Source organism: Lytechinus variegatus, chromosome 2 (assembly GCF_018143015.1).
Source record: "Lytechinus variegatus isolate NC3 chromosome 2, Lvar_3.0, whole genome shotgun sequence".
In the NCBI taxonomy this organism is placed as follows: Eukaryota; Metazoa; Echinodermata; class Echinoidea; order Temnopleuroida; family Toxopneustidae; genus Lytechinus; species Lytechinus variegatus.
The window spans coordinates 28,616,099-28,677,046 of NC_054741.1; the positions used below are offsets into that span (position 1 = coordinate 28,616,099).

A 60,948-nucleotide genomic window follows, 5' to 3' on the forward strand; every position below is an offset into this window, starting at 1 on the left:
TGGGGGAGCACGTTCGTTGCTATGTTAAACAAGAAAATTATCTAGACAAGATAGAACTGAGATCGAATTCGGTCTATAGGACGTTAAATTAAAAAAAAATATTCATACAAAAATAAAATCATAAGACGTTATGAGATGAAGAATACTGAAATTCTATATACTTGGTTTGTGCATTAATGAATTATTCATTTCTATTTTTTTTTTTTTTCTTTTAAAATAATTTTATTAATAAAAAATCACATGTAATAGTTACATAAAATGTAAACAATATCATACAAAGCATGAAATATTTTCTTCAACAATACTGTTTTCAAAAATACACAAATGTTTACTTTTACAACGCTTCTCTATTTCTAAACGATTACAAATCAACCTTTTGAATAGACAAAGTATTCCAAAATCATGACTTCTACAATTCCGACTTTCTGTTCGAATAAAAATTGAATAAATAGCATACCTTGCATACATGATTAGAAGATTCAAAACTCTATGCTTTTTGTTTCGTAACTCATATCCTTTTATCAGAGTAGCAACATTAAAATCAAAATTAATGCCTACAACTTCATACACAATGCCACTAAATTGTTTCCAGAATAGTTGTGTTTTTTTACAAGTCACAAATAAATGTACGCTGTCTTGAATTTCATTGTCATGTGAACATAAAGGATTATCTATTAACTTCCATTTATACAAATTATATCTATGAGGTAAAATATTGTGTAATAACTTAAAATTAAACTCTGTTATTCTATTTTCGTTGACAGTTTGTAAATTAAATAACCATACAGATTTCCAATCAATCTCTTCTTGTAAAATATTTTCCCATCTTTCTTCAGCTTTAGGTTTAATACTTATCTTATTCAAAATCATGGTGTAAAATAACTTTGAACCTCTTTTCCTATTTACATTCATCAAAACATTCTGTGTAATATCTTCACTCTTAGGTTGCAGAATCTCAAAATATAACTCAAACTTATTCCTTTTCCAAACATTTGGTATGGCATTCATTACAATGTTATACTCTTGAAAAAGACTTGCATGCTTTTTTCCAAATAAACCTTCCATTTCCTTTAATGATTTGAATTTGGAATCTAAAATAATGTCTTTTACCTTAAGAATTCCAATATCGAACCATCTTTTAATAAACAATACATTTCCATTGTAATCTTTTATTTTCGAATTAAACCACAGATTTTCCTTTTCGATCTGGATATTCTGAAAACCTGATTTATCTTGAACAGTTTGCTTAAAATTAAACCAAGCGTAAATGATCGCTTTATAATAATATGGCATTTTTATTTTGTCTATATGTACTTTAATTTCTTTTTCTGTACAATTACTATGTAATACAAAATCAAATCCTCCATATTGAGAAAGATAACTATCAATAATTGTACTAAATTTCGATTCTTTGTTATTATAGTAATACAAAATCCACTTCAATAAAAAGCTTTGGAGTAACATATTCAAGTCTACCATTTTGAGTCCACCTAGATCACATTGCTTACAAACAACCTTTCTCTTTACTTTATCAATCTTTCCATTCCAAAGAAAAGAGAACAATAAGGAAGTTAAAAGCTTTACAACCTTCTCTGGCATTTTAATCATTTGAGCATTATACAAAATTTGAGAGATAAGAAATGTTTTGATTACAAGTATTTTTCCTATTAAAGTTAGGTGACGTGCATTCCATGATTTAATCAAACGTTCTACTTTCAATATTTTCGAGCTCCAGTTCAAATCGGAGAGATTTTGATCATCTCCTCCAAAATAAACTCCTAAAATTTTGACATTTGAATTAGTCCAAGGAATGTTTTTGACGTTTTCATTAACTGAACCATCTTTTAGATTTATTATGGAACATTTTGTTTTATTCAAATACAATCCTGAAAAAGAACTATACTTTTCTACCTCGTTAATAGCTTTGTGTAAAGCAAGAGTATCATTAACGAATATTGATGCATCGTCTGCAAACTGCAAAATTTTGATTTCGACTGATTTAAAAAGTTTGATACCTGTAATTTCTGGGTCATTTCTTATCTTGACAGCTAATACTTCTGCAGCCAGGATAAAAAGCAATGCCGAAAGGGGGCACCCTTGGCGCACGCCTCTCAATATACTAATATTTTCTGTTAGCCATCCGTTTATGTTCACAGAACTTTTTACATTATTATAAAAAGTTTTAACCCATCTGCAAAAATCATCTTTAAATCCATATCTTTGCAAACATTCAAATAAAAAATCTCGACTGAGGCAATCAAAGGCTTTTCTGAAATCGGTCAGTAACGCTATTCCTCCTTTGGCATGGTTTTTAACGTAATAGAATATATCCTCAATTAATCTAACGTTTTCAGCTATACTTCTTCCTTTTATATAACCTACCTGGTTATCTGAAATTAATGTAAATATAACCTTTTGCAATCTTTGAGCAATAACTGAGGCTGCAATTTTATAATCATAGTTTAGGAGGGAAATAGGTCTCCAATTTTCCAATCTAGATTTGTCACCTTTTTTGTACAATAATTTTATAATGGCTTGTCTTTGGGAGTTTGATAATTCGTTACACTCAAAACTTTCATTTAACGCAGGCAAAAGTAAAACTTTAATTTCTGTCCAAAATATTTGATAAAATTCTATATTGAAACCATCACTCCCTGGTGACTTATTTTTTTCAAAATCAAATACAGCTTTTTTGCACTCTGATTCAGATATAATTCCTTCACATATATCAGCTAAATCGCTAGATAACTTTGGAAGTTGTAAATCAAGAAAATATTCTGCCAAGTCTTGACATTCTTTTGACTTATATAATTCTGAATAATATTTATACACATAATTTCTAATGTGTTGCTGATTTTTTATGCTTTTACCTTTATCGTTACGTAATAACAAAATAGAATTATTATCAATATTTCTCTTTTCTAATGACATAAAATATCTTGAGCACCTTTCACCTTCCTCAAACCAATTTACTCTTGACCTAATAATTGAACCCATACATTTTTGTTTATATATTTTTTCTAATTGTTCAGTAGTCTGTTCATAATCTTTTATAATCTCTTCATTGTTATCATTTTTTGAGTTCCAAATTTTTTCGTTCAGCTTGAAGAGTTTTTCTTCTAATATGCCTTCGTCCTTTTCTTCTTTTTTCTTATGTTTTGCATATCTAATGGAGTATTCTCGTATTCTTATTTTGCACAATTCCCAGGTTTGACGCCAGGACATTGATAATTCTGTCTTTTCACGGACTAGATCGCCTATGATTTGTCTAACCTCTACACAATAATCATTGTTTGTTAATAAATTTGTATTCAATTTCCAAACACCTGGACCTTTATGCGTTCCATTAATTTTGATTGTAATTGTGATAGCGTTATGGTCACCATTGACTACTGGTCTTATATCAGTTTTAAGTACTTTACTTCTTAAATCTTTACTAATCAATATCATATCAATTCTTGATGATATTTGCAAATATTTATTACGCCACGTAAATTGTCTTTTATCGACGTGAACCTTTCTCCAAATATCGATAAGATACAATTTTTTCATAAGCTGTTTTAGGGAACAAGGAGTTTTGTATTTGCTTCTTACATTAAATGTGTCAATACTTGGATTTAATACGCAGTTGAAGTCTCCGCATAAAATTAAATGTGATTTTTCGTCATCTGGACAAAACTTTTGTTTCAAAATATTGTAAACATCTCTGAAAAATGCCTCTCTTTTTAAATGGATATTTGGAGCGTAAATATTAACAACTACGTATTTAATCGATTGTATTTCACATTCTACAATAAGGAACCTTCCAGCACAATCTTTATGTTCTGATCTATATTTTATCTCAGTCTGTCTTTTAAGCAATATTGCTACCCCACGTGCGTTAGTATTGCCGTGGCTGAAAAACACCAGACCATTCCACTCATTTCGTATAATGTTTTCGATATCTTTAGTCCAATGAGTTTCCTGAATTAAAACGAAATCAGCAGTTTGTTTTTTAAACCATTTAAAACACATTTGTCGTTTCAATTTATTTCGTAGTCCGTTATTTATTTTATTCTATTATTCATTTCGATGAAACTGAATTTTTAATAATATTAATTAAATAACGAACGATTAAGGAACGAACTAATAGGTGATTTGTTTAACTTTGTGACAGGTCCTATTAATGAAAAAGGTAACAACAGCAACAATAGATGGGGAAAGAAAAGGTGTAAATTGGAGATGAGATAAATCGATGTGTGTGTTGAATTAAGATTAACAGATTGATGCACAGATTGGTGTAAATGGGGGGGGGGGGGGGAGCAGTCTGTAAAATATAAAATTGATTGAAGGGACATGGGGTTTCTTCCCCATCCCTCCCCTCATGCCACTGGCAGCCCCCGATGCGTCCAATGACTGAATCAAAGGATCTAGGTATAACGCAGAACGATGGGGGGGGGGTATCATTAGCTGTTTGAGATGTCCAGATTGTGAGGAAGGCACTTTCTCGTTACCTGACATAGCATTCATGACTTTCATACGTGACAGTTCTATATCAATCTCCACGCTACGATGATTCAGCTCTGTGCGACTAAACAAACCTACCCCTATGGGAATGGTCAAGGTCCCTTGCGCCCAAAACTTCCTCACTTCACTCCTGTTCATATAACGCTCTTCCTAATTGGATTATGGATGATATATGGGTATCATCACTGGTTGACCTGTATATACACATGTATGTTTAAAAAAATTCAAAATTTTATGATTCATGTAACTGTTGTAAACTTTGGACGCATACCACTGAACTCATAAATTATTAACAATTTAGACAAGCGCTCACATCCATATACTTTGAAAAAAAAACTGTGATCAATTTAATATATTTGTAGTATAGGCCTATATTAATAATCTATTTTGGATCATGAATTGTCTCTGAATTGTTTTCATGTTTCATTAGACGCAGGGAAATTTTTAGTGAAAGTCCATGGTTTTGAGATATAAAAAAAACCCCGACATAATATTCATTCGTTATAAGGCTTTGTGCATACTTCTTTTGTTCCCATCTAATCGTGTCACAAATCTGTTCCGGGTCAAATAGATGTGTCGACATGTACATTTCCGGGTTCACGGGTATTGCTGAAAGATGTTGAGCAAGAATTGATCCACCTAACCTTTAAGCTATTTACAGAATGCAAAATTAAATTTAAAGGAACTGTCTCTCAAATAACATTCATACCTGTTTATGCTTTTTTTTTAATTTCATTATAGTTTGCAAAATATTATATCTTTTTCAAATTGTAGATTGTTTTTTTTTGTTATGAATTAAAAAATCTCGTTCATAAAAAACAACGAGTTTGGCGTAAAGAGGTATTGAAATGAAAATGCAAAAATATGTTTGTTTGTTTTTTTGCTGTACCCGTTTTACCTTTTAAACTATTTTAACAGCAAAGAAGAGCTAACACATACTCGCAATCATATTTTAAAAAAAATAATGGTAAATTGGTATTGTTGTCAAGCTTAATTAATACGAATATAATTCCTAAACGTCATTGCCACGTATTCGCGGGATTCTTCACATCATTATTTCCATCACCTTCAACGAAAATATAACTGCCAAGTTTATTTTAGGCCTTTTCAACTAATTAACAAGTGCCTTAGTATCGTCATACGGAGGCCGTGACATTTTACCACTCTTATTTCTAGCAAGTGTTACTCCACATCAGACATTTTAAACACTGATATAACAGCCGTCGACTTCTTCAGGCGGATGTTAAGAGAGAGATTATCAATAGTCTGCATCTAAACAGTGATGTCTTTCTACTAGCTCGTGACGTTTACAAGAACATTTGACGAGGTGGGTAGAATTCCTGGCCTCATGATCGTGCATTCGTTTAATTTTACTTAGGAGCAACCATGAAATTCACTTTAAACAGCAAACCTTGTAACTGTATATGTTCCCAGGTCGAAACGGTCTCATATTCTCTTAGTAAAGTTGTAATTGCAATAATGTGAAAGAAGTGTAAGGAATCACCGAGGTTTCACATAATATTACTAAAAGAAATAGAGAAAACTAGTTGAAGCTATCGATTTGAGCTGAGGTAGCTTCCGTCCCCGTCTCTCCATTCGTGCACGGATGCTATCAGACCTACAAGGAAAAACATGTAGAAACTCGCACTCAACAAGCAACTCTGCAACGACCGTTTAATCTCAGGTCAAGAGTCCGCTCAAGTCATGCTAGGTCTATGATAAAACATAGATAATACCTGTCAAACTTGACCTGCTCATAATCGTCCACAGTAAATAAACAAAAAGGTCCCACATCCTAGTCTAAAATGCGGGTGATAAGTGAGAAAGAAACGATCTGTTCTATCGCCATCACCATATCTCAAGAGGCAGCTTCAAGATTATCAGTTAGGCTAAGATGTCCGAGTTCGTTATGGCTTTTTCGCCCCCTTTTTTTATTTCCTCTATCAGTTTCAACGTTTCAATTAATCTCAGCAATACTGGTATATCCTTTATTGGCTTAAATTTTTTTTTTTTTCTGTCTTCCTTTATCTTTGCATGAGGAGTAAGCCATAAATATATCCTTAACGATATGTCAATTTTTGTCTTCAAGCTAATCCGTTTATGATGGAACTAGATATATATTGCTTATACTCTGTGTACTTACAATAACTGAAAAAAAATGCATCTGACATTGCCAAAAACCGTCTCGTTGCCTTCCTTGGTATTGTTTTTTTTTTTTAGCATTCACAATTCATCTCGGTATCAATTATACAATATTCATGCATTTTTTTATTCAGTCTCTTGCTCCCTGATATTCACCCATGCCACCTCTTATTCTCAATTAACCCCTCCCCCACACTTTTTATTACTATATACCCTAAAGCTGAGTAAGTGAGGGTTGAGGTCATCTCGGAAAAGTGCCATTTTTGAAGCACGTACTCTTCCCCAGACCTCTTAAGTGGAACCGTAATCAACCCTTCCCAAGTTCATTTCATATTTTCTCCATCTTATTTCCCAGAAAAGCATTCAGATAAACTTTAACACAGTCATGATTCACTCTCATGTCGCAATGTTTTTGAGGAATAACTTAATGATCTGTTTGGTAAATTTGTGAAATTAAAATAGTTTTAAGTTTATATATGGGTTAAGTGGGTTTTAAGGGTTCGTTAAAATATTTAAAATGGGTAAATATTTTCATATTTTAACTGCAATGTGTTTTGCATGAACATATTTAACCGTTTAGCAAATAATGAACACAAATGTTAGTTTGGAATTGGATGATTTGTCCAAGGTATTAAAGATCAATCCGTTGTTAATACATTATTAAGCATATTTGAAATGGAATTATGGAATTATACAAGCAATAATATTTGCAGTAAAACACACTTCTCCCTTCTTTTTCTCCCACTACAGCCCTTTATCCTTTATTGCCATAACATAAGTTTGTGTCCGGATGTAAACACACCACAAGTATAATAAAGAAAGGAATTAACGACTTATACACACAATAATAGTTGCAAAAAAAAGACATGTATATGTTCCTATTTCTCTTCCATTACAGCCCATCCCACCTTTACTAATATATTGCTTATTTAATGATAATATTCCGGAGTTGTCATACATTTTATTCTTATTATATTTCTTACGATTGGGATGAATATTGATAATAACTAGTTCGACTTAGATTGAAATATTGGTTAAGTAAAGTATTATGATGAAAATATATTTCACGGTCTATTTAGTCACCGAATACGTGACTTCCGTAAGTTTAATACTTTTTCTAATATCTTCAAAACGTGATTTGATTCTTTGTTCTGGGGTAGTCCAGTTTTACATCTTTAGGTTGGCTTTGTAAAAACATGGACCTGCTGAATTTGAAGGGGGTACTTTACAGATGATTTAAACCCTCATTACTTTAGACTTTGTTGATATTAGAAGTGGCATTCATAACCATCGTAAAATTCATCGCAAAGATTACGAACTATAAATCATAGTGATCTGTGCTGTAGGTAATGGAGGCCTTTATTGTTTTAGTTTTTATTTTTAATAAAAAAAGGGGGAAAAATAATGGAATTTGCTTGCAAACTGATAATACTTAACAGATACGCCTTAACATGATGCACAGCGACATTTAAAATGCCTAAGATTTGCTTGTTCATTTATCTATTTTTTTTTCTTTTTAAGATAAAATTAAAATGGGGATTCCCAAACGGTCATGATCTTCTCTGACAAAAGATCGACACTTTTGGGGGTTTGACATTTTATTGGAGGCACGTGAAGTTGAGGTACTCGATTACATTTCAAGTGTCGTTAACAGATATAATGCAACCAACGACCATAAGTGATTAATAATAGTCATGCATGTTACAAATTTTATATACCGAAATTCAATTTGACCCCTACCCCCCCCCCACTTTCTCAAAAAAGAAACAAAGAGGTTGTACGATTGAGAAAAAAGTAAGGCCAAGTCCACATCCCCAAGATGATTTGAATGAACCATGAACAATCTCACAAGCATCAAAGAGGCAATTTATGGTCAAGTCCACTCCTGAAACATGTTGATTTGAATAAATAGAGAAAAATCAAACTAGTATACACTTAAAATTTCATCAAAATCGGATGTAAAATATGAAAGTTATAGCATTTTAAAGTTTCGCTTATTTTTCACAAAACAGTGATATGCCCATGTCAGTGACATACAAACGAGTCAGTCGATCATGTCCATCACTCACTATTTCTTTTGGTTTTTATTGTTTGAATTATACAATATTTAATTTTTTTATTTTGACCATAGGGACTGACTTTACTGAATCATATAATATTAAACAATGCTAATTCCACATTTTCAGGGAGAAATTAATAACTGTTTCTCTTGACAACGAAGAGAAAATTAGAATATTTCATATAACAAAATACAAGAGAAATAGTGAGTAGATGACTTCATCAGTCTCCTCATTTGCATACCAACCAGGATGTGTATATAAATGTTTTGTGAAATTAAGCGAAACTGTTAGAATGTCATAACTTTCCAATTTTACATCCGATTTTGATGAAGTTTTCAATGTTACGCTTGATGGACTTTTCTCTTTTTTATTCAAACCAATTTTTTGTTGGGATGGACAAATTTATGACATATTAGAGTTTTTTATCATTTCAGTGAAACGGTTCTGCATGTCTTCATGAATATTCAATGAGCAAGCTGATGATGTCATATCCCCACTTCTTCTTTTGCATTTATTTCATGAAATTATGTTTTTTTGTTTTTATTTTTCTCCAAAAATTTGAATAAATGGATTGACAACTGATTTAATGTATTAGATATTCATTTGTACAACTTTTTTTGTATGGGATCCAGATCATTTGCACATGTATGAAAAAAATGAACGAATTATGATTTCATGTAAAAACGCTAAAAAAGGGGGAAAGTGGGGATGTGACATCAACAGCCCGCCTGATAAATATTCATAACGATGTACATATATAACTGTTTTCACAAATATTGCTAAACGTTGAAATTCAATAACTCTCTTGTTTGCAGTCAGATTTTGATGAAGTTTTCAGCATTTTACTCAATTAATTTTACTCTATTTATCAAGATATAAATATTTTAAATGTAGAGTACCCCCTTTAATCGATGTAAAATTAGATTTTTTCCCCAGAACACTAATATTCCCATCCTGGCCTTGATGGAAAGGAGTGAGTCTATGATGTCATACATTCAATTTTTATTTTGCATTATTATGATAATGATGTAATATCAAATATTTAATTTAAATAGCTTTTGGGACAAAGAAGCTCTTCACTGATTCACAATTAACAGAAAACCGACGACCTTAAATGTTCATTGGGTTCAATCTAATTTTTATATTGTTGACGGAATAATGGAAATCGTAGTTGGTAGTTTATTGAATAAATATTATTTTCAAAGTGTGCTTATCGGCTTACAGCAAAATTTCAATTCCAATTAAATAAACTAAAATCGTCTTTTAAGAAAACACAATCCTCCTCGGGCTTAGCTTACATACAGCTATTGAGTAACTGCTGTAGAATAAAACCCCTCCCCAGTCCTGCATTTCCAACGACGTATTGCCATTCGTTTCAGATTTAGCTGGGTTAAGAAAACACGGCATACCACTATGCACTAGGTATTTTTATATTATTTTTTGCCTGCAGATGCTTCCGGGGAAATGGAGAAGGGGAATTATAGTTTGGTTAGCTGATTTACCCCTCCTTGGTGTCAGTATTAATTTAGATTTGCTAAAACTCCACCTCGTAGACGCTCCCACCTGTTTAAGGTTTACGAAATGGGTAAACAAAACCAAACATGGAATGGAATATGGCCAATGTATAGTTTTTGTTTTACTAAGGCAAAATTGGAATTTGCAAGCCCCCCCCCCAAAAAAAAAAAGGCCAACACGATCATAAATAATGAAATGAAAGCAAACTCGGTGTAGGAAAACTTCGTATTTATAGAGCAATTTAAATGTTGACATATATATATATTTTTTAATTTTCCATTCCATAATTTTTAGATTTAAACTACCTGGACGAATGAGTCAAACAAAAGTGAAAAAAAAATTATTAGCCTATGATGTGTTATGTCTGGTAAATCCGCAATATTCTTAATTTTAACTACAAATCAGAAACAAAACTGCTACGGATATCTTGCATCTCACTTTTTCCATTGCCATTCAAATCAAATATATTGATATGCAATTTATAATGCATCCGAACATTATAAATAGAGTGCAAAATGAGAACGATAAAACTTATAAATTGACGGCATAATAAAATACTGGACAATAAATTTGATGAAATAACTATAAAATGAAATAGCTGATTCTTCCCCTTTCTCTCTAAAAAAAACCCCGACATGAAACCATCCTCAACATTATTTGTTAAAATCAGGACAAGTATACACATCTCTAGCATGGGAAATGTATGTTCCAGTGGTTGTTATTTTTCTATTTCCTCGGGAAGCGTTTATTGCCGATACTTCTTAAACTGTCTGTAAATGTGATAGAAATAAAGGTTTGTTCTTATCAAGATTGCATTCTGATGAGAACTCAACCTTACAGTTAGAAACCTTAAAATCAATACTTTTGGGGTCACAGAGAATATCAATGCAATTGCTGGAAATGGGAGTGAGCTTTGCGAATAAGTTGTGCTTTGAAAAGGTAGCAAAGAGGGCGTCGAACTTTTTACGGAACGGTCTGAGTTATAAACAACTAGTTCCATTAATGAAAAAATTGTTTGCAGAGGAAGGGCAAAAGGAAAGGTGAAGCATATTTTCATTTGATAAAAAGGTCATTATCATATCACTAGTGTCAAAATATAATTTTCAAAATTTAACCATGTTGTTATGATACATTTGAATGTTCGATCGTTTTAATGACAAAGCAATGCAAAATCAAGAATGTTGTATTTGAAAATGCTCTTTTTTTTTTTAAAAAAAAAAAGTTTTTCTATTAATCTAATGAATACATGAGTACTAAGTCAAGTTGTATTTTTCGTGAATTCAGACAATGAAAGGTATATATTAATAGACATGACTACATTTCAAAGTCTTCATTTTATATTAATGTCAATTCTTTAAGATGTTATTTGACATTTTCTAGATTGCTTCAAATCAACAAAATATTTTCATAGCGGTGACTTCAACCAAACTTGACAATCGTCCTCTCTCGCTGTTTACCATTCCTAAGTAACAAATGGCTCCAAAATACGACCTCTGACCTTTCTCATTACTACTCCCAAACTGTGTTTCTTGTCTAAATATTTGGCTAATAACGGATGAAGGTTGCACAGCTTTTCATTTACTCATTCTGAAATCCTCCGACTTGGGAATATTTTCTCTCATTAATGTTTTTTCCCCTTGTGGCGCTGTAACCTTTTAATTAAGAGCCCGGAAAAGGAGTCGCATTTCACACCATGCTCTCTCAAAGCCGGAGGGTTAAAAAGCTGAAAATTGATACAATTTCAAGTTGTGATCGTCTGGCTTCTGTATCAGCCAATATTTATCCCCAATTTGACCCCTCGACGAGTTGCAAGTAACTAGGAAGAGGATGGAATGTGACAAAATATTGATTTAAATTTGAGGTGGTTTTAATGAGCAGAGGAAAAGGGAAATAAATAATGCACCATTTTTTTGGGGGGGGCAAGAGCCCCCCTCTCCAATCTGTACACCTAGTCTGCAGGCACAGACCCTGATTGAAACTTTGATCAACAAGTGGATCTCTACGCAAAGACTAGCACATACAAAACTTGCTGTTTCAATTCATGAGCGAGAGGGCCTTCAGTACACAAGGCATGAGTAGGCTGCACATTCAGACCCATAACTCGAGGGGAAAAGGTTTGCACAGCAGACTACTGTACGCCCATGATGGTAGCCGACTGTGATTGAAATCGAATAAAAGCGTCAGAAACTTACCAAAAGAGGGCGTGAACATTCTATTTACGCGCTGAGCGTTATCGTGCATGTCGAGTTTAAAAGTAAATAAAAAGTTTAAAATATTTCGTGAAGTCCTGATAGATCACGCAAACTGCTGCATGATTGATTAAATAAATCATGTTATAGTTTAAAAAATATTTAAAATGTTTAATTTATTATTTAGGTCATCAGTCATCCAGGATAAATCAGTATCGTTTATATACCTAACACTGTGTACATATTATGCCAACACCTTTACTTTTGAAAATGAGTTTATAATCTTTCTTGAGGTAAATATAAGGATGAAATGCCTCATTTTGTTATGATCAGTAAACTTGAAAAGTATCAGAACGGATGGAACAGATAAAATGGATTATCCTGAAGACTTCTGATATCTTTTGTTTAGACATGTTCAATTATTTCATCCTTGATGTCCTCCGAACAATCAGTAAATATAAGGCTCTTTTCCTATCTGCGAATTAGCCCTTGACATACATTTTCATGCCTTGTTTTAGGAAATAAAAAGGCACGAAATGTTCGATCAATCTGATAAACTGTGCATGTTATATTACCACCATATTATCACATTATAATTAGAAGAGATCTAGATTTGTTTTTATCTTCCGTACTCTGTAAAAAATATTGGGTAAAATTTTTACCACCACGAGGGTAATTATGTGTCCAACCAATTTGGGGCAGCATTTTACTCAATGCTGGAAGCATATTGTCCAGTAAGGTTAAAGAATAAGCAGCAATTATTTAAGAATGGGTAAAATTGTCATCACACTGGATAAATAAAAATACCAGAGAAAGAAAGCCCAATGTTGGTTGGACACATAACCCTCATGGAGCACTTTTACCCAATATATTTTTTAGAGTGTATCAACTTTCAAAGAATATACAACCATGGAATTCGATAATGAAAATAAATAACATAAAACGAATACTATAAAATGCCATGGAGTGAGCACACTATTGAATTTACATGGCAGATAAATCGGATTTTTATCCTTAGCTGTATTTGCTTGATTTTTTTCTTGTAATCACTTATAAATATTTCATATTAAGGGATAGTAATGATAATGCTTAAAATAAAAAATAAACATAACTTCAAATAGATATTAGATGTCACGAAGTCATCTTTCTACACAGGGGTTTTGACCAATGATTACGATAGTACGATTTTCTTAGAGTGACTCCAGGAAAATCGTGTTTTTACAAAGTATACCCTTTTCACGAGGAGAGACCATGATCCAACGAACGAACAAAGTCGAATAAACTGAACAAAACGACACAGACAAACGCTTTAAGAATGAAAAAAAGATTCACCAACATGACCAATGAGGTTCATTAAAATAGAAAAAAAATCAACACAAAATGAGAAATATTAAGGGTAAATGTATAAATGCATTTTTGTAGTAATCACTAAACACCGTCAATGCATTCTATTAAACATGCAGAAACAGATGAGCCCCAAATTATTCCCTATTTTTTTATTCATAATTATAATAAATAATAATAATGATAGGTCATCTTGATAGTTTTATATCGATAGATTTACGTTTGATCAGATATACATGACCTCTACCTCATATGCCATTTCTAGGACTGAGCAAAAACCGAGATTGGATTTTCGGTTTGAGTCCGCTTAAATGGCGGGAAAGATTTTTGATTAAGACAAATATCTTCACGAAGATGAGAAAAAGTTGATTTGTTTTGGTTTGAAGGAACTCCCCTGGGAAAACTATCAAGGAAGGATGTAAGACCCAGATTCTGAGACAAAATAAACGCGTATCCTGAAAAATATTAACTTAGGAATGAAGATGACTACGTTAAGAATTTATTTACTTTTAAAATTAGATTTTAAAAATATCCTGTTCCCTCTGGCTGCATCATCGAGAGTTGCCTTTGAGTATAAAATGTGTGAAAACAGTATGTTAAGTCGAATGACACAGTTGAAATGTATATATATATATATATATATATATGCAGTTTATAATACCATGCCTTTTAACAAAATTTCATCTCAAGAGGGCTCAAGTTTATAAACATGCATTTTTACAAGCAATCTTTGACATGTTTAAGGGCAATGCAACAAAATTGATATTGTGGGAGTAAAAGTGTTTGGTACGTTTTGCGGCGATTTATTAACACAAAAAGTAGGTAATAGGTAAGTGTTTTTCCCTGTTCTTCTGTATTATGGAGTCAATATTCATTCTAGTAAATGTCTATTTCTCACATATCTTATATAATGCGACAATAACACATAATATATATATATCTGACACGGAAAACGGCTCTATACAATTAACAAAACAATTACATAAAATGGTAAATTAAAAACAAAAATGTTACCGTCTGCAAAAGATGCAAAGATCACGTAAAAGTAGAACATTATATAGGTGCAAGCAAACAAATAAATGTGCACTCATAAAATCATGGAAAATTTCCCCCGACCCTACCACCCGCCCCCCCCCCCAAGCTCCCAGCGGATTGGCCAATAATCATTGAATGAGGGCATCAATAATCTTGTCTGGTGATATGTTAGATCATCGAGCTTCCTTAGTACAAGGCATCACTCAGTAGAACCCCTCGTTACAGTCTAGTGATAAAGACAACCGGAGAGGCACATAGGGCCATAACAAAAATATTGTCTATGAGAGGGATTGTAGATGATATGGTGTTTGGTGTGTGAGGGGTAATAGGAGTGAGACGTGGAGGATGAGGAGAAAAGTTGGGTATAGGGGTTGGGATGGGCAGACGTCGGTTTCCTTGAATATTTTTAAGTCGTATTTTTTTCTAATTTCATTTAGAATCTTTTCGACTACCTTTCATTTTGAATTCATTATTTTGTTTATGAAGCGAACCAAATATTCCGTTAATTTTGTATATTCTCACTTTCTTTTATCCAAAATGTCTCTATGAAATATTAGACAATGAGGGCGTAGTTTCCCTCAGCAAGAAATTAATCCTCAATATGCTGCACTCAACCAAGGTGAGGTAAATGGGTACCAGGCAAGATTTTTTGCTTGAAACGCAGCGCGCGTAACAGCTGCTCTGCTCAAGTCAGGGTAATTATATTCCATTACTGTAGAGTGCTTAGAGACTTCTGATAAAGTAAGTGTTAAGCTCTATATAAGCAAGTGTAAGTATAATTATTATTTGTCTCAGCGATTTTTTTTTTTTTGCAATTGAAAAAATCTTCAATTTTACGCTTCAATGTTTGAAACCTGAATATGAACTACTTATCACGCTGGCAAAATTTGCAAGATATCTGCCTAGTCAGAGAAAAAATGTTTTGTAAAAACCAGAAAAGGGATACATCCCTCATCAAGTTTTCGATGCTCAGACAGACACATACGTAAAAGGAGTATCTGGTTGCTGTAGAATTCCAGTAGGTTTATACATGAACCGGAACACTACGCATCCAGTCACGTGCCTCGGGCTAAGATGGGCGGGGTTTAATGGGTCTGTTTACGATGCAATGCGCTTGCTGATGTTCAAGACCACGCCCATGAGGTTTGTTTATCCAATCGCTTGCGCGCGCGTGCGGACGAAGTCAGCGAGAAAACGAGCTAGGTGGGCGGAGCTATGAGGCATAATGAAAGTTAGGTACTACTCCTTACACATTTCTATTGCCGTTCCAGTGGTCCTCTCTTTCAAAAAATGGTGATGGAGCCATGTTGGTCGTCTTAAACAAAATAATGTATACAGAAACGATTACTCTTGAATTTTCACTCTTCTTGTTTGCCAAGATATCCTTTCATTATTGATACATGAATGTTCTGCATTTCCATACCAGTACATGTATAAAAAGACATGACAAGATATTGCAATCATGATTCTCGACCGAACAGTGTGACTTCGATAGCAGTTGCGAGAGTTTTTGGAGTGTGGCTAAAACTGGCTATACTCTAAGAAAATAAAAGAAGTGCGAATTAGAACATTTTGTCCCATATTTGGAACCCTTGAGAATAAAATATTCACCAAGAGGTTCTTTATGTGCTCAAGAACCTTAAGTGGTTCTAAAAGAAACCTAAAAAAAGTTCCTATGTGGTTGTTTAGAACCCTTTATGTAACCCTTAAAGGTTCCAAAAACGGGACAAGAATAGAACCCTTTAAGTACCCTGTACGGCATGAATAAAAATGTATCATTTGCCTCATACTTCGTAATGTAGTAGTTCTCTCTTATATAACACCACCACTTTCGATATTGGACCCGTTGCATAAAAGTTACTATTAAGGAATTTTTGTCATCCAATGGTAACTACCATGGTAACACTGATCAACAGCCAATCAAAATCAAGGATTCCATGCAAGTTACCATTGGATGAAAAGATTACCATATAATGGTAACTTATATGCAACAGGATCATGATCGTTGTTTATAAACTTGGTATAATTTCCACCATGAGCTTGACCGCTAATGAGATCATTAGGGAACTGGACCCTGTTGCATAAATGTTATTATGGCAAGTTTCCCCTCAAATGTTAACTTTTATGGAATCCTTGATAGTGATTGGCAATTGAGCACCGTTGCCATGGTAGTTACCATTGGGTAAGAAAGTTACCATGATACTATGTATCCTTTTAATTACCACTTTAATCATTTCAAATTCTAAACCTTTTACTCCCCCCCCCCCTCTCTCTCTCTCAGTGTTGCCCCCTCGTTTTCTATATCTCTGTTGTTGCTTGACACCTTTCATTCTGTCTGCATCACTCTTTACCTTTGCAAACTTTGATTAAGAGAGCTCTGATTCTTGAAGTGTATCATTACGGAGAAGTTGTTACTAATACCTTGGTCACATTTGTTCTACGGCGGCTGTACGGCGAGTCGAAAATAGTCGTTTTATTCATTTTTATTCAAACCACCTATATCATGTATATGTAGCTGGTACACAAAAAAATATTAAAACGGCTGTTTTCGACTCGCCGTACGGCCGCCGTAGAACAAATGTGACCAAGGTATAAATGACATTTTCATTGAAAATGAAATCATTGGCTTTCAATTGTTGAAAAAATCCTATGGTAACTATCTTAATAACAACTCGCCACTCATGAACTCCTTCATGAAAACATGCCAAAACCAACATAGAATGAAAAAATATTAATTTAAAAACCACAAAACAGAAATTATTCAAATCACGCAGCTTCTCATTGACAAATGCTAAATCTTTTATTGCACAATTTTGATTCATTCTTCAGTATCCAAAATAGTACAAATCATTTTTTGTTTGTTCGTCTTCAAAAATATATTTCAGATTGTCTGCTGATCACAAAACGTTCGTCGCATTGTTGTTTGGAATAGTATGTTAAGCTCAACTCTTTGTCTTTATGAAGACATATAAGAAAATATTCTTTCTCATACAAAGGGCACCTAATATATTGAAGACATGGCACTTTTTGGTGAGCCAAATATTGAATATTCAATCAAATTTTCATTATTCATAACCAAATCAATAAAAAATAGCATCAAATTAACTATACACTAGCAAGCAGGATATAGCATTGTTTACATGAACATAAATGTCCAAAATAAAGGCAAGTTTGGAAAGTAACATAATATTTGTACACTAAATGAGTTGCCTAGGATTGTTAACTACATTATGCACAGCAAATAGGTGTAAATTCATCTTTGCTCGCTAATAATATGATGGTCTTGGCTATAAATACTTGTGAAGACTAATCAAGACATAGAGAGTGACAAAGAAAAAAAAAAATTGGGGGCTGAAAAAAAAATGCACCAATCAAACTCTGTAGGGGAAAAAAATAGTTCAAAATGATTTTCCCAGAGTTAAGAGACAAACAGGTGACATAATTCAATAGGTGTTATTCAGAGCTGCCAACCTTAATTGTGAAAATATCCTATTCTTATATTTTTATTCCATCAAAAGTACTATTTTCCTTGAAAAATTTGAAAACATACCGTAATCATGATTATTACAAGTTAAAAAAATTCTATTTCTCGGGGAGAATCCTACTTAGCGTCACATTCCCTTTAAAAATCCTACTAAAGTAGGGTAAAATCTGACTATTTCGTAGCTCTGTATAATGAAGGTCCTTCTGACCTTCACCCCACAACTCTGGAAATATTTTTAGAAATGAACTATGCACCACTTCAGCAAGAAATTTACCAACATTGTGCTGCACTCAACCCAGGTGATGTGAATGGAAAAGGGCCGACTTGTCTCACAATGTCTAAATACAATGAAAAAAAGATTTGTTGTGCTGTATTTCAATGAGGACTAAAGATGAAATAATTAACAAATGCTACCTATAATTTGCATTGCATTGTATGGAATCAGGGGGGCGTTTCATGGAAGGACTTGTCGGACATTTTATCCGACAAATCCCATTTTATCCGACAGTTACCATAGGAACAGTGCCTCTCAACCAATCAAAATCATGGAAAGATGTCAGATCTGACAACTTGTCGGATGAAAATATTGATGAAACGCTCCCCAGGTCGGTCTCATTAAGAGGATCTTAAGCAATTGGTCCTCTGGTTGTGTATTAGCAAACATTCAGGCTTTCTTGATATATAGTAGGGTACAACTATGTAATAGCAAAACACACAACTATCTGTGCTCAAACTCTTCAAATTCAAAGCATGTACATTTCATTTTCAAAGAGGTTGACATTGACTTTCTTCTTTGTTTTTACCCAACATTTTTTGTATTTCTAATTTTTGTATAATTCCCATGGTAAAAAAAAAACATGGAATAGTAATACTTGTGATACAGACATTAAAAGGAAAATCACTTTGTTCATGAATACAGAGATATCACAGAAATGACAACTTTGAAACTACAATTCAACCAAACAAAATAAGACAAACAATAAATTGAATATTACATGGAAAAAAATGATCCACTCAGATGTCTCCTAATCATTAAAAGATAGCTTAGCAATTGATAACAGGGCTTGGTTTTTATGATTGACCATATACAATAGTCAATGCAATCAATAATTGAATTCAGCTCCATGATCAATCGCTAAGATTATAATTACAGCCCAGATTATCTTATAAATGGACCAAAAGTATGCTATGTTATTTTGAAAAGTAGAAGTTAAGCAGTATTTCAATTACCAAGGGAAACAAGACATTGTAAATACTTGAGATTACAAATGCATAAAACAAATAAGCAATTATAGTGATGATTTAGAGTATTTGTAAGAAAGATACGTCAATTATATCTATTAAGTATCATGCAGCAAAATCATTGATTCTTGATCTAATTTCAGGCACAAAAGTTAAGTCACTCATGATTATGTTCTATTTACAGTCTGCATACTCAGGTTTGATTGAAATTTCACTTGTTTGGAGTAAAAAGGAACTACGCAGCAAGAGAATATACAACAAGAAAACAATGTTGTGTTCTCTTTTTTTTTTAAATGACTATGTTTACATGAAAATTCATTGAAATATATATTTATATACAGTCTATAAAATATGTCATATCCATATCATATCTATTAAATGTAGCTTATCATTCTCAAAAAGACATGAAAGACGGATTATTATGACTAAAGTAGGAATATATATAGATATATACATACATTTTTTGGGGGGTTACACGTATCCTTTCCCCCCAAAATCAATCATATGTTTTGTTTAAACCATTTCAATCACAAAATTAATTACAAATGGAAGTAGCTAATACATTGATTGCATAAATGTTTAATTGGAGAGATGTCGATAATTTGGCGCAAAATCAAAGATACACAAAATGACAGTATAATACATCTATATACTCTGAAATAAAAGTATATTCATCACGTTATCTATTTACAACATACAAATTAATATGTTCTACATGAATGAGTTGTTTGGTAATGATAATGAAAAGTAAATATCATAATACAATCCTCTATATACAGTCTGTGAAATATCATAAGGATTACAAGATTTTAGTACATTTACAATATGTAAGAGGTACCGAGACATACAGTACTTAAGCTTTATTACTGGAAGGTTTTTTTCTGATGTGAAGCTTTTCACAGTACTGTTAAAAGAAAATAAAATTGATTTAAACATTTTGACATACAATTATAATGACAATGATTCGTATTGTAAATGTTTGTTATGAATGTATGAAAATAATTTGTATTTTCATGCTCTGTTGGAGATAAATCTGAATCTGCTCTGATACAATTCACGCCTTAAAAGACATGTCTCTTCTTAAACATCAGTGTGTAAGAAAAATATGTAAGTCACCTTAAACTAAGTTAAAAATGGTATTAATAATTTAAAGCATTTCAAATAATTAAAATGTAAAAAGGACTTTGGGGGTAAAAACATAAAACAAAGATCATATTTTGTTGTATATCTCACTGGAAGACAATATTGGCATATATTAATAAAACTTAGAAAATGTCTACTAGAAAGAGGACATATACAACCACACAATTTTATCACGGCCAAACAATTATTTATCAGGCATCCAGAAGAAATATTGTAAGCAGTAGCAAAAGATAACCAGAGATTTATTACTAATGGAGCTGATATGAAAAAAAAAATTTTTTTGGCAATCTGGATCAATCGTAACCCTGCTATAAAAAAAACCTCAAGGCTGGATAAGCAAATGCTTCCTTTAAGCTCACATTTGCAATTTAGTTTTAACTAACATTCATTCAACCTCAAGGATGTCTATCCACAACAGTACTACTAACATTCAACAATCCATTCAGCGTTTTCGGTTCTCTTCATTTTGATCACACTAAAATCAAACAACAAAATGTGACCCTCTGGAGTTATAAGAAAAAGAACATAAATTTAACTTCATTGGTCAAGCACTTAATGGAGGCAATATTGTATTGTTATGCGATCAACTTTGGCCTATCAAAGGGCAAAATTCTTACTATGGAGAATATAATTTTCAATATGAGCTGGTGTATGCCTCTGCTTTCTAAAGCATTTACTAGTTTAACAATATAGGCCAATGTCGATTTTTATGTGTTAAATCTAAACAAGAAATATAACTTGTATTTTTTACTAGCTTTTTCTTTTCACAAGCAAAAGAAGACATGTTAATCATAAAATAAAGTAAATTTCAGATTTCAGAAATTTGTTAATATATTAATACAATATATTCTTATATACTTTTAAAACTATGATTTGAAAATGAAAGCACTCTATATCAATCAAACTTTGATATATATTTTTGGATTTTGCATTTTGGAAAATTGAAAAAACTTTCATATTCTAAAATTTCTCCCCCCCCCCTAATCAGGCACTTTTGTAATATAGAATTTCTTATTAAGGCTTAAAAAAGCACTTTTGGTTAATGCTAAAGTATTGTTACATTTCAAATATATGCCATATCAACTGACACAACAATCAAAATATTTATTGATTATTGCTCAGTCATGTGACTAATAATTGTAAACAATTAAGTACAGATGCATATAGACTGTAGTATGGTTTCATCAACACCATCAAATACAAATATGTTGTTTTTTAAATTCAAATACTGAATACAATTATGATACAACACTAATGACAGTTGTCTACATGAGGAAATATGCAAAAAGATGTAGTATAAATGTGAAGATGTAGAATAATGTAGGAAATATGTCTGTAATATTATTTTTGAATACTATTTTTTTTTCAGAGTGATATCAAGATATCCTTAAGGGATTTATCTAATGTCTGATGGTATATGGTATTTATGAGACTTTAGCCATCTTCTCCTAACCTTAAGTGTGTAAAAATGGAACAAAGGTTCTTTAGATGTTTTATGATCATGAAACATTTTTTGTAAGCTTAGATATCTCTCCTTCATTTGATGCTGCACTAAAAATGATTTAAAGAGAAAGTAATTTGGTGGGCGACTTCTGAATTTGAAAGAGAAAGATTTCTACTAAGTTTATTTGGCCCTTTATAATGACAACTTAATCAAGAAAATGAGCAAAGAATACAAAATTAGGATTGCAAAGCTTGTATCTACTGTCTCATAGGATATATTTGTTTTCACTGGTTACCTGTCATAGCTGCTAAAATATCTGACAATAAATTGAATGAATCAGTGATTTTTCTTATAAAGCAATGTGATGAAAATCTTATCTGTTATGGTTTACACTCTAGGTTTGCAGTCTAAGAATGGTATTAGATTTGAATTTTATTTTGTAAAATTACATAAATGCAAGCATTATTTTGTAAAACAATGTGTTATCATTCCTATATCATTTTACTTAATTTGAGAGCCATATCAGAGGAACTGAATGAAGATTTCTGGAAATATCATTTTCTCTTTGAAATTTAGATACCACCCATAGAAAAAATATTTTGGGGTAACCTCTCTTCAAAGAGAATTTATCCACACATGTGTGAAATATGCATTTTATAAGACCCATTAAATGAAATAAAGAGAGTATAAACTTTGAAATGTGTCATTTATGAATTATACTTGTAAAAAGTGTTGGTCAAGAATTGATTTTGAAATGACACTGTAGAACTGTTTGCTGCTTTTTTCACACATTGATCAATTAAAAAAAAAATGGGAGACTTAAGAGCTGAAAAGAAAAAAGACAAGGAGTACTATAAATATAAAAGATGGGGAGAAAGAGGGGGAAACTCGCGTTGAAATGGTACAACACAGGTAAAGAGCAAGATATATATGTATATATAAATCTAAAGTAACCAATGCTAAGAACAAGTATTTTGATTATATCCTATGTGAAAGTTGTTGTGCCACAATGGAGTTGAACATGTTGTAGAATGTGTCAAGTATATTCTAGCAAACTTTTAGGGAACATATATACAGTATATACTATGAAATATGACATTGTAATGTCAATCTCATACATACAAAGAAATAAAGCCACATCAAGCACCAGGAAACAAGTCTTTTCATCTTTTCTTCTTCCCAAGAGCTTATTCCATTATCTTCCAGCCAAATGTGATCACATCTGAATTTTAATCATTTGAGACCATGTCTCTAGATAATTTGAAGAATATCTAAAACTCCCAAAATCACAGGAATGTTTAACACTTGTTTACATCTCAAGAAGTGAATTTTCTTTCTAGGTGATGGATGGTCCCTGTCATTTATGCTGAAATTTTTTACTAAACCATGTATTCCAGGAGAATTCTGGGAAAAACCCTATACAGGCATTTGGCAGTGTGGAATGCATCTTAAGTAAAGAAGAGAAATAGGAGAAGTTGCATCCCATGAAGTTAAACGACAGTGTGTATTTTGTTGTGTCCATTCAACGGTAGCTCACAAGGGGTATAAATTTAATTGGACCACTCACATAAACTATTGCTCATGTACGGTATTTACTGGACCATGTTTACAGATAGTGATAAATACACATCACTGTGGCATTGATCTCGCTGGTTAATTACAATGATGAATGCATGTGTATAAGAAAAGTCAGAAATGAACCCCCTCTTTCTAAAAAAATATATGTAAATAAATTAATAAACAAAATTGAAAGTATTTTTTTATCTTCACAGAAGATAAGATGCTAAAAATGAAATGTATTTTTTTTTTTTCAAAACCAAGGGCCCTTATTTCAAAGCAGAATGGTTTGTACACTAGGTTACAGCCCTGTAAAGATAGTATTGTAGTATCTTTGTTCAGGTACTGCTATGGATGCAAAAAGATGTAAAATACTGGTCCTTGTGAAACATGTTTTGTTAAGCAAAATGTACAGGTGTTTAGAGCCAATCTCTCATTGGTACGTATTTGGATGCAGATGAGGCTAAAAGAACATCAAGATGGCCGATGTCTCTTGTATGCTCTCCATCTTTTCAACATACGTGCTTGCTCTTGCGAGTGAAATGAGACAAAATTGAACTCACTTATTAAGATCAATTGCATCATACCAATCGTATGACGGTAGATCTTTGGATGATATTATACCAACCCTTTGGATCCAGATAAGGCTGGAAGACCACCAGGATGGGCAATGACTCTTACAGACTAAGAGTCTCTTACCTTCTCCTCGTGTAAACGGAATGTGATGTTCATTGGTATATAAGATTTATGATCCCCCTGCCAATGGTCTTTTATACACATAAGATACCAGGCACACTAGACATCAGAGACAGAAGTGCCATTTTTCTACACCTACAGCAGGATCAACAAATACTGTCTAGCAGTATATCTCCAGACCCATACAAGGGTAGGACCACTAAAAATCACAACACCTCTTAGTTTTACTCCATCTTTTTGAAATGGAACATGAAACACAGTGGTTTCTAGGACTAATATGTCAATACCAATTGTCAACAGGTAGCTCTTTGGATGCAGATGAGAATGGAAGACCACCAGAGTGGACGATGCTTCCTAATCTTACCCAATCTCGTGGAATGTGATATATAATGGTTTTAAGACACACGCATTTATACCAATTGTCTAGTGGTAGATATTTGGATACAAATAAGGGTAAAAGAGCACCAATAAGGATGATGCTTTCCAATCACTCTACATGTGGAATGTGATGTACAGTGGTTAATAAAATGGATGCACATAACCATTTGTCTACCATTAAATCTTTCGATGAAGATTAAAATGCAGGCCACGATGGGTGGAATTTGTCATCAAGTTATCACACCATCTTGCAAGTGGAATGTTTACAACAACGTACCATCAGAACAGTGACTTTTACACCAACTATCTACAAGGAGTCCTTATCATGAAGAGAGAAAGAAAAAAAAAACACTTGAAAAGATGATAACTGATGCATTCCCATCTTGGAAGAAGATGGAATGAACCATGAAAAGTATATCAAGAGCAAATGGCTCTTTGGGTTAGAGCTATTCACCGGTAGTACTTTGAATGCAGACGGAGAGACAAGAAGCATGAGATAGAGTACGATAGGTGGATCTTGGCATTATACCACCTCTTCTTTGAGCATGGTGTTGATCTGTGTTCTCTCTTGCTTTGGGATGGGCACCGTCACAGCTACAGCAGCTGGGGCTGGAGGTCCGGCAGTGGCTGGGGGTGGAGGAGGGGCTCCTATGTGGGTCTGGGTGACAGTGACTGATGGCTGGCTGGCTTGCTGCAGTTTGAAATCTGCTATCACCTGTGCAATGAGAAGCAAACAGTGTGTTCAAATAAATTTACTATTGAGAAAATTAATCCAGTGAGCTTTGCCAAGGAAATAAATCATCATGTTCATGACTGTCAAGTTCCAGGAAGCATTCGTTCAATTGTCATTATATTTTCTCACACTCCCATCTATATTTTACTATCTTACTTTACATGGAAAAGGCTTCCAGTACAGTTGATCTGAATTAAAGAATAATTAGATTTGTAGTATCAGATTATTTTCTTTTTAACACAACTTTTTAAACATTCTTTATCACAATTGCAATGCAATCCTTGACTGGTGATACCATTACCATTACATTATCCTTTTCACATTACTTCCATTGCTGCCAACACCACCAACCACAATCACAACCACTCTTCATCACCATTGTCATCACTATCACCATCATCATCACCCTAGAAGATTTTGTCACCACGATCATAACCATCACCAGGAAATTAAAATTAAGTCACCATCATCACAATGACCACCACCGTCATCACAACTAAGACCGCCACATCAACACTGCAGGTACTACCAACATCATTTTTCACAACCATCACCACTCTACCACCATCCTCCTAACTCCTCCCGCATACCTGAGCTGTAGAAGAGGCCTGAGTGAGATGTGGGGAACTACTGTGTGCAACAGCAGCAGCGTGCATGAGATGGCCATTGACGATGGTATGCTGGTCGCCGGGCGGGGTCGGAGGGGGGTGCGCCGTCATACCGGGCATACTGGCAGGCACGTGTTGCTGGGAGGGGTCGTTGGCAGAACCTGAAAGGTAACAGCCATTTCAAATGTGATTGAAGAATCTGAATTGACCCAAGGCTGAGCTTATATATATGCGGGACAGAATCTATGGGAAATGTGTGTTATACCATAATCCAAAAGTCTTCAACTAGACGTGATCCTATTCACGTGATTTGCACCATTTTCTTGACAAACAAAGATGTTGAGCTGAGAGGATTAACACATACAAACTGCACTTACAGACACCCGTATCTGGGCCCTCATTCTGAAGTCTTTAACTTCGACCCTGGTCTAACTCTACGCTAAAATTGTGGCAAGCCATAAATTCAAAATTAGCATTTATTTTATGTCTCCTATCTTTACTTGACTCTTTCCTCATTTTTTAATGATGAAGAGAACTATAACATAAACTAATCTCAGTCAGTTACCTGTCACAATTGGCTATCCATAGTTAAACCACAACTTAAGACTTGATTTTAAATTAGACCTGAGTTCAGAGTACTGGTTTAGGTTAAATTTACTACATATCGAGGGCAAAACCTCTATCAATATATCAAATAATAATCTTTCATGAAACTATCCAAACACTGAACTAAAACTTATCTGACATAATTACTAGAGCTCATAATCAATATATTCCTAAACTGGATTACAGACAGGTGTAATAGTTTTTAGTAGCTTTAGATGACACTGTCATTGGGTACCCACCTCCAAGCAACATCTCCTGAAGGAGATTGTCCACTTTGGCGACTCCCATGAGGCGAGCAAACTGGATCTGTTCAATCATCTGCCATGTGATGCTTTGAAGTGGTGGAAGCATGAGAAGGATTTCACCAAAGCGCCCTCTACTGTCATACTGCCTGTCGTTGATGTAATCTTCCAGATGTATCTGGACCTGGTAGCGAAGCATCTTGATACGGCCTGGCTCACTCAGTCCCTTTGCATCTGGAAAGGAAGGATATTACAATCATTAGCCAATCATGTGCATTGAAAATATTTCTCTTGGATGAAACTGACGTCACCTGACACAAACAACTTGATACTTTAGTACATATGCAAGCTTAAGTTTGGCGTTTAAATTATCCTATTCTAAAGACAAATGCAGTACATAGTATTTTAATTTTTACAATTGATGAATATTGAGAGAAAAAAAGAGTTCCCCACTTAGCTGCCCAATGATAGCTATCTAGACCCCCCAATAATCTCCTACCAACATGAAACAACAGGCACGTGAAAGCTCTCTACAAGGAGTATGCAGACAAAAGATGAAGAGGTGAAAACTTTTGTGTGATAACCTGGTTTATCCATCTGCTCAAGAGTTTCTTGCATCATGAAGTACATATCTGGTCATGGCCACACCTATTGAAAGTAACACATTGTTAGTTTAATCCATGTAAAGAAAAGTAAAGGCAGAGTACAAACCACAGTAAATGTGAAAAACAAGGGAAAGCTAATAAATGTGTTACAAAGGAAGCATAACCTTCAGAAAGCTTACCTGGGTCAAAAAAGACAATTGCTTTGAGGCAGGCAAACTCATGGTCATCAAGACCCACATCCCTCATGGGTGTGATGAGTTCATCAAGGACACGACTTGCCACTCTGTGGATATCCATCTGATCCTGGGAATGCCTTGGAAGGATCACATCAGGTCCTAGCACTAGGATGTCTTTGTAGGGCAGAGACCGTCTTGCTGCACCCAAGACAAGGTGCTCCCCAGCATGAGCTCTTAAAAGGGCAACCTAATTTAACACAAGAAATGAGGAAACCTGATCTGAATATGGTCTGAGTGGATTTAAGATACAGAAAGGATTGTTCTGAAAACTATGCCATCTATCATAAGTTGAATTGATTTGAACTTGTAACAAAGGTTTACTAGTGTAAGTTAAGGTGCTCCCCAGCATGAGCTCTTAAAAGGGCAACCTAATTTAACACAAGAAATGAGGAAACCTGATCTGAATATGGTCTGAGTGGATTTAAGATACAGAAAGGATTGTTCTGAAAACTATGCCATCTATCATAAGTTGAATTGATTTGAACTTGTAACAAAGATTTACTAGTGTAAGTTAAACTAGACAAATGATTAGCCAAGATTATCCCACTGCTGCCACCAATTTAGATAATAGATCAGTAATGCTGAAGAAAACGTAAAACTGAGCTTTGTGATAACTTATTTAAAAAAGAAATAGAGATATTTTTTAGTTACTTGTGATGTCAAACTTCTTGTTATACTAGATTTCTAATGAAGGATTTCTTAATTCAATTGTCAACTGTCTAATGACAAAGACCGCGAAGAGGATTCCATGAATGATTAGATATTCATGGCAATTTAGTAACATCCTTTTGCAACATCATGAACATTGTTTTCTCTCAAACAATGCCTGATTTTGTAATCATTCATTAACATAATCTTCAAACATATTCACAACTGATTGGATTTTTAAAAATTCATATTGAAGTTCTGGGGGTGTGATCTTACATGTCACTGCTAATAATTTGCTACTGAATTTAATTCTGTGATAGGGTTAAGAATAATGGGGATAATGATTAGGGTTTTATATAGTTTAAAATGAGATATGTTTTGGCATATTCTACACACCATTATTTCACAAGAGTGATTTAAACAAAAATTAGGACAAACCTGATCATCAAGAGGCAGATCACAGAAGCTGGGGATATACTTTGCCCATTCTACCAGTACCAATAGATGTTGTTTCATATACTCTCACACACATCATTCATTGTAGCTATCTTCTTCCCTGCTATGGTACCATCAGGGAGGTTTACTGGATTTGGAATCTACAAGAAATTGGGAGGAAATAAATCACATATGAATTTGAAGGCAATGGTCATCTAGTCATTCATAGTCAGTTCCATTCAAAGTGATTAAACCATATTGCAGGGACATTTTCTTAATTTATGGAATCAATGAGTTATGAATATTACAAAATGGAAATTACATTCATAATGTTTGAAGTTGGAAGTCAATGAGCAGTATTTTAGATCTCTTACATTCCCACAATGTTCCCCAACATGTTCAAAATATGGTTGTAGATTTTGAAAGTATAAGGATGAAGAAGAAAAGTGTGTTTGATTGTCATTATTTTGAATATGAAGAGATGTGCCTAATTTTTTAAGCCAACATCTTGGTATCTGTTCTGGTATTTGTTCTGGATCTAACTTCCCAATGTTCCTGATATATTTCATAAATTTGGAAATATTTATGGTGTAGTTTTCTTTAAATTTGATTTGATTTATTTTTCGTAAAATGTAGTTTTTCGTAAAGTGTCTTAGAAATGTTAAGAATTTAAAAACGAGATGGTCTTCAAAGTAATGACTCAACATGAAGACAGAATCCACGTTAAGTCATTTCAAGGTGCACAATGAGAGGAAGGCCCTTGCATATCAAAGGCCTATCAGACAAATAAAGGCGTGTTTACGCTTTTATCAATAGCATAGGCAAAATACAAGGAACTTACGACTTGTCTTGACATATGTTCTGCATTGACAAGCTGTGGGATAGAGACACCACCATTCTGTAGACCATCCTCATAGCTTGGTCTCCTGGTACTGATGCGATCTCTCTCATTCTGAACAGCTGGAAGGGAAGAACAAGCTACTCATATCAGTCAAATTATAATGTATCAACTTGACTAATGTCTATCCTCAAACCATTCCTTTGAAAGTACCCATGAAATCATTTGGAATATCAGTGATCATTTCATACTTTCATTTTGCATTAAACGTTCATGGTATCTTTGTAGAGGTGTAAGAATTTCATATAAATTTGGAATAAATGTGTCTTCTTTGTGTTTTCTATAAAACAGTAATTTTCAAGTACTTAAATAGTATCAAATGATGTTCAGTCAGAAATGAGATATTAATATTATACTTTCAACTTCAAAATAATATAAGTTAATCGAGAAACACAATCAAATACATTTGTTTGTTCAGATCAGTTCCATTTTTATTGGTAGTGAGCTATAGACTTCTCTCAATATCTGCATTCCAAAGCTCTTATATACTGTTAATATCATGTATTAAAATCGCTCTAAAATCAGATTCATCTTGGATATAATCCAAGAATAAGTCATTATTATTATTATTTGTTAGGTGTCACCTGTGCCTGGGAGGCGAAAAGCGAACTGAATCAGTATGACCCGCAGGTCTTTCCTCCCGATATAACTCATTGGGGGGGACTGCAGTTGGACCACTACACCGGGGTTTCTCCCTAGTCTTATACGAATAGTGCAGTGGGTTCTCAACATGCAATGGTGGTGACTTTCCTCTACATGGGACCTCCATTTAACGTCCTATCCAAGTCAAATGAAAAAGGAAGCCTGGTTAACAATGATTGCTCAGTACCTTCTTTCTTCATGCCGGCTCTGAAGCACTTCTTTAATCTACAGTATCTACATTGATTCCTCTTGTCCTTGTCCACCACGCAGTTCCTGGCGAAGCGGCAGGTATACTGGTGGTTCTTGCGCACGCTCCTCCTAAAGAATCCCTTGCAGCCATCGCAGGACGCTGCTCCGTAGTGCTTCCCGGTCGCTCTGTCGCCACAGATGGAACACTGAGATGGTTGTCCATTCAGATCATTCTCTGTGGGAAGGAAAATAAGAATTGTCATAGCTACATTTTTTTTTCATTTTTAGGGGTGTCATGTAGAATTGATAAAAAAGGTCTGAAATCATCAAGAATTATCCCATTCCTGCATGGAAAACAGGTGCTTTCTACGTGTAAAAATATATTGATAGTCTGAATTTCTGAAACATGACATCCCTGAATTGTGGATATACTTATAATTGATCAAGCATCAATTTCAGCACACTGCTCTGCAGTGCTTCCCAACACAATAGTCAATATAGGAAAAAGAAATGGGTAATGTCTATTATTGTATATCTCATGAAGTAACATTAGCAATGAATTCCTTGCAGTTGCACTGCAACCGTTTGTTATAACCTCATTTTACCTACAACATTTGTATTTATTTTGTTTTTGCTTTAAGTAAAGTTATATAAAAGAAATAGACAAGGGAAAATGGAGACACAAGATATTCATTCAAATCTGGTCCTCTAGTACCAAATATTTTCATAAACTTTTTAATTTAAATGAAGAAATGAAAAACTCAAACTGTGCTTCATTTTTCAATATTTTTTTGGTGCATTATACTGCATAAACGATGAGGGGGTTTTGCAAGTGTAACAAAAAGTTGAATAAGTATGATTGAAAATATGATCATTATATATCATGAGAGAAAGAGAGGGGAAAAACAGCACAATAAGGACGTACTCATCAATTCAAAACACAACTGCAATTTAATTCCTATTATCTCTAACTTAAGTACTCTCTCTCAAATCTGGCCTATTTATTACACATCACTCAAGAATAAATTGATTTGTGAGCATAGCATTCTACACAAGAACGAGAGCCATGCAGGAATGCTTGATTTCATTTTCGATGTGCTGCCAAGTCAAGTACAAATATATCTATAGTAGAAGCTGCTAACCAAACATCGGTGCTAAGGCCTAGTCTACCTACACAACAATACTCCCAAGGTCTGCACATATATATGGCTTGTGAGGTCACAAACATGACCTAGTCCCACGTATAGCAAACTGTGCAGTACCAAAATAAATAGGGCCAACTTTGCATAGCCAATATATGAAGAGAATCAAGGACTGTTTTTGATGGATAGTAAGTACATGAAAATGTATGACTGTATAAAAGGAATGGTGATTCTATACGGCAGCAGCAGTGCACCCAGGCATACTAGTAACCAAACTACAACTGACAATCAAATGGTAAATTGTTTATAATCATATAATATATCATATTTATATCATCAAATAAAAACATGTTTTATAATGCATAAAATGGATCAAACTTCAATGATGGAGCTCCTCTGCTTTTGATAAAACAGAATGGCAAATCAATAAATGAGTGAGTGAAAGGGTGCACAGCTTATAAATCTAAAAGTGTTGGGTATCATATTCATTTATTATATTCATTTATATATTCATGTATTCATATCTTCAGCCAAATCATCAATAGTCAAATACTGCATATCGATCAGTACGGGTGTAGTTTTTCAATAGACTCGGTGTAGTAAAGCAAAAGGCATCTTCCTTACTACAGGCAATAATAGACCCAGATGCCTGAGTGATATGCAGTTGAATGACTAGACACAATAACATAGCAACACAAAAGAAGAATTATTATTTCAAAAGCACAGGACAAAATATGACGAGGTGGGTTATCTTTGCAATGTGAAAGCGCTAGCTAGCTAGATTGCGATAGGTACATTGCACGGGTGACCCAGTTGATTGCGTTGTGTGTGTATCAAAACAACACATCAACTGTAGAGAACAAAAAGTTCTTTGGAGAGTTGCATGAGATATGTTGCCAATACAATGCCAAGATCGAAGTCAAATGAATGGGACCAAAGCTTCACACGGGTCTACGTTATTCAGATCTGTGGGTGCAGGTTGCCCGTCGGGCGTAGGCTAGACAGATATTCGGTACAGGTTCAATCTGACTTCTAGTGCAGTGCAGTGCAATGCAATCAATGTATAATGCACCATGCTGTCGCTGTGCAGCCACAAATGAATTGAATAACTTTATTGTCCAAAAAGGAAATTCTTTTTTCACCGGTTTACACACATATAGATACAATGTACATACCCAGAAACAAAAAGATGATGAAAACATGTCAACATGAGGAAATAATTCCAACTCAGGAATACATGGTTCACTCAAAATTTACAATACACAAGTATTTGAAATACAAGTCAAAGTTAAAGTTGGGTTTAGGAATAAATTCATATTCTAGTATAACCATGTTTAGTTATACATGTACTGCAGTTATTGGCAAGAAGTAATGAATCAAGCTGATGCAAGTGAAATTGTAATAGAAAGTAATGGAAGTGCAAGAGAGGTGTGTCTTATTCTAAGAAAATCTCTAATTAATATGAGTGAAAGTCAAAGTTATCTATTGTGATTAATAACAACGATATACAACTTTGACAGCTTTGACAACTTTGACTTTTCACTTATATTAATGGACAAGTTAAGGAGCGAGGGTCGAACTCTGAAAAGTAGATCAGACTGTAATTTGCACTTTACTAAGAGGCGGCCTGGCAGATCAATCTATATCATATTAAATTAGGTCTTAATTGTATTTCACACCAAACTAAAGCTCATCAATTGTTAGCCAAGGTTATAGGTTAATGACACTTCTGTCCAAATTGGGACACAGGAGTACTTGTGCCCCTCCCCTTACTTAATTAGATCACACAAAGTCTTATTCCAACTTTCTAAACTAAAGCAGACAAACGTTTGTGCCTTCACCCCCCCCCAAAAAAAAAAAAAAAAACTTATAGTTGTATATAGAGTAATTAGAGTTTAATCCATATCATATATGATAATTTGCTCTTGTATTTCATGTTTACTTATGGAAAATAAATTTTTTGATTTACATTGTTTGTATGAACATATGCAATTTCTTTGTAATACTTAAATTTCTTCTGTTGGAAATGAATTAAACTAAGATGAATTTGATTCTTAAACAGAATGGTAAATCGATTGTATCCCTTCTCATTTCAAAAGATTATACTCGTGCCTTCATTTCTTGCACCATTTGATTGATATAATTACAAGTTTTTTAAAACTAATCAAATTAAATTGTCAGCACTACATGTAGAACATGCATACCATTGCACCTAGAATTCATATCCCACTTTAATACTACAATAAAAGATAAATGAATAATTACATTCTTTGTCATATGTATTGTGCATCAATCATCTATGGTCACAAAACCATTCCATAGACATTAAATGTATCAGATAGAATATGGCCTCTATGTAGAGACCTCGTTTCCTCAGAAATTGTCATTCATAACTACCTTATTTTCACACTTCAAAGAATACAAATGAAAGGTAAACGAAGGAACATGGATATAGCTCTACAAATCTGTATGACAAAGTTCAATTTAAATTCAATGGACCATATTCATAAACAAACCATGGGTGAAATCAATACCAGTATCACTCAGGGATGCTAATAGTATTATTCAATATACGGTATAGTTAAATATAAGAATTGTATCCTGAAATTTGCATACACGTTCAAGTGGTTCATATCCTATTTTAACCCCAAGCTTACTTTAGATTTTTTTGTATGTTCATGTAAGTTTAGATCTATCACAGAACATGTTGGCATATAATTGTGTATAGATTGCACACTTTATCTGACAATTTAAATAAACTGAAAAAGAAAATTTTAAGGATATACCAAAACTCTTTACAGGTGTGCAAAGCACAAAACCAGAAGCTAAGAATATAAAAAAATGAAATGTTTACACATTTAAGTGTTTACACATTTAAGTACATAAGGTAAACACAGTTAGTTTTACTAACATTGTAGTTGAAAATTTAATAAGTGATTAAAGTGACCATACATTCCAACATTACAAGAATTATTTTACAACTTTTAATCCATGTCAAAGAAAATGACAGTTACAAATCAATCTCTTCAAAGATTAGTAAAAACATATAGGGCAATAGAAAAAAAAATATGAATACGTAGATGATGAAATACATCCTGTTAATTGAAACTATTATAAACTTGTGGGGAAACCAGTTTAAAAGGGAAGTAATTTCCTTTTGTATTTCCTTGACTAATGTTAACTACAATTCCATACGATATTTCCCTTGTAATAAGTTTTTATCACATTTAATCTGCTATGAAATGAAGTAAATCAAATCAAAATAAATTCAAACACCTGTGTGGTGATCACTTTTCTTTAAATAAACCTTATTTTTTTACCATGAAAACAATCCCAATCACATATCTTCATATTTCATAATTACAATGTCAGGAAAAATTGGTTACCCAATAATCAGTTATCAACTGTGCTAGACATATTTATGCATTTTGTTTCCCTTCCCTTTCAATGGATTTTATCTTATACATCTACAAGAATCACAAGACCAATTAGGAAGGTCATTACTATCCTTTTCATAAAAAAAGCTTTTTGGTGCCAAAATGACACAAGATATACTTCAACACAGGTTTAACACCCTTTTGTCACTAACTAACCCATAATTTTATCCAACCCTGTAACCTGAAGCCATTTTCCAATCTTTTACATGCTAAACCCACATGCAGAGAAAACCAGCTCTTCTTACCAACCGATTTGGCCTAAACAATGGCGAGTGTTTTCCTGTTTTGGCTTACATTGTCCCAATGCTTTCATTTTCAGCCCTCATTCCACACTGCCTGTATTGTTTTTCTTTAATATCAAAGGGATAGTTCACGTTTTTCCTTAATTAAACCTAGTTTGAAATTATCAGAACAAAACCAAAACAGGGTTTTTACACCAAAGTCATCACAATTTTGAGAAACCATAATTGTATGTCTTAGAATTATGACAATGTCAACGTCAAAACAGTCTAATGCTTGTACAGAACTGCAGCAAGATTTCACTAACATCAGAACTTTAAAACAGAGCTTCATCTGGACTATTATCAAATTTTGAGATACAACAGCCCATCAATGATAAAGATATGATATGAGATACCATTCAAAGGAGATATTCCGCAAACATGAAGGACCTCAGAGGATCTAAAAAGTTGGTAACCAATTATTCATGAAGAATAAGACCTTAAAACCAGAGTGCCCCATATTGCTGATATGGCTATAGTCACAGCTACTATGTATGTTCAGGGCAAAATAATTTTGTAATCTCAATGAAAATCTAAAACAAAACTTTCTGAATTTTAAAACTGCTCTAGGTGACACAACTGAGTTTCCTCCGAGAAATTACTTTGTGGAAAACTGTGAGAGGGATACTGATTACATTGAATGGCAAGCAACCTGCTCTTAAAAAGTCAGGTTATACTGCAGCAATTAATAAACAGACAGGATATACAATGGTAGGAAAACTGAGACAACAAAAAGAACCAACAACTCGAGTTCATTTTCTTCAAAACAAGGTGAGAGGAGTCTGTAACTGAGCCACAAACCAGAGAGAGAGAGGCCAAAGTGTACCAAAATACAGGAGTCTCAGGAATTTGATCAGGCTCATACTAATTGGGAATCATACACGCTATCTGCTTCCATTGAATACACCATTGTGGAACGAAGTGAAATATAGTAAATGACTTCAAATAAACCTGGTGGGTGTTTCATAAAGCTGGTTGTGAGTTATGAGCGACTTTACAAACGACTGGTGATCCTTTCTTATGTGCCAAATCATCATCACTGAAAATGTGGTGTATGTCATTTACCACAAGAAAGGATCACCAGTCGTTGGTAAAGTCGCTCGTAACTTACAAACAAACAGTTTTATGAAACACCTATCTGGATTACATTTTCCACGCATGTGAGCTTGTTCAAAAGAGTTGCAAATGTTATAGAACACCAAAGTTTTGGGATATGAATGTGTTAGGATATTGTATGGCAAGCAATTGAATAGGGCATGAATACCGCCGGTCTGTTGGTGCCATGGGAAATGTACATCAACATAATGGTGATGTTGAGTTATTTCTTTACTTTAAAATTATGGAACTTCAAAATGAGTTAAATGAAATAATTCTATAACAGGTGAAACCATTGACTTTTGAATATTTTCTACAAATGTATGGGGTTTTTTTTATGTTAAATGAAGCTGTAGGTTTTTTCAACAAATAGTTTTTTATATTAAGAGGCATTGTAAATACTGAATGTAAACTTAACTCCAGTAAACTAATTTTAGGACGGTAATAAAAATGAGGTCTTAAAATGGGCGAATCAAATTTCTGAGGCCAATGGGGGGGGGGGGGAGTAGATTCATGGTCAAGCCATTCAGTGGCTTTGGATTAATATATAAAGCCTTGGATATCAGATACTACGGAAACTCAGAAAGTGAAATAAAGTAAAAAGGAAAATGTGACCACCAACCAACCCTGTGGATGTAATATTCACCATGAAATATGTATTTCTCCTCTTCTTTCAACATCTCCGGACTGAGGAAGGAATATTGTCCGATATTTGTAAAGCTGTTGAAATCCTGATGTAAATGATTAACTCCAAACTCAATTCTTATCTGCCCCCTATCATCCCATTCAGCCATTCTTCAGGTAATATACAATGCATACCTGAGACGATGCAGCTACAAATTAAAACATCAGCCATTAAAATTCCTAATCTTTTCAACCACTTAAACCTATTTGTCAATCATACACTCAGCTAGTGTACACTTATCAAATACAATAACCATGATAGCAGCAGGGCCTGTTTCTTGTTCCACAAAGAAATAAGGTTGCTACTTTTCTTCACATGAAACATACCAGATATCATCTTTCCAAATTAATATAAAGATAGGTATTACTTTACATAAATATGGGGAAAATCAAAAGGAACAATGTAAGTAGCATGCTAATAACTCTATTCACGTTGCACAGAAAAATAATACAAGTATAAATTCTATAAATAATAACATCCTTTTCCCTTTTTGTTTTTCTTAACCAGTATTTTAGTCCAAATTGATACCTTTTTCTTGTGGAAGTTCCTCAAAACAAAAACTAGAGGAAAAGCGCTGCCATGGGATATAAGCAATGTGATACATGTATATTCATTCCACATGATCCCGAATAGATAAAGAATTCCAGGACAATTTAAAAATATTTGAGGACAATGCCAGCCAAAAGAATCATATAATAATAATAATATAATAACACTAGGCATTTATATAGTGCCATCTATCTACAAATAATCTATTCCGAGGCGCAGTGGTTATTATCATTACCACGGCTTAAGCTCAAGCTGCCTTCAGCGCTCATTGCATTTAAGGAATTAATCCTGCCGCTACCCATTTACCTCACCTGGGTTGAGTGCAGCACAATGTGGATAAATTTCTTGTTGAAGGAACTTACGCCATGGCTGGGATTTAAACCCACGACCCTCTGTTTTAAAGTCCGAAGACTAATCCACTGGGCCACAACGCTCCACAATTAGCAATAAATACCAATCACAATACAACTACAACAAATCCTCTCAAAATGAGGCAATTATTAAAAGGGAATTATGAATGTATGACTATAAATGTAACAGCCTTAATGATGTCTAATCCCCCCAAAATTTAAATTGGTAACTTTGTAAATAGATTGCAGTATCATGTGACAAGTCTTCAGTCATTGAATGATTTATATATTTGGCACATATTTTTTTCTGGGCTTCTTATAACCTAGCACTGCTGTTTGAGAAGAAAGCTCTAAAGAATTGAGGAATTTTAAAATTTTCTGTATAAGCTTCATTCAAACTTTCAACGTCTGATTATCTGATACTTCTACTTTCGTTTAGAGTAGGCCTATATAGTTTTCTATTAAGCTTTGGTTCCTCTTGCACCAGCACTAATCAATACTTTAGAATACACTTGGATTCTCTTTTGTTTTCCCCGAATTCTTTTAAAGTGCCTAGCCAATAATTTAGAGTAGTAAAGACACCTGAATTTAGCGCATTTACGATCATGTATTTACTTATGATCATGTATGATGAGGCCACCTAACATATATCATATTAAAAATGATTTAGGGCAATCACTTTTTGTAACCATCATCTTCCCTTCCTTTATGGCATGCATCATACGTTTATGGCTAGGTTGGCACCCCATTCAACTTTATTCACAGATTTGTGCAATTTGGTGTTCATTGGAAATAAAAGAGAGGAAATAGTGGAAATCTTTACACTGGCCTAGCAGACTAAATATCACTGCAAATAGAACTAAGGCAAACACTGCATACGCCCCCTTTCTTATCGTAAAGAACTCCATCAATCATATTTATTCTATTTTTTTTCCTTTTCATTTGAATTTCCCATCACATACTTGCTTGTCTCCCAGGCTATTGTCTAGTACATGTACATATGTGTTCTGGTGCAATGCTATTACCTTTCTTTTCACCAATTGTTAAAGTTTGTTTATTGTCCACTGCCACCTATGGTTTCACTTTGGCTGTGCTAAATTTCAACTCAGTCACCTAGATTCTTCCCCAAAGTATATATGTTCAATTTTTCTAAATGATGATATGAAAATTAGGATGGAATACTAATATCTTGAAATAATGGCTTGATGCAATAACTTGTTCGAACCAGATTATAGGACACTGCATTCAAAACTAGACCGTATTTTTAAGTTTCTGGATACATTTACTTGACAATATTTCATTGAAGTAGATAATGAATTAGTGAATTCACATCCCTTCAAAATACAAGCAACAATTGAAACTAGGTCTTGATACATGTAAATTTGAGCAAGGCCAATCTTGGGCCTTGGTTTGCAAACATATCTGGAGTGGTTTGTCACTATTCAAGGTTGGGAACGAATAAAGCTCTCGGACACATTGTTTCCCTAAAAGCATTCTTTCTAAAAACAAATGACTTTATTTGAAACAATACTATAAGTACGCTGTTAAGTCCTGATCACTGTTTTAAGTAATGAAAAAATTCAAGAACATTCCTGATGGAGTTAATGCACATTGCACACGTACAAGATGAAGATGCTAAAAATAAGAGGGCATTTCAGAACCACAAATTTGATCAATTTCACCCCCCCCCCCAAAAAAAAAAATGAAACAGAAAAAAACCCCAATGAATCTGTAATCTGATATTTCCATGCTACATGCTTTACTGGAAGAAACATCATATATCAATACAAATAGTGACCACATTTTTTATGGAAACCTGGGTCATGTAACACAAAGGTTAGCGATTGATCGTACGCTAGATTTTTATGATTGATTGTACATTGTAGTCAATGGAATCAATCGTAGAAAAATATTCTACGATCATTGCTAAGCTTTGTGTTACGGGGCCCTGATGAGTGCGTGATACAAAGCCAAGAGAATTTTGACAAATTTAATGATGATCGGAATAAATACTTCACAGTCCAGGACTGCTGATTATTGAAAAAGCACTACACAAGCAATAAGATAGATTGCTAAATTGCAGTGGCAGAAAACATGTGACACAACCAAAATGTAAAGGTCAGATCATAGGGGTTTGATATTTACTCATAACAAATTCTTGTCAAGAATACTTTTAAAGTAAGCTTTACAACCATGAAGCGTTGGTATCATTCAAACACTATATGTTAATGAATTTGATTCTTTTATTTTTTCACTAAGCATGGCTTTTGCATTCCTAATAGCGCCACATTTGTTATGTCTTAAAAACAAATCTTTGTCATAATTGGCCTTAGCGAATAATTTAAGGATTCAAAATAGCAAGCGTCACTTGCTGTTAAAGTTCTAGATGTTCACAAACTTTCTACAAAGCACCTGTTATGAAAGCACATGAACTGGCCCATGAGTATCCAGTCAAAAGAAAAGTCATGTAAAAGGTCTTAAAATGTAGGGGAGATATTTTACTCAAACATATAAGATATGGGATCCCAACATAAAATGGGGAATAAAGAAAGAAAAAGTCAACCAAAAGCACTCATCCAAATTACAAGGTGATTGTGTGAGAACCTGTGACAGTTTGTCCCACACCCATACAAAAATGCCGACACGTGATCCTTTTTTTAGGAGAAAATCCCCTAAACATTGGACTTTCAACTTGAAATTCAAACCCACATTAGATGGCAATTAGGCACCTTGAATGAATGGCACCAAAAATAGATCAATACTATATCATTCATTCACAAAATTGGACTTCATTCTCGGTTTTCCTATGCCATGTGGGTGGGGCGGACTTTCAAATATTGAAACTCGTGTGAGTTATTGTATATTTTCTCACCACATGTTGTTTTGTTTTTATTTCAGATTGGACTATGGCACTATTGGTAAGAGGGGAACGGGATCCCTAGAATCATAATGCTACTTTGAAAATGAAGGAAATCGTGGGATGGGGAAACCTATGGACTTCAGACTGGAAGTTTGGTCTCTGATCACTGTTTTTTGCTGTCAAAGCCTAAAAGCTCTAAAACACACACCATCTAAACACTTTAGTGATGGGAACAAAAGTTTCATGTTTGTAAATTCTGACAAAGGTTCTTTGAAATGTAAAGGGACTACTGTTTTAGTGGACTATGGAGTTTGACAAAGCCCAGATGGAATGTGGACTTCAGTCAGACAGAAGGAATTCCTTGCCATCGGGACATGCATATGAATTGTGTTGTGACTGTGAGGACACCAGCAGGTCCAAGAACAACTCTAGGCACATGAAGACTGCATACAGCAGCCATTAGATGGCTATTGTGCAACTGGATGATCGGAGGAAAGGGGGGAGACCATGAAGCTACAAGAAGATATGGATAAAGAAAGAAGAAGGAAGATGATTTCCAATCTCAACGAAAAGGTACAAGACATAGGTGACTATTGAACAATTGCCTACTACAGGAACTGGTGCAGGAGGCTGATGTATCCAAGCTTCATGCCACCAAGAGTGTGTTTCAACTACATTTGTGGTGTACCTGTAACAGGTTGTCAGATTTGAGAACTTTCCTTGATTTTGACTGACTGAGAAGCACAGATGTCTTACTGCTACTAGGAAGAGTATCAGATAAAACTTTATCAAATGAAACATTTGACAAATCCTGTCATGGAGCACTACTCAGCTCTATATTTCCACACGGATGATCGAGAGCTTTCATCATTTTTTTTTCAAAATTAATCTGAAACGAAGAGGAAGAACATTTGATGGATGTGACAAGACCTCTTCCTTGTAAAAAAAATTATCACCTTCCACAGGAAAGGAAGGAATACATAATATTCTTGACAGGAAATTAAAAGAATGGCCAAATGACAGCTTGCCAATAAATAATACCAAGGACCCTTTGGTGTAAATCCTTTTGAGGTTTTACCCATGCACAAGCTAATTGCTTATTCCATCTAGTTTTCTCTGTCCACAAGAATAAATCTTGATTGTAACCTTTTTCACCCAAGTATGATTTTGCATCACAAAAAAAGTGTTAAAATATTTTTCTGACCTGGAAATTGCATCTTCTATTTTAAAAAAAATTTGAACTGCAAATCTTCAAGCATAAATCCAATCTACTAAAGCCTTAATAGAAAACTATAGCTGAACTATAGCCATATTCATGTAAATGGGTAAAAGAAACAATAGATAATATAGAGAATTGTTATCTTGCAATTTTTCTGAACCTATTTTCAAAGAATAAAACTTTGAACATACCAAATTTACTAGATTTTTAAAACAATTTTTCACAATTTTGACATGTAAATTTAAGATTTGACTACAGTTCTTATATAGTGTTCAGAAGCACATTCAAATGGTGAGAATGGCACAACAATCCAGAAAATATTTAACCAAATTAAATTAGTCTACTATTAATTATATATTAATTATGTTCAGACACAGTTCAGTATGTGTTTGTGAGTCATATATATTTTTTTATTTCTATGTTTAAACCTATTTTTCTGCTACAGACCTACCCTAAATGTTATAGCGATGCACACTTCCATTTGTCTATGTAAAAAAACATACCTAAAATTTGAATTAAAGAAATATTGATAAGAACACCTTTTTTACTCTCGGTTCTAAGTTAGAACACCTACATAGTTTGAATAGTGAGCTTTTTTATTTGATTGTCAAATTTAAGACTACATGAATACACTTGTTTTTTTATACATATCAAACAGATAATGTAAAGGCGACTTTTTGTGGTAGTTTTTTATTTAATTGCAAGTCCACTTTCTAAATAATAGCAAGAGATGAAACTGATTAATCAATGTAAGAAATCAATGGAACAACTCAAGAAAATGGGTTATATTCAAACGATACCTTCTAGTGTTAAAGGTGATGTAGGCTCAGCTCTAGTCACAAATAGAATATACACTGTAGTGTAGGCCTATGCTTTCTCACATTTAGAAGGGAAGGGTTAAAGAAGGGTTTACGATATTCAATAAATATTATCAGGGTCAGCTGAAGAGGACTGAGATGAAAGACTAGCATAAGAATAGAGAACAATCATAAATAGTTAAACACTAACCAGGCCCAATGGGTTGTGCAAACATGGCGTGGCGTGAAACGAAGAAATGGGGAAAAAACATAGGTGAATCTAGTGATTGGTGGAACTATAAGGAAGGGGGATTAGGGGCGGAAGTTTCACACAATTTTGTCTTATTAAATTCTATTCTATTTAACTAAAATGTTATTTAAGTGCCCAACTGTTTCAGGCTAATTATAAAATCATATCTAGAACTATTTGTGACCACTGTGCAATATTGAGAGAAATGTGTGCAGGATTTGTGTAGCAGTTGCATACCACCATGAGAATTACTATACGAGTCTGCTCACTAAATTTGATGGAAAGGGAGGGGGGGGGGGGGGGGGTAGGTAGGAGGAAAAAACTAACTGTAACCTATTAAAATTTCACCAAAAAAAGCACATCCAGTAGGTAGGTATGTATCATCTCTAAAGCCTCAGGTGTTATTATTCCAATTCAAACAGGGTTTACCTTTTCTAACAAACCTCTGATTTAGTGGCAGCAAGTTTACATTAAATGCTTCAAGATCAACACCTGAAATACATTAAAGTAGGGTTCAATATAATCATGGAAAATACGCATTCCACTGAAATTAAGAAGTATACAATGGGTCAATATAAGCATTCACACACCTGTGCTGTGCATCAGATATCATAACCCCTCCCCCTATTAAGATATCGCTTTATATACCCCTCCCAGAGAACTCAATAGGCCATCGACAAGCTATCAGGAACCTGATACAGGTTGACTCAGGAACAATTAATCACCAAACATGGCTGAAATTAAGCCGGATCAGAATGTATGCACATCCATGGGGTCCCATCTCAAATAAGCCTAGACATGATATAGCGACCGACCGTGTGCTCTCAAGTGCAAATCTTGCTTGAGGGGTTGCGGTAAACTCGAAGGGAATGAATAGGTTGTAAAAGAGACAGATAATAGACGAAGGTATTCAGGTTTGGTGGATACTATTCATGTTGAACAGCACATTCAAACATAGTATTTCCCTTGGGTAAAGGATGTGAGAGAATATACAAGTTGCAAATACAGATATGTAGTCAAGTGCCTGTTGCTATTCAACAGGTATCAAACTGGACATACTTACAGCTAAATCACAGAGATATTTCCTAAATACGACAACCTTATTAAATAACTACATTTGGCATAGTGTGAAAGAAATTGAGGTAAAAGTCTTTTGATTTTGTTTGTAATAAAATGAATGATGTGCTCACAAAATTGTGACTGCTTTTAGTCATCCATCCTGATATATCCTTTTTAGGTTTTTACCACATGGCTTCAACTTATTGCAGTTAAAGACTGACCTTGACAATGACCTTGTAAGACAACAGAGCTTCTCGTGGAAGTCAAACCTGACATCAAGTTCGGATCCATTAAGAGCAGAAAATTTTTGGAGGTTTGATGAAATCCATCAAAGAAACAGAGTGATGAAATTTTCAAAAAGCTTATTATGTGAGGTCACATAGAGGCTGTTCTCACTACGTTCCTAAAACTAGTTTACTGGAAACTAGTTTAGTGGAAACTAGTTTAATGCGTAGTGAGAACGGTCAAAGCGGTCTTGGAAGCGATCTTCCAAACCAGTTTGGAAAACCACCTCGCGATGTAGTTTTCAAGATCGCTTTGCCTCGTTAAACTGGTTTTAGCGTAAGTGAGGACACAACCGTTCTTCGGGAAGCGATCTTCGCACATTTTGAGCGCACTACTCCACACGACAGGTGTAGAATGCCTATGCTGCGGTTTCGAATTTCGCGCGAAACGTGTCACCCCACTGAGAGCGTTTCCATAGCAACAAGAGCGCTTTACGTGAAGTGATTTTGAAAACCACTTTCGTGTGATCAAGTGAGAACGCTAGCAAAGCGATCTTCCAAAGTGGTTTCCTGAATCGGTTTCCAGTAAGGAACGTAGTGAGAACAGCCTCATATGCCCAGCTTCCCTCAAGTGTCATGTGACAAAAATTCCACAGATACCATTGTTTTATAGATTATGATTATCGATCTTAGTTTTTTTTTTTAATGTGTATCAAATAATAAAATTACAGAGAATACTGAATGTTTCATAGTTCACCATTTCTGTTATTTGTCACATGCACTAAGAGGCCAAATATCCTTTTCATTTGCTGGATTATTTTCTATTACGTTCCTGATAAGTACCATTCCAATGAGCCAGCTCTTAATTTATTTCATTATCTCTCTTCTTTTAATAATTCTTAACAAAATATTTCCTTCGTATTTATTTTATTATCATTTCTTTTGCTATAAAATGAAAAGAGAAACAAACAAATATACTTTCACAAATTTCACCTTGCTCTTATGAACACATACTTGGTATCAGTACGACTTTACCATTCGCCTATGGGGATAAACAGGATTGCGTAGTGCTCAAGCGCTGAACTTGATTGTAATTAGAGATCAGACAGTTATAATCGATCGGTCAATGGTCAATGTCCTTTGAGTACATTGTTTAATGTCCAACCACATGCATTCATGCTTGAGATGAAAGAGTTTTGAAGTGTTAAAAGGAAGTAGCCTGACCTTTGTATTGTTATTATTGCTGTAGTAATTAACCTTTGGGCCTACTAAATTAGCCATCACCGACTTCCAAAGGTGATGGAAAGCGATTCAAAGTTCTTTATTTTCTATCATGAAACATGACCCAGTTGGTGATGAATAATAATAGTGTCTTCCCCAAGAACTGTTTGATTTGATGAATGAGGTTACCATGCTATAAATAATATAGTATATTAATTGTAAGGGGTCTTGCACTTTCAACATGTACTTTACCTAAATTGAAATAATGACTGGGAGATACAAATTAATGAGAAATATACAGGAAAGGATATATAGTCCAAAGACCTTTTGGCGATGCAATGATCTTGTCATCTGGACACCAAGCATCTAACATAAACAAATTGAACTACTTCTCTTAGGTCAGGCATTAATAATCTTAATGTAGGATGCTAAATTAAGCCAAATGTTCAGAAACTAACATGTGACTTACTGCAATATGAAGCAGGATGCCTCCAAATTTTTAATTGATGTTCCAGTAAAGTATGAATTTCCAATAAATTTCAAGTTTAGATTGTGGCAAAAGAAAATATAAGCCATTGTTCACAAGAATAACATTAATTTAATTAGATCATATTTCAACACATCTTTACAATTAAAATGATTTAGAGTCAAATTTGGCTAACCATATCCGAAGGTATGTTAAATTATTTGTTACTCATATGAAATACCTAGAGGACTAAAGATTAATATAAATTTATAATGAGTTTACATAAAGTGATTTGTATTATCTTCTCTGACTAAAATCTAGAGTCCTTAAGACCACTAGATGCTCTATATTTTATATTGTCATTTTCAGGTTATTTCAATAAGTGATGACAGAAAAAAGAAACTTTTGCATACAGAAATCTTTGGCAATTTAAAATTTCAAATGAAATGACTGACTATACACTGCTTTAAATCTAAAACTTAAAAAAGCAACAATATCATTAATATGATTAGCATTTCCTTGACTTGTACAAAAGTTTAGCAAAGTGTTCCTTTTCCATATATAAAACATATATATTCTAAGAGATTATAGATGATAAATTTTTGCAGTGCAAAGATTTATGGAGATGTGACATATGAATGATTATTGAGGAGTCAAGAATTCTGCAGACCAAACTATCTGTTGTCTTCATAGCATAAGGGCCAATTAAAATTAAATTCTTGTTTAGGTCAATGAAAAATGATACTGATGATGCTAATGGAATGATTATAATTATACACAAATACAAGAAGATAATAGAGGGATCTTTTTCAGTGTTCATGTTGGTCAAATTTGACATCCCTAGTGGGTGTTTCATAAAGCTGTTCGTAAGAAAAGAGCAACTTTAAGAACGACTGGTAATCCTTTCTTTTGGTAAATGGTATAATAAATTGGCAAGGGTTTAGCGCGTAAGAAAGATTCACCGGTCGTTCTTAAAGTCGCTCTTAACTTACTAACAGCTTTATGAAACGGCCCCAGGTCGTGATTACCCAAGATTTAGCATGTTGCCACTATGAAGAAACAACATTTTAAGCAATTATTTACTCAAAATTTACATTCCTTACACCTGGGTTGATACTTAGTAAATATATATTTATGTAATTTCAAATTAGGTAGGATAAATATCTACAAAGTAATACTTTGGTAATGAACTTGTTTTTCAACATAGCCTAATATATTATTTTTTTAAAAAGGTTAGTGCCAAACATCCTTGCAACTGGAAGGTTCTAAAAAATAAAACCAAGGTATCTTGAAATATAGATCACATTAAGCTCACTTAACAGAAAATCTATACTGCAAAGAATCATTTTAATGTAAAGAATCTCTTTTTGAAATATTAAAAAAAAAATAATAATGAAGCATGAAAAATTTGAAAAATGACTGGAAATTCATCTTGCTGCTTGTATGACAGATATAAAGAGGCAAAAATGAAGAATACATTGTATTCAGTATTTTGATATGGCAGATGATCTATGCTCAAAATGATGAGAATAATAGCCTACGTGATGAAATGCTTTGCAATTTGTAGCCAAGTCAAAGACTGATATTCCTTTTTTATTCATACACATCATATGAGCTTTGCTTCAATATTAAAATTGAATGAGGATGAATGCATATTTCATATTCATCTTCCGGGAATTATGAAGGTGATTACTTTAATGGGGTTTGTTTTCATTTCCTCTCTGGGAATTCTCTTGGTTTAGCTTTGTAGAAATGCAAAGAAGATATTATAAAAATGATAGTACCGGTATATTTTCACTGATGGCATAAAGCTCTACAATACAATATGAAGAGATGAAGAGTACTAGTGATAGATAATGGCACAGATGAAAATGAAGATGCACAAATAAATGTGATTACACATGATAATTTATCGCTTTTTTACTTGACGGAGATGGAATCTGGTACAAAATTGAATCAGAGCTGATGAACACTTTTGTTGTTGCTAGATACATACATGAGCTTCTGCAAAAAAGATATAGACATGAACGATGGAAGCAAAGGATTAATCACGAGACATCATAGAATAATTACCTGGACCGTTAATGATCTTTCCCTGCCATAGCAACGCAGGTGGCACTTTCTGGTTTCCTGAGCCTTGGAACTGGAAAGGCTCGGCCATATCTGATTCGAAAAACATAAATAAGACGTTGAAGGGGTGAAAGTCTAGAGACGAAAGGTCTATTGGGAGGACTCTAGACAGCAAAAGCCGCAAAATAGGAGGAATTTGGACCAATACAAGCTCCGCCAAAAGCCCTTTTCGCAGATGATAAGTGGGTACGATAATCGGACCGAGACTTCAGACCCTTGCTGATGAGCCCGCCGTCCAATGTCTGCGCGAACTATCGACTTTACAGGTAGCAAATTCCAGCCTTGACACTTAAATGCAGGAGCAACCGCAATTTGTGATATCTCTCGCTTCCTACCTCGTAAAGTGGGAGCTGTGATGTCACGGTCACGTGATCCTCACGGTAAACAGCGAACTTGGGGAGAGCATTTGACCTCTTGTGATAAGGCTATATGATGCTGATATATACAAAAATATAGTAATTTATGAAAATAAGTAAACAAGAGATAACGGGGAGGAGAACGATCTCCCAGGCCTTAATGAAATAGTTCAAGTGGTCATCATCGTTATAATACTCTATTAACAAATAAAGTCTCAAATATACTCTAAAAGTATAGTGCATTTGGCCTACTTCTATATATTTATTTGGATTATTATGGGCCAATATACGAGCCCTTCATATATGGCCTAAACATTGAAAAAATGCATTGTATTATTTATAATCTACCAGTCCATCAACTTGTAATAAAAGAATGAAAGAGGGCTGTATGGCTACTACAATTAATTCACAAGATAAGTTTGATGCATAAAGCAAGGGAATGAAGCTACTGAGCTTGCCATAGAGGCGATTTTGCTCTTTTATATATACTAAAAAGAAGAATTTTGTGCATAATTCTGGCAACTTTTGTGAAAAATTTTAACAAAACAAAGAATAAAGTTTTCAAAATTTCTGTCCCTCACATTCTCTCAAAATTCACACCTCCACCTATCTGCCTTCTTTCAATATCTTCTCTCTCCTCCCCCCCCCCCTCCTTGCTTCTTCTCTATCTTTCTCTTCTTCTCTTTCTTTCTCTGTCTCTTTCTGGCTCCCCTTCCAATATTATGAGATATCTATAATAATACCTCAACACTACTTGCATATTCAATTGTTTAATCAGTCCTTTAGCCACCCAGAGATAACCCTCAAGTTAATCATTCTCTGTGTGTGTCAGATATCAAATCTAGTCATTATCTCCCGATTCCTAAAACATCCAGCGATGGTTCACTTGGCATTGATGACTAGCCTTCCTTCCAGGATCTGTAATTTGTTTCAATCCACTAACATATCTCCCAGAGTCATTCCCTCCCTTTTGTGAAATATTATATAATTCTATATTTCTTTTATCCAACATCACAATTTTCATTCCAATGTCCTTTTATTTATTTTCAACTTACCCCCCCTGCCTCTTGCTTAGTTATTGTTTCACTGCCTCCCAAATGATAAAATGCCAGTACATGTCCCCAACTCCCCACAAAAGTTCAAATATATGTTCTCATTGAAGAACTTGCACAGTACCTTCTGAAAGTGACATTTTTATGTGATATCTCAGGGGAATCCTCTCATAATAATAATTCAAAAAACCTGAGAGTGACTTGCAGGAAGACTAATGATCACCACCTCTCACAGTGTGGAGATGCAGATATTCAAGTGTCTATCATTGTATGCACAGTGGTTACTTATTTCAGATCTATGCAAACAAGATTTTCACAAATGAAGGACCATCTGATAGCAATGAGTGCCAAGATTTTTCAAACCCTCATAAAGAAGGGAAAAAAGGAAACTTGAATTCATAAACTATAAGGTGAATTATGGTCTGGTGATGTACAGGCTTCAAAGTTTGTGAAGTTTCAAAACTTCATGAAAATTCCAGTGAAAAATGATATGAGTTCACACTCATGAATTCTACTCAAACAATGTTTAGGAAGACAATTATATACTTCTACAACTTGGGACATTTCCCAAAGATTGTTTTTCAGCATTTTTCACTGAATAATTTGTTCTAAGCCAGTCAGGTGCAAGGATTATCAGTAGCTAATACAATTTGTCGGTGAAAAACACTGACACAACCGTTCACAAAATAATGATGACATCCACTGCTCGGAGGGTATAAGAAAGTATCCTCTAGATTAAACGATAACTAAGAAATGATGCTCTTTTTAACAACTATTAATTTACTTCTAAATCTTATATCATGAAACAGTATTTCGTTGTTGCAATTGCAGTATCACCATCCTCATCATCATCATTCTACAGCAGAATCATTATGATCAGGCCTGATGATGATGGCGGTGGTGGTGATGATGAAAACAAACATGATTATGACTACTATCAATTCACATAACCATTCTGAATTGTCATCATTATCATTATCATCATTATCTACTTTGCAGTTTCAAAACATGATATACTGGGGGAAATAATGATACAAAAGAAAAGGAATAGAAACAGAGATAGAACATATAAAAGAGTGAAGACAGCGCTACTTCAGTGAAAATAGAATAAATACAAGCAGAGAAGAATCAACAAAAACAAAAGAAGCAAAACAGCTTGGAATTTGATGTTCATTGTTTTTCTTCAGTTCTGACCTGTTCTGCCTTAATAGTCATTAAATGCTTCAGGTTTTTCAATTGGGCAGTTCATGGCCCTCAATTGACTTTGATTTAACTACGGAATAACCTTGAATCCAGGAGAGAGGAAGCGTTGGTAGTAAACACCGTCTTCCCTTCTTCATGTCAATGTGGAAGGTCGGGTTCATGTCAGAGATCATTCAGGGGCGCCATCCAAAATTCAAGGTCTAGATCTAGATTCTCAAATTGCCAATGGTCACAGCTAGTGGACTATACCAAATTTCTGAATGGTTTTCAAGTTAAAGGTGTCCAGATTCATGTTTAATTGGATTGTATTTTAAAACCTTCAAACAGGTTGCACCATGCCTTCTGATTGGTGGGCATGTTAACAACTTTGAGGGATGCCGTGTGAAACACCCAGATCACTGGTGATAATTATATTATGGCTCAGAATGGAATACTAGAAATATTCCAAGAGTTGGGGCAAATATTCCAAGAAAAGCAGATGAGTGGAATATTGGCCACCCTAACAAGTGGAATTTTTCTGGTATTCCATGAAATAAGCCATCCAATACAATCATTATCATCTATCCCATCCCCTCCAAAAAACATAGAAGGTGGTTTCAGACCGCCTCGAAGTTTGTCAGTGCCAGGTATTCTCTGATCGGGAAATTTACTCCGATGAGAAAATACCAGGTATTTTGGTAATGTGAAAGCAAACTACGCGTAATATCCCCGAAAGAAAATACCCGCTAAATAGTAGGTACTTGGCGAAATTACAAGAACTTTCGCGGGGATTTTTCCAAGGTCGCAGGTATTTTGGCGATGTGAAAGCAAATTACGGGAACTTTTAGCCCAGTGTGTCGTTGGGCGCGGCGGCGTGGGTGGTTGCTGGGCTAGTGATTTTGAATCTCGCGCCTTGCCTGCTGATCAGACCATACTGCGCATGCTTGTAACTTCGGGAACTTATCCCGAAGGGTATGTTTCAGGGCGGTGTGAATGCAGGAATAATTAATGGGTATTTTTTAGCCCAAAAAAGTTCTTGTAATTTAACGGGGATTCTTGTGATCGAGGCGGTTTGAAACCACTTAATGGGAGAAATTTGGTTGAACAAGTCATATCACTTGTCACATTAAGGCATCATCACTTCATTAGGATAAATTTTGTTGTTTGACGTCAGAGAGTGTCATTGTGCTCTATGCTGCGCATCACATTGGGTGATTTCAAGTTCAGTGTTGGGATTGGTGTTGGTGTTGAAATTTAGATTGCTTTCCCTAGCTCTAAAACTTATTCAGACTTTGTAAAACTGATCGAGATGACATTATTGACATCTCAACAACTAGTGAGTGACTTTTCGGGACCATCTTCATTTTGTGTTTGGTGTTATAATCGTGTAAAAATTGACCTAACACCAACACCAAAAGGTCAACACTGAACTTGAAATCACCCATTGTTGTATGTGTTGTATGTTTCACACATTCACTCATGCGCACTGTGTTATTGAATACAGTCTCATATTCAATGGTGGATTTTGTAAAGAGCCTATGGAATATTTGCCGGATTTCAGTCCTTTTTAGGAATACGCTCTGATACTCTAAGGACCAAAATATGTGTCTTTAATGCATCGCTCAAATGCTCTATATAGATGATAATTATTATTTCAATTTGGGGTGCTGGGATATAGGCCTATTTGTAAGATGCCAAGGCAAAGGGTTGACACTGAAACTTTCTTGAAAATTTGAAAATGCTCAATATGGTGACTGGAGCCAAGAACAACATTGACAATGTAAAAAGATACAGCTACCAGAATTCTTTTCAATTTCTATGAAGTAAATGAATTCACTTCATAAACACACAATTTTTCTTGTAATGTAGTTATAAAGTTTAATGCTAATGTATAGGTCTACTAAGAACAAACCAAAGAACATGATTCTCTCAGGAGAGTTCCTACTATCCCTCGTAATAGGCAACTGACATACATCCTGCCCCATCTCTCATTAAGACCCCTCCCTCCCCCCAAAAAAAACAAAAAAAAACACCCACCTCATAATGGATGCATCGTAGTTAATCTTAAAAATAAGCGATTTAAGATTTATTTCTTTTTTCTCCCTTGCATTCTAAACTAAACAATAGCTAATTGAAACATTCTCCACCCATTGCAAAGGAAATTCTGTTCTGTTATTTGTGAAATTTGACAGAGTGGCACAAGGCCATGTGGAAGTTGTAATTCCAAAACAGTTCCTGCCTACAGATCCAAAGCGACATTTATTTCAGATGGACCATTGCTTCTTAGTAACACTTTAACCTACATAATCATATGTAAAGTGAAACTCACTTTCCCTAGATACAAACAAATTAGGCCTAGTTCATGAATATTCACTCTAAGGGTTCAACAAAAGATTACTTTTTAATACCATCATCATTGCCATGTATTCCAGGGGTGCCACTGAGCGCTTAATTCACACCATACATATACCTTGATGAGGGCTTTAAGGCTGACTTCCGGGGGGGGGGGGGGGGGGGGGCACTTCCATTGAGTGGATACCAGGCATGACCATGGGGTTTTGAAAAGCACCCTAAACAAGTATTTTCCAGATTCTGAAAATGCACCCCTTAAGTATTGGCAAGAGAAACCCTACCCTTAACAAGTATTGGAAACAAAACGGTACCCTAATTGACAAGTATTCCCTGAATTGACACCCTAAACAAGTACAGCAATATTTTAATTGTTATGTCACAGACGTAGACTTTACCTTTACTTACAATGGGATTACCTCCCACACCTCACTCAAATCAGACCCTAAACACTTAGTGCTGGGGCAAAAACTAAATCCTGTACGGTATAAAGCATTTTAGTCTTATTTCTCCCTCACAAATTTGACCTTAACACATAGCTTTCCTAGTGAACCCTTTTTTCAATATTTTTATGTTTTTGACACCCTAATTACCTTACGTACGTAGCGTGCCCAATCTATCTTTAAAAAGAGATCCTTTTTATACATTTCTTTGGTCACACCTGGTATCCACACATCAATGGAAGTGCCCCCAGATATGATCTACTTTGACTTTTAAACACAGTAATATCTCCATTAGGTATTCATGATAAGCATATAAGTTCCCAACTCACTTATCAAATGCAGTCTTGGTGAATAAAGTTTTGATAACTTAAATCCCAATTTTAAAAATTAAAATACCAGTTTTAAATTGATACCATGCTACAAGCCATGTCAAATTCAAATAGTGTCTTCTTTCTTCTATACTGCCTTGAACTTAGAAGAATATTTTTATCTTTAGCAGACAAACTGTATGTAGACCAATATTGGCCTCATGGCCTGATATACAGTAAAACACAACATGACCAGTGGTGATTTTGCGATTTCCTTGTATATGATCTTGTGATTAAACTACAAAACCATAATTTGATACAAAATATATTTCATCGGAATAATGCAATAAAAAAAGTGAAACATAAACTGGAGAACAGTTGGATTCACCTGGCAGAGTCCCCATAAAGTTCTTTCCACGTGACCCATACATATTTCCTGCCATCAGTTAACCACAATAGGAACTTGTAAATGATATTTTCCTGACAGTTATGTTATGGTAAAGAAGAACCCACTGTAACTGTAAAGCAAGCTGTTATCAATATTGGAGTGAAGCTTAACATACAGAAAATTGTGTACGTATATAATTTATTTTACAAAAATTATATTTTAACTAATTTGGCTAACAATCAAGTTTTAAGAAAAATCAATTACCTGAAAATTCCCCTCCCAACTCAACAATGGTAATGCTTACGAAGTATAAATACATGAAAATGTAATGGTAATGATCGCAAGCAATAGTAGTAGTAGTAGTAGTAGTAGTAGTGGTAGTGGTAGTAGAAGTAGTAGTAGTAGCAGAAGTTGTAGTAGTAGTAGTTTTAGTAGAAGTAGTAGTAGTTAGTAGTAGTAATGAAGATGATATAGCGATGATGATGATGATAATGATAAATATGATTTATGAGGATGATAATAATGATAATGATGTTGATATGATAATCATGATGATAGTGGGGTGGTTTTGGTAGAAGCAGTGGTGTAAGATTAGAAGAGAGAAATTTGTGGTAGTAATAATGGTGGTCGAGATGATAATAATTGGTAATGTTGAATATGGTAGTTAAAATAAACATAAGAGAAATAGTTGTTGATGATTATGGTTGTAATGGTAGTAGAGCATGATAATGGAGATGATAATAGAAGCTGATGTTAGCAGCAATGGAAGAAATTATGAAGACACTCTGACGGGGGGCAGGGGGAATAATAAGGCAATGTATTATCACTATCATGTCCTGATTATGGTATAGGTGATGGTGGTACAATTAATGATGATAAAGGTGGCATAAGTGATGATTAGGGTGGTACAAATGATGATTAGGATGGAACAAGTGATGATTACGGTGGTACAAGTGATGATTAAGGTGGTAGAAGTGATGATTAGGATGGTACAAGTGATGATTAGGATGGTACAATTGATGATAAAGGTGGTACAAGTGATGATTAAGGTAGTAAACTGATAATTAAGGTGGTACAAGTGATGATTAGGATGGCACAAGTGATGATTAAGTGGTACAATTGATGATTAAGGTGGTAAAAGTGATGATTAGGGTGGTACAAGTGATGATTAAGGTGGTACAAGTGATTATTAGGATGGCACAAGTGATGATAAGGATGGTACAAGTGATGATTAGGGTGGTAAAAGTGATGATTAAGGTGGTACAAGTGATGATTAAGATGGTACAAGTGATGATTAGGGTGGTACAAGTGATGATTAAGGTGGTACAAATGATGATTAGGGTGATACAAGTGATGATAAGGATGGTACAAGTAATGATTAAGGTGTTACAGGTGATTAGGATGGTGATGATGGTGGGTGCAAACTGTGATAGTGGTGATAGTAGTAAATAAAATGGTGGAGATGGAGAGAGAAGCTAAAGGTGATGGTAGTTGAACATGGTGGGGGTGACAAGACATTTGCTCCTGCGATGTTTGCTGGAACGATTCATGAACATGATTGTGAATGTGATGACAGACATTGGAATTAGTACAAATTTGTTGAAATAATTAGAATGTACTTATCATGGGAGAAGAGATAACAACAATGACAGAGGTATAGAAGTGATGATGATGGTGGCGGGTGAAAGTTGTGGGAGAAGCTATAAATGACGAAGGTGATGATAGTAGCAATGAATATGGTAGTGGTATTTGGGGTGATGGTGATCATAGCTTAAAGAAGTGTGGTTATGACAATCAATTCTGTCTACAGCAGGTGATGGTGGTAATGGTGGAAGGCCTATTGTAGTTGTAGAGGTGGCGCCAGACTAAGAAGAAATAACTATGATGGTGTGAGCCGGAAATATTATAATTCTATTGAAAATATGGCAGCACAACCATGTTAAAATTGAATGAGGCAATATTATACCAAGATTCACCAGAATGTAAGAGGTGCTAATAATAACTTAAGAGACAGAGGGCTAATCAATATAAGCACAAGACTAAGACTACAGCAAAGGCAAGATATAGGCCTTACTAGTTAAAGAATTCAAGTAAACATGTATATCCGTCTTGAAAATTGTTAACATTCTTCATGTTCCTTTAAAAATTTAAGCCCAGAAAGATTTGATCTTAATCAATCTTTAGTACAAGTAAAACACATAAAATAATGGGAAAAAATCATACATGACATGTCAGAAATATATAATTGATGCGACTGAAGAGCAACTTTCACTGTTGAGAAGTGTCATTAATATTTTATTTTTGTTAGGCAGAAAATCAAACATTTCATATTGCGGTTGGTCACAAAAAGAAGCATTATACCTCAGGCAATTGGTGATGATGTTCACAAAATAACCATCTGTTCAAATTTTCTAATAGGGAATAATAACATCTAATGACATTTTTAATTATTTCCCAATTATAACAAAGAATGCTAGCATTTATTAAAAAAAAGAATAATCTGGACAAGTGGTTATTTGTGTGAACTAGCACTTAATTGGTGTTGTGATGTTGTAGAATAGATTTAATGTGATTGCCATTGCATATTCAAAAAGCACACAAACCTATCTTATACACCAGCACCAGTATATATGCCAAGGAAATGAAGCCTACAGTAACTAGTAATACATGTACTATATGTAGTATCGTACTACATGCTACCCCAAGTTCAACTAAGCGTGTTACACCGAGTGGAAAATGGATCCGCCCCCACAACATACCGCGGGAAGTCCCTTGAATAATATCAGAACTTTGGATACGTGCAAAGAATACAAATCATCTTTATAAAAATGAAATATTAATACCTTCAACGGGTTCAGTTTTATTAATACTCATGTCGTCGACTTCTCTGTGAACTTCGGTTCGAATCTAGAAGCCCCCCTCGTCCTGACAGCCTGCACAATCAGGTCAAAGATGACTTGAATCTTTGGACTTTAGAGTGGACTTCGCTCGCCTCTTTGACTGCTGTCTGCTACTACCGAGTAACGTGGATGGTACTGGACTTCGTTCGGATATCTCCGGCAAACTGGACTCTGACAAGTCCCGTTTCGCTCGTTCGATCGGCTACCAAAACCGCTCACACACGCTCATCTTTGCAACAGGTTGATGTTGGCTTTACTTGGTATACAGACATGCACCTAAAGCGTTATCATAAGCCCATCGGAAAAGTAAATATTAACTGCAGTCATCAATCAGAGCGGCTCGAATCATAATGCACAGTACATATCCTCAACGTATACAATACGAGGCCAGTCTATTTTCTATGCACCATTTGCACACGGAGCAAGCCCATCCACCGCATGCTGGGCAAATTTGTGCCAGTACTTCCGCATTGGTAGGAATTCCCCACACACCACCACTTGTTGCGCGCCCCCTACATGATACCACTTCGGTGGAGGAAAGAGGCGCCGCGATTCGAGGAAAGTTTTCAGAATGGTGCCAGGGAGGGGTGGTTTCGACCAATCAAATTATCGGCGTTGTAATGCTATTGTTCGTTACTCTCGCCCTGTAAACTCGTGTATGGTGGAGTAATGCCTTTAGTGGTCAGGATTTCCCTCTCATTGCGCAATTGACTGGAATTCCCTTTAAAAAAATGGAAAGTTTGTAAATGCCCCTGTAAATGCTTAAGAAATAAGACCCTATCAACATAGATGTCATTGTTCGAAAATAATAACATGATATATAATATCGTTTGTGAAAGATTGTTAACTGTTGAATCTTCCTCTTTTGAGGAGACAGGAATTAAGAAATTCTAAAGCCATCCAGGAAAGGCATTTTATTTATCTCCATTGTTTTGAAATATTCTCTCTGTATTTAAATTTGGACAGAATTTTATCTGGCAATTTCTATTTTAATAAACTGTTGGACAAGACCGAGACAGTGTGCTTTAATTGCTTAACAATATATTTTGGGTTGTCCCAGTTACTAAGCACAAGAATATTTTGCTGTGGGGGAGGGACTGAACAGTGATATTTCTTTCTTTTTAAAATTTCATTCAAAATAATAGGGGTGCAGTTGTGTAGCCCACATCTCACTCTTAGTACTTTTCATTCTTTTTTTCTTCCCTTCATTGCTCTCATCCCCCTTAAAAACGATTTGTGTGTGTATGGGGGGGGGGGGGGTTGTCCCTCCGCCTATTAATGTGCCTTGAAATCCATGGTAGGGGCAGATGACAAAATTTCAACAAATTATTTATTTTGGTCTCTCTCTTTCTATCCCACTTTTTCTACTAGTTATTTTGCACTTGTTGGGGTGGGGGAGCTCCCTCACCTTAACATCATTTAAGGTTGACCCTCTTCCCCCCGAAAAATGTGACACTGTTTGTATATAACCTGTTCATCTGTGGTATTTTGCCCAAGTTTTGCTTAAGTAAATATATAGAAAATGGAAATTGAAACACCTTTCCTTTAAAAAAATTACTAAAATGTAAAAACTTTAAAATTTGATAAGTTTGATTGCTCCATTGTCACACCCCTGTGACCTACCAAATCTGAGTGCCCCGCATAAAAAACATAAATTAAAGGTCAAGTCCACCTCAGAAAAATGTTGATTTGAATCAAAAGAGAAAAATCAGACGAGCACAATGCTGAAAATTTCATCAAAATCGGATGTAAAATATGACATTTCAAAGTTTCGCTTATTTTTAACAAAATAGTTATATGAACGAGCCAGTTACATCCAAATGTGAGAGTTGATGATGTCACTCACTCACTATTTCTTTTGTTTTTTATTGTTTGAATTATACAATATTTCAATTTTTACGAATTTGACGATTAGGACCTCCTTGCCTGAAGCACAAAATGTTAAAATAATGGAATTCCACGTGTTCAGGGAGGAATGAAACTTCATTTCACATGACAATGACGAGAAAATCAAAATATTTCATATTTCAAACAATAAAAAAATAGTGAATGACATCGACTCTCTCATTTTGATGTAGCTGGCTTGTTCATAAAACTGTTTTTGTGAAATGAAGCAAAATTTTGAAATGTCATAACTTTCTTATTTTACATCCGATTTTGATGAAATTTTCAGTGTTATGGTTGTTGAATTTGTCTGTTTATTCAAATCAAGTTTTTGTCGGGGTGGACTTGTCCTTTAAAGATGAAAAGGGACACTAAAGTGTCCCTTTCAACTTTATGAATAGCCGTGCCCAATTAATCTGTTAAAATCTGTATCCAGTAAACCTACTTTGTTGCCTCATCAAAATTATTTGAATTGCCAAATGTATAAATATCCCAATGGAATGACAAAATATTGTGGGACTCTTTGTCTTTCTCCTTTCCTGTAAAATAATTGTTACTTGATAGTTTATTTCTATACTTACTCTTGTCTGTCTTCATACATTAATTTATTCAACTGGGTATTCATATTTTCATGTCTTTTGGTGATCTGTTAATTCATTCATTTTTTCATTTCATTTATTCATGCAATTCACCAATTAATAATTCATTAACTTCTACTTGAATGTACAACATATCACTATTGATTAGTTTATTGATTTAACTTTGAATTTATCTCAATTGAATTTTTAATTACCTCAGGTAATTTATGTCAGTTTCATGATATGAAAATATAAAATTGACACCTAAATCTAAGCACATCTTTGAAAACTGACAAGGTATGATTAAAAACAATGAAGAGGCATTTATTCAAAATATACAAATTTCATTATATACAAAATATAAATAATTTGTGAGATTTACAAATAAGTAGCATATATGCAATTACAGGGTATTAATTAACTATCGACAATATGATAAAACGATGCTGACTTGTAGAACTGACACACAACAGCTGAATTCAAAATCCCATCAATGTGTTAATCATACCAAATAAGTAAATAGTGCTTAATTTTGTTAGGTGAGCAGTGCACATCTGTGAAGCGCAAAACAAATATAACAAAATCATTGTAGTACATTTCCCAATAAAATGATCATTAAATAAAGCAATTTAGCAACATGTGATTTTACTGTCACAAACTTGCCATTTTATCTTTTTTTAATATAAAATCTAAATTTCAGATGTGTATAGCATGACTGTGGCCCATGTTTTTCAATAATTTTCATAGATTCAGATATTTATAAGCCTGTTTGTCGATGTGTCCAGCGAAAGTACTTCAATAACATATTTTTGAAGAAGGCTTTCAAGCAAAAATTCTTCAATTACTAGGCAGAAATATCTTAATTTCTTGAATATTAACCATCATGTAGAGGGGAAAGACTTGGAAGCCCGCTCTCTCTATGGAAATAATCAATGATTAACGAAATAATATCTAAAAAGTAAACACAAGGTTTTCATTTAGGTATCCAGCCTCTTACAAAGTAAACAGTGTTATGATAGGGATGTTGATTTATTGCTTACAGGAGCTTAGCATTTTTTTTCTCATGAAGCAATTCAGTATGGTAGCCTTAAAAAACCATATGGAAAGATCTTTCAAAAATCTGAACTGCATGACACTATCTGCAGTCCATATTAAGTAATACAGTC

At 34.4% G+C, this 60,948-nt stretch overlaps 1 protein-coding gene across 1 annotated transcript; it reads right to left on the reverse strand.

The window, feature by feature from the left end:
* Window positions 1-21,878: 21,878 nt before the first annotated feature.
* Window positions 21,879-57,689, reverse strand: LOC121407763 (hepatocyte nuclear factor 4-gamma-like). Its single transcript, XM_041598958.1, is given in 9 exon segments — window positions 21,879-25,450; window positions 26,059-26,237; window positions 26,922-27,158; window positions 27,709-27,952; window positions 28,852-28,929; window positions 28,932-29,009; window positions 29,690-29,826; window positions 30,576-30,812; window positions 57,264-57,689. Coding segments are annotated over 9 exon segments (1,413 nt in total). The 5' UTR covers window positions 57,295-57,689; the 3' UTR covers window positions 21,879-25,258.
* Window positions 57,690-60,948: the final 3,259 nt, after the last annotated feature.